This window comes from Bombina bombina, chromosome 6, assembly GCF_027579735.1.
Source record: "Bombina bombina isolate aBomBom1 chromosome 6, aBomBom1.pri, whole genome shotgun sequence".
Classification (NCBI taxonomy): Eukaryota; Metazoa; Chordata; class Amphibia; order Anura; family Bombinatoridae; genus Bombina; species Bombina bombina.
In genome coordinates, this window is record NC_069504.1 from 591,729,770 (window position 1) to 591,801,858 (window position 72,089).

The following is a 72,089-nucleotide window of genomic DNA, read 5'->3' on the forward strand; positions in this document are numbered from 1 at the left end:
GGGGTGTACTCACTTGTGTTGCCAATGGTTTAGACATGAATGGCTGTGTGTTGAGTTATTTTGAGGGGACAGCAAATTTGCACTGTTATACAGGCTGTACACTCACTACTTTACATTGTAGCAAAGTGTCATTTCTTCAGTGTTGTCACATGAAAAGATATAATAAAATATTTACAAAAAATGTAAACTTTTGTGAGATACTGTACACAGAGAAACATGGATTTATATTTATAGAGATGCGGTTTAACTATGGAGATAATGAACAGATTTCACATTACAATCTTGTACACATTAAACAATATCTTAGATGGATTTTCAAAGAGATAAAAGAGATATAGATCTTAAGATATCTAGACATATTTATAATCATGTACAGTACATATCTCGTTATGAATAGATATATCTGTCCAAAATCATCACATATATATAGAAATATTTATTTACAAATAAATAGAACATATTCTGTTAACCAAACATTCTTGCAATATGAAATATTTGCATTTTCATGTACACTTTTCGAGGAGAATATGTCATGGGCTTTGCGCAACAGATTAGGGTGTTAGATGTTTTTTTTTTCTCGTTTTCTTCTCCATTGACTTCTATGGGGGAATACGTTTTTGGACTACACGGGTTAACGCGTCCACAAAATAAGTTATTTTGCAACTTGTAATACCTGTGCAACCCCAAATGTGCAAAAACCTTAATGCGTGCTGTGTTTTCACAATTGCGAAAAACAGATTTGCCACGTGGCTTGTAATCTTGCCCTATATGTCTGTTTTAGAAGTGAACATACTCCTAAAGTGTGTAGCTCAGCAAAATATGCCCGCAGCAATGTGGATCATTCTGGTGAATAACATTCATACTGAAAAGAAAGGATACATGCATAGAATTGCAAAAGGGAAGGGTTTTGGTTATTTTTAATTGTGACGTGAAAAGGTTAATTTTGATGAAGAATTGTTGTGGGTAGGGTTAATTGTAGTTTGTGAACCACATAAGTGAAGTTTAGAATTAATTGTAGTTTGAGGTACTAGGTAAATGGTTGGTAGCATTAACTTTGGTGGAGCTGGTCACTGTTATGGCTAGTGGGTTGTAACACTAAAATCTATGTAATAAAAATAACAGAACTATATAATTCTTGTATAGAAGATAACACTGTAAGGTATAGAAATAGGTATTTTTAACATAAACAATTTATTATAAAATATAGAAACTACTTCAAATGTTGTTTTCTAATTACCTGTTGGATGAATATAACATAAAAAAAAATGTTCATGGAGAAGAAGAAAGATTTTATGTGTTTTAGTTTAGTTTTGAGTTATTGTACTAAAACAATTACCGTCTCTTATCAGTACTTTGCTCTATTAACAGCAAGGAAAATCTGCTTGCAAAATAAGTAATTAATCAAATTAGACGTTATTTCAGATAACATTCTCAATCAATATTTTTAATTTATTTTCAGCTTACAGTTAAATACATCTGGCTTTAAAAATAAAGTAATTACTGTTAGCCATGGTCCTTAAAAGAGGTAGAAAGGATAACTACAGTACTTTTTAGGATATAAGGTTTAATTTTTTATTTTCTGTATAATTTAAATGTCATGAATCTTATATTCAATATAAATAATGTTTATTGGTTGTATTCTATTAAAATATGTTGTTTCTTATATTCTACTCAGTGCCAAAAATATAGTATAGTGAATGACTATCATAGTACATTCAAATCATTAATTACAATGACTTTAAAATATGCTTTTATCTTTAAAAGGGAGTTAAGGCAATACAACTTCTTTATTTTTTTTTTAACATGGAAGACAATATTACAAATTACATATCTCTACCTCCAAACTAATGGCTGTGAAGATGTAAGCATCCATGCACAATAATTAATACATAAAAAAGTCAAATCTGACTCTTTTTCTTCATGGTAGCATGGGCAGATTGTTGTGAAATTAACTCACCAACAAATGGTAGATAAATGGAGCTCTATCTATAGGTATTTAGCAGGAATACAACCACCAGAATTGCAGTTCACTCATTATGAGATCAGCAGCCCAATGGCTTAAAGGGACAGTCTACACCAGAATTTTTATTGTTTTAAAAGATAGATAATTCCTTTATTACCCATTTCCCAGTTTTGCATAACTAACACAGTTATAATAATATAATTTTAACCTCTGTGATTATCTTGTATCTAAGCCTCTGCAAACTGCCCCTTTTTCAGTTCTTTTGACAGACTTGCAGTCTAGCCAATCAGTGCCTGCTCCCAGATAACTTCTCGTGAACGAGCACAGTGATATCTATATGAAATACGTGAACTAACACCCTCTAGTGGTGAAAAACTGTTAAAATGCAATCTGAAAGAGGTGGGCTTCAAGGTCTAAGAAATTAGCATATGAACCTCCTAGGTTAAGCTTTCAACTAAGAATACCAAGAGAACAAAGCAAAATTGGTGATAAAAGTAAATTGGAAAATTGTTTAAAATGACATGCCCTATCTGAGTCATGAAAGTTTATTTTGGCCTAGACTGTCCCTTTAATAGATTCCATATTGATGATGACTGTCTAATGTGTTTGAATGCAGATGTTTTCACTTCACAATAATAGGACGTGCAATTTACAGTTTCATATAATTGTAAAAATGTTATAAAGATAACTTGCTTCGTTGCCATGATAACTGACCATTCAGAGTTAGATTACTTTTAATGGATAGCTCATATGAGAAGTGATGAGTTAAATGTTGCGTTTGAGTTAAAACCTAAATACTGCTGTAAAATTTAGTGCTTTTTGAGACCTTAAAAGGACAGAAAAAGTCCATTTGTTTTCATGACTCAGATAGAACATACAATTTTTAACTATTTTCCAATTTTACTTCTATTATTTAATTTGCTTTGTTCTCTTGGTTTGCTTTGTTAAAAATCATACCTAGGTAAGCTTAGGAGCAGCAATGCACTACTGGGAGCTAGCATTTATTTGGTTGCTGCAAAATTATGACTCTTGTCATTGGTTTACCAGATTTGCTCAGCTAGCACCCAGTAGTGCATTGCTGCTTCTTCAACAAAGCATACCAAAGAGAATGAATCAAATTTGAAAACAGAAATACATTAGAAAGTTGATTAAATTGTATGCTCTATCTCTAATAATGAGCTATAAAATTAGGTTTCATGTCCCTTTAAGTAAACTATTATTGCTTGCTGGTGTGCATAACAAAATACATGAAAATGCTATGGAAATAAAAGTTAAATTTAGACTTGAAACTTATGAAACAAAGGCTAATTAATGGAAAAAAAAAGGTTTTACAGCAGCATTAAAGAGAGCTGTCTGTATGTGTCTCACTATGTATACTAAAATTAGATTAAAACTTGTTTGTATCAATATACACATTTAATATAAATATTGGATAGATAAAAAACAAACATACATTCAAGGGGATGCCGGCATCTAAAATATAAATAAAATTAAAAAAGCATAGGACTGGGATGGGATCAAACTTGATGAGTGATAAAAAATAACTTTGGACTTGGAATATGAGCTGAAATATAGAAAGGATATTTTATATGTTTCAGCTGCATTAGTGCACAGCAACGCTAATATTTTTGCATTTCACTTGTCTCAGTTTTTGAGTTTAAAAGTGTGATTTAAGGGGGCGGAGCCGACTACCAAAGGGACAAGACGTACAAGTTCAGAGCTCCTGATATAGACAGACTTCCAAATCTTAAAAAGGGGTCTTAATGACGTTAAAATTTAACACTTGCATATATACAGTGTAAAAGACCTGTCAGCTAAAGTTTGGGAGCGACTATAGACTTAGCAGTGCAAGTACAAACTGACCCGAGACATTAATTGAGAATAGAAGACCTGAGCGGACGCCATTTTGGAGGCTGTTCGCAGCTACAGGGCCTGCAATTTGGGAAAAGCAGATGCAAATTTCGGGTCAGGAAATTGAATTTACCCACTAGTGCAGAGATCCATAATTCTCTAAATATGGGACAACAGACTTACGAGTCACTCCGGACCATCATAACTGCGCACCTCGCCTATGTTGAGGCGGAGCTGTTGGAGGTTTTGCGCAATTGCCTGCATGAGTGCCCGAGACCAGAAGAGGGGAACATACAAAGGGTCAAACAGCAGCCTCTATACACGATCCCTCATAGCTATAGCCTGTACAAGCCAGAGGCAGCAGTGGAGCGGCGGACAACTCTGGCGATGACAGCCATACCGAATGGTGGTATTCCCCCTAAGCCACAGCAGCAGCAGAATGCGAGAGATAACGACTCAGAGCCATCGGATCCTCCCGTGAGGCGGCCGATCATGGAGGGATCTGCAACCAAGCTTCTAATGGGTGAATGCATCTCTGTTAGTATGTGGAGACCGGGTATCCATCGGCAGATGATCTGTAATATGGGTCAGATTATAGAAGAGGCTATTGTTGAAAGTAAACTTTTGACCACAGTGATTACTGCTCCGAGTCTCACGTTTATCTCAGTTTGTCCCCACTTGGAATCTGGGCCTTATATAAAAATTGAAAGACGGTACCTTCATATCCGGACTGGTATGGGGTGAAGTGGCCTAGAGACGCTGGGACAGTTTCTATGGTTGGGCCTCTTTTTGCTCTCTATTTTTTATATGTGTTGGCTTATGTTCCCAGTTTATTGTTTAAATACTTATCCTGTTAAATATGCTTGAAGCCTGATTTGGTTAGATATATATGCACATTGGGATCTATGCAAGGCTGTTATACTGGGCTACCTGAACAGTACACACCCAGTCTCCGTTTAATTAAAGCTATACACAATATTTTGCTGGATATTTAACATATGCTACTAGTTCATTTATGTGCAGTGGATCTGCATAACTTATATTTGGCATACATATATTATCTCTACAGTATGTTATGCACCTCTGATTACCCATTTGTATGTATTTCTATTCCATGCGCATTTATCCTGTTATGCACTAAAGTTAATAGTCCCATGCTTCACTAGCTATCCTAGACAAAAGATTTATATTTAGCGACTAGACATTGTAGTCGGTTTTAATTAAACCAGTCAGACTTAGTATTGTGTATTCATATATATATATATATATATATATATATATATATATATATATATATATATATATATATTTACAAGAAAGATCAGCACTCACCAATGTAACAACCACTCGAATGCACGGCCAAGATAAATGTAGACAAAAGTAGAAGCATAGAGACAAGACCTGATGTTGATCCCTGAAGTCCCACGCCACAAAAGCCAGCACACGAGATTTAAGCAACACACCTTCCTTTAATACAAAGCATAACGTTTCAGCTCCCACTGGAGCCTTGTTCACATGCAATAATTCATCACGATAGATCAGGCATATTACAACATACACAAGAAAAACCCTTATATACCCCCACCCACCAATCGGAAAGCCACATAAAAAACCGCCAAATACAAAGCTAATTGATACAGCTGTGTGTCAAGCGTGTCAAACCTGGACCGCAAGCCAAAATGCGTGTCCATGGTAACCTGCTCGTGGGTATAATGCTACTGCGCATGCGCGCTTGACGGAATAGTGCGCGCGTACGCAGTGACGACATGGCGTCAGAACTGGTTGTCATGGTAACCCCAAGCAACATATGCTAGAACAGCGGAACAACACGCTACTAAAGAGAAATAATGTATACACGTCAACGCATTCATGTATATATATATTTCCACTGTGTATCTGCAATACAATACAATTCAAAGATAGTCAGCAACCAGGGTGCTCAGTCAAAATTTCAATAAGTATCAACAAGTAGGGACTGTACTCACTGGATTCAGTTCAAATAATACCTTATTTATTCAATGGTGACGTTTCGGGGTACGCAAACCCCTTCCTCAGACCAAAAAAAGGTCTGAGGAAGTGGTTTGCGTACCCCGAAACGTCACCATTGAATAAATAAGGTATTATTTGAACTGAATCCAGTGAGTGCAGTCCCTACTTGTTGATATATATATATATATATATATATATATATATATATATATATATATATATATATTGCTCCTTCTTAACTGCGTGCTGGCTTGTACTTGATAATAATGTTATTACTAGTTTCATGACCCAGTGCTGACATAACATACAAGACATATCCAGGAAGTTCATAAAGTTCTCAGTTTATACCCATACCTATAATCCAAGCCACCCAATTACTGATTGAGAAATTATTTTCCTATCACCTTGCACATATAGCTTTACTGACAGATTATTATTACTGAGATCCATACCTAGCTAGAACACCTTACTATAGTAGCTCTTAGACCGAAGTTATATTGTTTGATTTTATATATATATTTGTCAGCCCAGCATCCTTTTTATACTAGTCATATCTTCTTACTTGATATTAGGAAGCTGTACATTTTAATCTTGACCTAGGGGTATAGGGCCCATGCTCCTGGGTTAGTGTCATAATATACCCAATGATAGATGTGACTGTAAGTGTTTTGTTGATAGTAATATTCCTAACGAAAAATTAAAGCCTGACGTTTAAGTTTTGCAGTAGCTGCCAGTTGTTAGCTAATAGACCTAAAGTTCTAACGCTACTTAGTATATGATAGCTGATACTAACATCTTTAACTCACATATCTCCGAGATGTGGTTCTCATTAGACGGAGGAGATGGGGAGACCCACAACCTCTCATGGGAGAACTAGCGCTCCCCCAGCAGTACCTGCTTTATTCTCTATGCAATCATCTTTTGCTGTTGAGACTCACGGAGTCTCCCCATTCCTCTCTGTCCTAAAGGTTGCTTTATTTCCATCAGGCACCTAAATGTTACGGCCCTAAACTGTTTCAAGAGATAATAGAGTCTACAGCATATTCTATATCATTAACTTTACATGTTATTATGCTTGCTAAAATGTGATGTACTATTTAACTAAATGGAAAGACACTGGTATATTCTTTGTTATTCATACTCCCCCAATGACAGTCAATCTCTACATACGTTAAATACTTGTACTACCTCCCCCACCCCCCATACACGCAAATTCTATTTGTGTTATCCCCTTCTACGGGGACTGGAGAAGTCAGTTTTGTATCTAGATACACTTCTCCTCTTGGTGATCCCGCGGTTCACCATACCTGATAAAGTATTTAAAACCTCACCTGATTAATACTGATACACTCGGTTCAAACCTATAAGACACCTATTAGATTGTCTGAACTGAATAGTTGGTCTTTAGTGTTTTATTCTGATTTTTCTTTGTTCATCTGTTCAATATCTGCTCTTCTCATCATCCTCTAGGTGAAAATTGAAATCTTTATAGGAGGTGATTCCTAAACTGACTTTATGAAGTCCCTAGAAAGCTGAGTTAATTGATAGTACTGAAGTACTAGTTTGCCCCTGTGTTTACAGTCTGTTCACACTATTTAAAAATGAGGTTTATATTCTTATTCAAAATAATTAAAACTGAGGTTTATGCAGTAGATATTTTATTTCATGCTTGATATGCTTGATTTATATGATCTGCATTCCCATCAATAGCTATATTTACTATATCATTACAACAATATAATGTTTGCATATATGTGCATTTTTTAGTCACCTGCGTAGTGACACCTGTTGTATTGCTTAATCCTCAATAAAAAATATTTTCAAAAAAAAAAAAAAAAAAGTGTGATTTAAACCATATTTCTATTTTATTAACAACAGAATATAGTGTATTCATTTAGGTACTAAGCATAAGCAAAACTTCAACATTGAAAGAAGCCATGCGAAGAGACAAAAAAAGTCTAGGAATCCCGTAAAAATCTTCCCAAAAAGTGTTTTGTGACATTCTGAAATAAAACAGCATTTTCTGTTTCTAAGAATTAAATAAGTTAAAGTAGAGCAAAACTAAGGACAAAACATACATTGGGGCCTATCTATCAAGCTCCGTACAGAGCTTGAGGGCCCGTGTTTCTGGCGAGTCTGCAGGCTCACCAGAAACACCAGTTATGAAGCAGCGGTCTAAAGACCACTGCTTCATAACCCTGTCCGCCTGTTCTGATGAGGCGGACAGGAATCGCCGGAATTCAACCCGAGTACGATCGGGTTGATTGACACTCCCCTGCTGGTGGCCGATTGGCCGCGAATCTGCAGGGGGCGGCGTTGCACCAGCAGCTCTTGTGAGCTGCTGGTGCAATGTCGAATACGGAGAGCGTATTGCTATCCGCATTCAGCGATGTCTGTCGGACCTGATCTGCACTGTTGGATCAGGTCCGAGAGACATTTCATAAATAGGCCTCATTAATTGGACTGTAGTGGCTCTTAAATATAAAAACCCATGAAATGTTAAAATGACATTTTGTTTGGCACTTCTAATTGATTGTAACAAACCCCAAGGTTTTGCAGATCAGTACTAGTCTTAAACATTTCCTTTGCCCAGAGTAGAAAATTATGGGGCAATTATGTTATCAAGCTGTGGAAAAACAGCACCACAATAGTTTTATTGAAGGTACAGGAAACTGTCTTTTGTTTAGCGCTTTCCCTCAAGCGTACACTTTTCTAAAAGTAATCTATTTGCATGTCAGGTTTGTGCGCATATAACAAGATGAAAGTAAAATGTTTGCGTGCGAGCGAAATCGCACGCTAACCAAATATCATGACTGCGTTAACCAGTGATGTGCAGTCACTAGAGGCAGGTGAGGCAGTGCTTCACCTCTCATATGGGCAAAAATATATTTTTTTTATTGGCTTTAAAAAAAAAATTGTAAATTTTTTCCCCCAGCATTTTTTTTTCTCACAGCTATATGTTGTGCAATGAAGAGGCACAATCAGGTCTGCCCACCATTACACAACATGCTGCGCCATCTACTGGATGCAAGTGGTTAAGATCATTGCATGGCTCATTAACTGCTTATTTGAGGCAGTCCTATTTGGGCTGAACCAATCCAGTGAGAGGCATTAGTAAGTGGAACATAGGGTTGGGGCTGGATGTTAAATCATATAAAACAAAACAAAAATGCAAAAAAACAACTTTCATATATTTTGTTGCTGTCCTGTGAACCTGCTAGCTTTGCTAAAGTGAAAAAGAGAGTTCTGTTCTTCCCCTCTAAGTGCAGTGGAATGTGCCACTGTCACTTCCTGAATCCTTACAGAGCAGGAGAGAGGCACAGAGAGCAGTGTTTCACCCACATCTTATTAAAGTAAGATTTTACTGAAAGATTCTGTTAGTTAAAATGATAATTTAATGAATGTGGTTTAGTTTGTTTGTTTACTCTTTTATAGCAGGGTCGTTTTTGTATTTTGTTTACTCAAACTTTACACCCACTAACTTAGCAGCTTGCCTCTGTACTGCACACTAAATTATAGACTAATTTTCTGAACTCTCTGTAGCTCTGCTGTTTTATTACTTTAAAAAGCAGTGCCCCCCCCCCCCTTGTGTGTGTGTGTGTAGTCTCTCTCTATCTATCCATTTCTCTCCTTATGTGTTGTTCTCCCCCATGGTCTCTTTCTCTCTCTGTCTCTCTTCCTCCCCCTCTGACTCTCATCCCTTATGTAATGAAAGAATCTATAAGCATAATTTGCAGCATTAAAGTAAAATGTATGTTTTAAACATATTTTAATGGGCAGGGATTTCTAGATCTCATAATCAGAGCAAGCATTGTGTTATCTGGCAAGTGTTTCTGTTACAATCCTTTTAGACTAAAATCAGATGTTTACTAAGTTGACCAGTTTTCCAAGACACCATTTAAAGGGACATGAAACCCATATGAAACCCATATGCAAATTTAAATAACTTTCCAATTTACATCTAATATCTAATTTTCTTTATTCTTTTGATGTCCTTTGTTGAAATCATATCTAAATATGCTCAGTAGCTGCTGATTGGTGGCTGCACATAGATACTTCATGTGATTGGCTCACCCATGTGCATTGCTATTTCTTCAACAAAGGATATCTAATGAATGAAGGCGTATCCTAGCCACTGCCTCACCATCCTCTGACGTCACTGCACGTCACTGGCGTTAACGTATTCTCTCCTCAGAAGTCAATAGAGAACGCAGAAGAAAAACAAACAAATGCACGCTTACTCGACAGGAGCTATTCATATTTCACATTCCAATGTTTTTCACATACAGAACAATGCAATTTTTAATATTTTATCCTTTGTTGAAAGAGCAGTAAGGCATTACTGGGAGTTAGCTTAAAGCCAATGACAAGAGGCCTATATATGCAGCCACAAATCAGCAGCTTCTGAGCCTACCTGGGTATACTTTTCAATAAAAGATAGAAAGAAACAAAACAAATTAGATAATAGAAATAAAATGGAAAGTTGGTTAAAATTGTATGCTCTTTCTAAATCATGGAAGAAAAAAAAATGGGTTTCATGTCCCTTTACGGAAGACAGTAGTATTTTGGCCAATTTGTAAACTTGTTTGCCAAGGAAAAGAGAAGATTAAACAATATCAATGACAGCAGTGACACAATTGTCACTTATACGTAGATAAGCTATGGCATTATCACATGCTCATGTCTTTACTGTTAAAATAGAGAGAACGTTTGCCTTAAAATACAGTACCTTGTAAACATTGTGGGTAAGATTACAAGTCTATTACACAACAATCTTTTCCGTGCTTGAAAAACTTCAAAAATACAATACAAAGTACAGTTACAGTCATATTAACACTCTCTAATAAAAATTAATTAAAAAAAAATATTGCACACAAAAGTTATAAGGGTTAAAAGATAGGAGATCTTGTGTGTAAGAAGAAAACAAAAAAAAAGCTGACGCAGGGATTTTACATTGACATACATACACATACATAGAGGAACATAGATTTATATGTATAGATAGACATATGTTTAACTGTGGAGAAATATTTCACATTACAATCTGATGCACATGAAACAATATCTCAGAGGGATTTTCTAAGAGATAATCTAGACAAATATATATATTCATATACATATCTCGCTATAAACATATATCAGTCCAAAAATCATCACATATATAGTGAAATATTTATTTATAAATAAATAGAACATATTCCGTTTCGAAAACATTCTCGCAATATGAAATATTCGCATTTTCATGTACATTTTTTGAGGAGTAAATGTCATGGGCTTTTCACAACAGATTAGGGTATTAGTGTTTTTTTTTGCTATTTTTCTTCTCAATTGACTTCTATGGGGGAATCTGTGAAAGGGCACGTGATTTGGCTGTTTGGATTACGCATCTTAACACACATGCAAACTAAGTTATTTTGTAACTTGTAATGGCTGTGCAACCCCAAATGTGAAAAAGCCATAAGGCACACAGTATTTTTGCAACTGGTTTGCCACATGATTTATAATCTTGCCCTGTGGTTTTTATCTACCTCAATGAAAGTTCATGTCTAAAAACTGAATATTTTACTTATAGATAGATGATAAATAGATAGATAGATAGATAGATAGATGACTAATACTACTACTATAATGATATAGGAACTGATATCTATTAGTATATTGTACACCCATCAATTTATGTGTTGTAGTTTAAATATACAATATTACAAAAATATAAAAATGAAGTAATGGGTTTGCTAGTGAATTTTAGAGAAATAATAAAATCAAAGAAAGGAAAATGAGCACAAATAGACACGATGAAAAGAATACGATACAATGGAGTCAGACCAGAGATAACCAAAATAGATAAAGCTATGAGAGGACTCGGAGATTTATAAAAATGATAGGGAAAGGTATGTGAAGGATGCTTAGGTGAGATAAAGAAAAGAGATTATTTCATGTATCTGTTTTGTCTTTGCAGTAAATGAAAAATACAATTGAGCTAAAAGATCTCCTTTTTTATGTAACTTACATTTTGCACTGAACAGTCAAGTGGTTTGTTAGACTGATTACTTGGTTTTTGAAAAAGATTTCTGTATATTTCTTTGTTTTGTGATTCATTTTGTGTAGTGCCAAAACATTCTGGATGTGGTTCATTTTCATTTACAAAAAATTATACTTTCAATAGCTGCCTTTTATTTGCTAGAAATAATAATCTACATAGTACCATTCCAGATACTGCTTTTTAATTATGCATCATCACATTTACATGCACTTTTCACACTGTGGTTCTGTTGAAATATTCAAATGCTCATGAATCGGTAACATCACAAAATCTCTTTTTTTTTATGTATGTGAACCTTTGCGCAGTTATTATTATTATTTTGCTGAAGGTCAAATAAAACGTAACTAAAATGAAATTTGGAAAGATTAAGTAGTAGATTCAAATGATCTAAAGACACATACAAGGCTAAGTAATAGAGAAATGCAAAATGCAGAGCACAAATATACACACACACACATATATATATATATGTGTGTGTGTGTGTTAATTATATTGCTACAGAAAAAGAAATACTACATCCATTCTACTTACAATTGCCTTAAAGGGACATTAAACCCAAACATTTTCTTTCATGATTCAGACAGAGAATACAATTTTAAACAACTTTCCAATTTACTTCTATTATCTAATTTGCTTCATTCTTTAGCTATCCTTTGTTGAAGAAATAGCAATGCACATGGGTGAGCCAATCACACGAGGCATCTATGTGCAGCCACCAATCAGCAGCTACTGAGCCTATCTAGATATGCTTTTCAGGAAAGAATATCAAGAGAATGAAGCAACTTAGATAATAGAAGTAAATTAGAAAGTTGTTTAAAATTGCATTCTCTATCTGAATCATGAAAGAAAAAATTGGGGTTTAATGTCCCTTTAAGGTGTTGATTTGATATTAATCTTCAAACACTAGTAATATTATGTCAAAATAACTATTGTTAGACCTCTTCTGAGATTACCTTTAAAATACATTTTGATAGACGTAAAATATTACATATACTTTGTGGCACGCCAAAGTGAATATGCAAGTACTTTTTACCTTCCATTTCGCTAAAATTTCAGTTAGCAGATTGCAAATACACAACATGCAAAAATCACCATATAACATGCCACTAAAAGTCATTTTTTCTGTCTATTCTATAATTTTTGCTACCTCTTTAATGCAATATTGAAAATAATAAAGTATACCATTTTTTTTAAAATAATTTCCCAAGCTACAACAATGCAATTATTATTACTATATCTCAGCCAGATTATGAGTTTTGAGTTATGAGGAGTGCGGTGCTAACTTGCACGTTATTGTCACCGCTCACCTACAGCGCTGGTATTACAGGTTTTCCTAAACCCGGTGTTAAAAGGCAAGAAGCGAGTGTAGAGCAAAATTGAGCTCCATACCGCACTCCAATACCAGCGCTGCTTAAGTCAGCGGTGAGCTGGTTGTACGTGCTCGTGCATGATTTCCCCATAGATATCAATGGGGAGAGCCGGCTGAGAAAAAGTCTAACACCTGAAAAAAGCAGCGTAATGCTCCGTAACGCAGCCCAATTGATTCCTTTGGGGAAACACATTTATGTTTACACCTTACACTCTAACATGAACCCCGAGTCTAAACACCCCTAATCTTACACTTATTAACCCCTAATCTGCCGCCCCCAACATCGCGGACACCTGCATTGTAATTATTAACCCCTAATCTGCCGCACATCGCTGCCACCTACATTATACTTATGAACCCCTAATCTGCTGCCCCCAACATCGCAGACACCTACATTATATTTATTAACCCCTAATCTGCTTCCCACAACATTGCACACCTACATAATGTTATTAACCCCTAATCTGACGCACCCAATGTCGCAGCCACTATAATAAACATATTAACCCCTAAACCGCCATACTCCCGCATCGCAAACACTAGTTAAATATTATTAACCCCTAATCTGCTGCCCCTAGCATCGCCACCACTATATTATATTTATTAACCCCTAAATCTAAGTCTAACCCTAACACTCCTTAACTTAAATATAACTTAAATAAATCTAAATACAAATTACTATCATTACCTAAATAATTCCTATTTAAAACTAAATACTTACCTGTAAAATAAACCCTAAGCTAGCTACAATATAACTAATAGTTACATTGTATCTAGCTTATGGTTTATTTTTATTTTACAGGCAAGTTTATATTTATTTTAACTAGGTAGAATAGTTACTAAATAGTTATTAACTATTTAATAACTCCCTAGCTAAAATTAATACAAATTGGCCTGTAAAATAAAACCTAACCTGTCTTACACTAACAGCTAACACTACACTACAATTAAATAAATTACCTAAATTAAATACAATTCCCTAAATTAAATACAATTAGCTAAATTACAAAAAAACCCCATTAAATTACAGAAAATAAAAAACAAATTACAAGATTTTTAAACTAATAACACCTAATCTAATAGCCCTATCAAAATAAAAAAAGCCCAGCCAAAATAAAAAAAAACCCTAGCCTAAACTAAACTATCAATAGCCCTTAAAAGGGCCTTTTGTGGGGCATTGCCCCAAAGAAATCAGCTCTTTTACCTGTAAAAAAAAATACACACAACCCCCCCAACAGTAAAACCCACCATCCACCCAACCCCCCAAATAAAACCCTAACTAAAAAAACCTAAGCTCCCCATTGCCCTGAAAAGGGCATTTGGTTGGGCATTGCCCTTAAAAGGGAATTTAACTCTATTGTGGCCCAAAGCCCTAAACTAAAAATAAAACCCACCCAATACACCCTTAAAAAATCCTAACACAAACCCGAAGATCCAATTACCGGGAGAAGTCTTCATCCAAGCAGCAAGATGTCCTCAACAAAGCCGGCAGAAGTGGTCCTCCAGACGGGCAGAAGTGGTCCTCCAGACGGGCAGAAGTCTTCATCCAGACGACATCTTCTATCTTCATCCATCCGGCTCCATCTTCAAGACATCCGGCGCAAAGCATCCTCTTCTTCCGACATCTTCTTGCTGAATGAAGGTACCTTTAAGTGACATCAACCAAGATGGCGTCCCTTAGATTCCGACTGGCTGATAGAATTCTATCAGCCAATCAGAATTAAGGTTGAAAAAATCCTATTGGATTGAGCTGGCATTCTATTGGCTGTTCCAATCAGGGGTTAATATGTTTCTTCTAGTGGCGGCGATGTCCGGAGCGGCAGATTAGGGGTTAATAATTTTATTTTAGTGTTTGCAATGCGGGAGGGCCTCGGTTTAGGGGTTAATAGGTAGTTTATGGGTGTTAGTGTACTTTTTAGCACTTTAGTTATGAGTATTATGCTACAGCGTTGTAGTGTAAAACTCATAACTACTGACTTTAAAATGCGTTACGAATCTTGATGGCATAGGGTGTACTGCTCACTTTTTGGCCTCCCAGGACAAGCTCGTAATACCGGCGCTATGGAAGTCCCATTGAAAAAAGACTATACGCAATTTGCGTAAGTTGATTTGCGATAAGGCCAAAAAAGTGTGTGGTATCCCTAAATCTGCAAGACTCGTAATACCAGCGGTAGTAAAAAAGCCGATTGTTCTTATTATCATTTATTTATAAAGCACCAATCAGGTTATGAAGCAATGGACAGTGTAAGTTCATACAAGTTACACTGTGGTCCTAATTCTCTAACACACACTACTTTAGCTGAAGATATGTCTAATGGGCATTCTGAATGTTAAGACGACACAAACGCAATGCACATTAAACAAGTTTTTTTGCTTTTACACTTTGTGCTTTATTTTTTAATTCGTTTTAGACTTCAGATTGTATCCTTTAAATTTAATTGCATTTAAGCGTTGTACTTATTTTTTTTTTGTTTTAAATGTAGTTAGTTTTTTTTTATTAAAGAAATGTATTTAGAATAGTGATTTCTGTGTAACTTTAACAAATTAGGGACACACATTATATATTTCTGTATATCTTTATTATCTTATTAGTTCTATTTCAAATTACTCTGGCTGTTTCAGATAGAGTGCAGGACAAAAGTTTCCTGGGTGTGTCTAAAGTTCTCTCACAGCCCTCACAATATTCTCTAACCATTTTACACCTGCAGGTGTCACAGATTCATCTTTCTAGCTTTATGCAGGTAAAGGTTTCTCAAAAGTAACAATATATTTATTTAACTGTCAGAAAAGTAATGTGTACTAAACAAAAAGCAAATACAGGTTAAATTGTACTGAAAACAATTTAATTTAATCTGTATTTTCTTAAAACTTAGAATTTATATCAGTTCTTTGTGCTTCCCAGTTAACCTCTCTCTCCCCTGTGAGATTCTGTATCACAGAGAGCTCCATTACTTTCATGTCTATTTTGGACATCTAGTTTCCACACCTTTTTTTAAAGAATTCAGTGATTTCTGTCCCTTGGAGAGTCTGAACAACAAAATGAAAAGTGTTTGAGTGTTGAGTCCTAAGAGAAAAAAAATCCTGTCTCTGTAAATCTTGTAAAAAAAGCTTTTGCACGTGTCCAATTTACTGCAGTCACTCCATCAGACTTCAACATTTACACCTGCACTGAGCTCTTAAAGGGACAGTTTACTAATAAAAATGTATCCCCTTTAATTTGTTCCCAATAATCAACTTTACCTGCTGGAGTGTATTAAATTGTTTGTTTTTATTTCCTTTACCCTTATATTGGCATTTGGAATAGTTCATTTAGCCTGTGGTATCCCCACCTATTCTGAAAGTGTCTGGCCTTGGGCCCAAGCTATATATAAGCTGGGCAAACACAGCCAGCAGAATAAATTATACTCCCAGTGTGGTATAGAAGAGATAAGTTAGCAAAATGATAATTTTCCGATGAGTGAGAACGTGCCGGAGCTAAGATCCTATGTTTTTAGAGATATATTAAGTATGACAGATGCCACAACTAGCCAAAAAGATAGAAAAGTAGGAATACCTGATATATACCATCCGTTAACCAAAAGCAGCATTATACTCGGACAGCAACCGCAGAGTAGAACATCCCAGCTCAAGACCAGCAGGTTTGGTGCTAATGCTGACACGCATTACTTAGCTAAAGGGCTGATGTATAGCAGAGGACTGACTGAAGCTGTGGACAATTGTGCTGAAAGTTGCAGCAGTGATCAAGAAGGATCGCAGACTGTGCTTTTGACATGAATGGTGGCCATTCTCCTGAAGTCCGTAACGGCTTACCAAGACACTGATATTAGTGTATTTCTATCACAGGCTAGAGGTAGGTATATATCCAGAAATCACTAGATATATACACCAGTCTCCTATAGCACAAATAAGAAGGTGCAACTTAACCATACTTTACCTTCACCTGAGTTACTCATATCAGGGTGGAAAATTATAGACTGATTAACAGCTTAGTCTTTAAAGTCAAAGATCATCAGAACTGACAACTCATCTGATCGTTGTGGGACATTTAATCTAAAGCAACCTAGAAGTCTTTATGTCAACCATAGAGAGTGTACTTATCCTCAGGCAGCATCTATAGTCCCTTAGTCCTTACAACACCCATTATAAATACAACACACTCCCCTCCCTTTTCCTGCTGGTCATTGTGTCAGTGAGTTATATCCAAAATCCCCTTGCCCGTTATCGTCCTGTGAGGACAGCTGCCCTGGGAAGTAGTGTTATTAGGGACCCCTAGATTTAACGTCTGCTAATAGAATAGATCTGAAACACTCTTAGGGCCTACAAGTACTGCCTTCATTTTATTCAATATTGATAAAGCCCTCTCAAAATATAAAGGAATTCTAATGGACACTCAGTATTATTCTCTTAAAAGTGAGATAAGAAGTTCTGTTGCTGAACTTAAAAGAGACCTAGGTACCTTAGGTGAAAGAACATACAGTATGTTATTGAGAGAAAACAGGAAGACCTTGTAGTAGATCACGCCAACCTATTGTCATATGCTCAAACACTAGCTGAAACTATCTCCGAACTAGAAACTAAACGGGTGGACCTAGAAGATAGGTCTCGCCGTAATAACATCAGAGTAAGGGGAATCCTGGTGAAAGTTACTGCTGCAGACCTTCCATCCTACCTTTTGGGACTGTTCAAGATTCTGGGCTCTCTCCAGGATATGGTTCCCATAATAGACAGAGCGCATAGGGCCCTGACACCTAGATCTGCTTCAGCCGAATCAACAAGGGATGTGATTATCAGACTGCACTATTATACATTTAAAGAATGAATCCGGAGAGCAGCATACACTTCCTAATATGTACAAGGACATTCAGCTATTCTCCGATTTTTCATCGCACACATTAGACAAGCAACAATCTTTCATGCCAGTCACTCAAAGTCTATGGAAAAATGTAATCAAATATAGATGGGGTTTCCCTGTTAATTTTTTCTTCCAACACGACAGTAAGGCCTACACCATCTTGGACCTAGATCTCTGCTTGAAATTGCTGGATTCCCTAGGCCTCCAGTCTCCATCATCCTCTCAACCTTCCTCCACTGGTGAAACTACAGGCCTTAGAGTTGCAGCCCCTGAGTGGAAGTCCCTTCCAAAGAGATCCAATGCCTCATCAAAAAGAAGAGGTTCTGAAGTTATGGGAGATGGATAGTGGAATTCATAATCACGTGTGTGGACACATTAGAGCAAATAGACAGGTGTATTTGACAATACTATCTCTTCCATATTAGCTATTTTGTAGATAAGGAACTACTTGTTCATTAACACTTCCTGTCTATAGCATATATCATGTTTTATTACTGTTCTTTTCTTTTTCAGGATGGTAGACAGCCCTATAAACTTTAAGTACTGATCAACATTTTTGTTATATATTAAAAATGCTGTTTTAAGTTAGAATGCTGGGTTCATGTTTAACTCTAATCCCATACTTTCAATCAAGTTTTGTTTTCATGCTCCTGCTGAAACTTACCTTCTGACTACTACATCCCATTCTGACATCTAATAATTTTCATCAAAGTTCACAAAAATGTACAAAGGTAATGTAGCTAAAATTTTCTATCACTGTGAGTGAGATTTGCTAATTATGATTTATGTTGCTACTAAAAAAGGAAAATCTCCTCTGCCTAATTGAGAATTTACTAGGTTCCTGTAATAAATTTTCCCTTCTTTGTTTTATAAAGCAATGCTGTATTAGGGTTTTCTTCACTCCTATTTTAGTTATTTTAACTCAGGGGTAAGAGCCTTTTTACTGCCTCTGAAGACTGTCTATTAATTCCCCTGTGCCTCAAAAATTGACTAAATCCCCCCCCCCCCTTATATATATTTACCAGTAAAATATGATAACACATATTTTAATCATTTTAATTACCCAGCTCATCCTTCTGGGTTAACACCCTAGTGGCTTTTACCCGCTTACTTCAGTGCTTTTCTACCCAGAGGTTTACTTCACTACTAATTCAGAGTCAAAGCTAGCTTTATATATTGCAATAAGAGTATAGAGGTTTTCTGCTCAGGTGCTGAATAACATTCCTTAAACTAGCCAAATTTACCTAAATCTAACAGGAGTAGTATCTCAAAATGTGTGATTTAATTTGCCTTCTCGACACAACGTATGGGAGAGACCACCTCCAGTAGACTATCCTACCCACCTTACCCCTTCTTTTTTTTATCATGACTAACCTCCATCTTTTGTCACACAATTTCCACGGCCTCAACACCCCTACCAGAATCTCCTGCTAAATAATCTAAAGAAAAAAAAATGATGTGGCTTTTATTCAGGAGACCCACTGGTCGACTCAACGGGGTAAGTTTTACTCATTTCGTAACTACTCTAAAATAATAAAAGCATCCTACCTTACAAAATGCAGAGAGGTGTCCATGTCCTAATTAAAAATTCTTTAGGTTTTGAACCTGTTTTTGTAGACTGTGAATCTTAGGCCCGCTATATTATTTTGGTGTGCAAATTAAATAATGTTCTGGTAACTCTAGTTAATGTGTATGCTCCTTATCATGGCCATGTGAGTTTTCTTAGGAGATTACTAAGGTTGGTGTCCACTGTCAGACAGGGAGAGTTAGTCGTGGGTTGGGATTTTAATCTTGTTTGGGACCCCGACTATGATAGATTTCAACCCCCATCAGTGACAATAGATAGGTCAGCTAGGTCTATTCAAACCCTCATAAGTCTTATTCAAGGATTGGAACTTTCTTCTCTACCCCTAGACTACTAGAAAATATTTCTAGCTCTAAAATCCTAGCTCAGACCACCATTCAGTTCTGGTGACCTTAGGGTCCAGTCTATTTGGTGCAAGATATTCCTGGAGGTTAGCTGAATGGCTAGTAAGCTACCCTCACCTGAAAGATGATACTAACAAGGTAATAGAAGACTTCATGCAAATAAATGATCATGGACAAACCTCCTCCCAAATACTTTGGGCAACTTTTAAAGCATATATGAGAGGTCACTTCATTTAACAGGCAGCTATAGCTAAGAAGAAATAAAGAGGGACTTTAGCAGAACTGACTTGCAAACTACGTACTCTGCAGCGACAGCTGCTGTTATAGTACACGCTCCCTATAAACAACCAAATACAATCAATTAAGTCCCAAATCAGAGAACTAGAATTTCAGAGCGTGCAGAGAATGCTTGAAAAGATCAAACAGATGTATTTCTATAGTAATAACAAAGCTACGACTAAGCTATCTAACAAATTATGGAACAGGGTAGCCCAATGTAGGATTGCTTCTATTAGACATGGGCTGATATTGTATCTTCCCCTAAGGAAATCGGTAACGCCTTTTGCCAGTATTACAAATCACTATATAACTTAAGCTCCCATTATTATGATTTATGTTGCTACTAAAAAAGGAAAATCTCCTCTGCTGGTCCTGGTCTACCCGCTCAAGACATTAGACCGATTCTCAGCTCATTGCAGCTTCCTGTAATTTCTCAGGAACAGCTAGAATTCCTGAAAGAACCAATTTCCACTACTGAGCTTCAATATGTGCTTAAAGGACCAGTCAAAACAGTAGATTTGCATTATTAACAAATGCAAGATAACAAGACAATGCAATAGCACTTAGTCTGAACTTCAAACGAGTAGTAGATTTTTTTTTCTGACAATTTTAAAAGTTATGTCTATTTCCACTTCCCCTGTACCATGTCACAGCCATCAGCCAATCACAAATGCATACACGTACCATGTGACAGCCATCTGCCAATCACAAATGCATACTCGCTTATTCTGTGAATTCTTGCACATGCTCAGTAGGAGCTGGTGACTCCAAAAGTTTAAATAAAAAAAGAATGTGCAAATGTTGTTAATAGAAGTAAATTGGAAAGTTGTTTAAAATTGCAGGCTCTATCTGAATAATGAAAGTTTAATTTTGACTTGCGTGTATAGCAAACAAAGCAGGTTGAAACCCTGACACCAGGATCATTCCCCATAAAGTTAATGAGGACCAAGTAGGATTCATTCCAGGGAGAGAAGGCCCCAACAACACCAGGCGGATCCTTCACATATTAACGGAAGCCAAAAGGCATGGAGTACCCCTCCTTACCCTGTCATTAGATGCTGAAAAGGCATTTGAAAGGGTGAGATGGTATTTATTGGAAACGTTAAAAGTATTCCAATTACCAGATTAATTCATTGTGGCTGTTCAGGCTTTATACTCATGTCCCTCCACCAAGGTTAGAGGTGTAGGCTTTACTTCTGATGGTTTCAATATTTTGAACGGCACCTGACAGGGATGTCCTTCGTCACCCCTGCTCTTCACCCTGGCAGTTGAACCCCTTGCACAAGCAATTTGGAATGAAGACAGGATAAGACAAATTAAATTAGGTGTTTCTCAACATAAGATAGTGCTCTTTGCTGATGACATCACCCTTTTATTTACTTCCCCCATGACTTCATTACCAGCAGTACTTGAATTGCTCTCATACTTTGGAGATCTAAGTTTTCATAAATTGAATGTAGCCAAGTCGGAAGTCTTACATATAATTTTTATTAGGAGAAGACCTAGCATACCTTAAGAAGAGCTTTAACTTCAGCTGGTCCGCTGAAGTTACCAAATATCTGGTAGTCTTTCTGAGTCCTGATGTCTTCTTGGAAATTACTAAGAATTTCTCTTAAAGAATGTCTGAGTTCAGGTCACTCTTGGATTCTTGGGAGTTTATGAAAATATCATGGACAGGTAGGATTGCGGCAATCAAAATGTCATTCCTCCCAAAACTTACCTACCTTTTTTGATGCATCCCCCCTATAAGTGCCCAAATCCCTTTTAAATGAGTTGCAAGGCATTATATCTACTTATATATGGAAGGGTAGTGTAACGAATGCCTTATATTAGTTCTCAATTTATATAAGATAAGTAAGCAATTTGTATATTTTTATAAATACTCATGTAAAGTTTGTCTCATGAGCAGGTTATAGGTAAGTGCAATTCTTAATCACCAACCTATTTCCCTTATGAGTCGGTAGTTTAATGTATGAATCAGCATGATAAGATATTAGGTATGAAATATCACAGTTCAACTCAAAACATAACCTATTTTTAACATACATGGTTCTTGGAAAAACTGCAGTAAATATAAGTAACAGTTACGATTGGAGATATCTTACCCTGAGATCCGTAGAGTATAGCAGTTTCAAGGAGGAAGTAGGCAGCTTGTTTGGAGAATGCTCCTTGCAGCTCAAGGCAGAGTCGGCGTCTAAGGTCTGGAGCCACGTGATCGGCAGCAGTCGATGACATCAGAGAAGAGTTGATGCGGAGGAGAGTCAGTGCACCACTCTAGTGAAATGAGATGGTAAAACAAATACCGGTAACAGGATATATGTCAACACAAGAACTGACAATGGATTCAAAGGTTAAGGCTAAGTGAAGCAGTCATTATTATTATTATTCTTTATTTATAAAGCTCCAATAGATTCTGCAGAGCTGCCCATGGGTACAAGGATAGAAGTAAAACTGAGAAACAATACAATAATTTTACAGACAGATACAGGGGGAATTGAGGGACCTATTCCCGTGGGAACTTACAATCTAGATGGGCAGGAGGGTGGGAAACAGGAGGTGAGGACTGCAATGGTGGGAATAATATTAGTGGGGAGATGAGGGCAACTGTTGGGTTAGTGAAGTTCATTTGTTAATGAGTCGGGTGATAGGCTTCCCTGAACAAAAAAGTATTTAGGGAACGTTTAAAGGAGGAGAGGTGAGGGGAGAGAGAGCTCAAGCAAGGTATTGAAGTTAAACTGAGCCTTATAAAGCAAAATATAAAGGTGAACGCCTCTTAAAGGAATAGTGTAATAATGTTACAGGTAGAAACCCCCATATCTCTAGACATATCCTGCAAAAGTCAATAGGTCAAGGCGGTGTCAATAGGTCAAGGCGGTTTAGCCCTCCCCAAAATTATACATTGCCATAATGCTTCTCAACTCTCACATATACAGGGATGGAGTTTTACCTCAAACCACTACAGGTGGCAAGATGTTGAAAAGGCTCTAATACCTGATAACAACTCACTTATCTAATTTGGATTCCTCCATACTACAGGAAAAAATTAGGAATCGTTCACTCAATATTATCAGATACCCTTAATTTTTGGGACAAGATTAGACATCTTATTGACATTGCCTCCCACCCCTTCCCAGTTCACACTGTGGGGGGTAGTTATCAACGTGTCAACTTTCCTGCCTTCGCCGACCCAATACGCCCGCCTAAGCTCGCCTCACATCGCCGCCACGGACCTGAAAAATTTCGCCTAAGTTATCAAATAAAGCTGTCAAAAAGCCGCGGGGCAATGAGCAGCGGACTGTGAGAGTTATCACTCATCCGATCTCGCTGCTCTTCGGCTTTTTCCCAGCTTTGTTGCTAGCCTGTCACTAAGCACTCACACTAACTACACTGTTCTACCCCCTATACCGGCGCCTCCGGAGCCCCCCGCAACTAAATAAAGTTATTAACCCCTAAACCGCCGCTCCTAGACCCTGCCGCAACTCTGATAAATGTATTAACCCCTAAACCGCCGCTCCTAGACCCTGCCGCAACTCTGATAAATGTATTAACCCCTAAACCGCCGCTCCCGGACACCGCTGCCACCTACATTATACCTATTAACCCCTATCCTGCCCCCCTACACCGTCGCCACCTATAATAAATTTATTAACCCCTATCCTTCCCCCCACTACACCGCCGCCACTGTAATAAATTTATTAACCCCTAAACCTAAGTCTAAAACTAAAACCCCCCTAACTTAAATATTAATTAAATAAATCTAAATAATATTTCTATTATGAACTAAATTAATCCTATTTAAAACTAAATACTTACCTTTACAATAAACCCTAATATAGCTACAATATAAATAATAATTATATTGTAGCTATCTTAGGATTTATTTTTATTTTACAGATAACTTTGTATTTATTTTAGCTAGTTAGAATAGTTATTAAATGGTTATTAACTATTTAATAACTACCTAGCTAAAATAAATACAAAATTACATGTAAAATAAATCCTAACCTAAGTTACAATTAAACCTAACACTATACTATGATTAAATAAATTAAATAAATTACCTACAAATAACTACAATTAAATACAATTACATTAACTAACTAAAGTACAAAAAATAAAAAAAGCTAAGTTACAAAAAAAAAAAATAGGTTACAAACATTTTAAAAATATTACAACAATTTTAAGCTACTTACACCTAATCTAAGCCCCCTAATAAAATAACAAACCCCCCCAAAATGCCCTACCCTATTCTAAATTTAAAAAGTTCAAAGCTCTTTTACCTTACCAGCCCTTAAAAGGGCCATTTGTGGGGCATGCCCCAAAGAATTCAGCTCTTTTGCCTGTAAAAGAAAAATACAACCCCCCCAACATTAAAACCCACAACCCACATACCCCTAATCTAACCCAAACCCCACTTAAAATAACCGAACACTAATCCCCTGAAGATCATCCTACCTTTAGTCATCTTCACTCAGCCGAGCCACCGATATAACTGAAGAGGAGACCCGGACTGGCAGAAGTGATCCTCCAAGCGGCACTGAAGAAATCTTCCATCCGATGAAGTGATCCTCCAAGCGGCGCTGAAAAAGTCTTCCATCCGGGCGATGTCATCTTCCAAGAGGCGCTGAAGAAGTCTTCTATCCGGGAGATGTCATCTTCCAAGCCGGGTCTTGAATCTTCATCCCGCCGACGCGGAACATCCTTCTTTACCGACGGACTACCGACGAATGAAGGCTCCTTTAAGGGATGTCATCCAAGATGGCGTCCCTTCAATTCCGATTGGCTGATAGGATTATATCAGCCAATCGGAATTAAGGTAGGAAAAATCTGATTGGCTGATTGAATCAGCCAATCAGATTCAAGTTCAATCCGATTGGCTGATCCAATCAGCCAATCAGATTAAGCTCGCATTCTATTGGCTGTTTCGATCACTTCATCGGATGGAAGATTTCTTCAGCGTCGCTTGGAGGATCACTTCTGCCGGTCCGGGTCTCCTCTTCAGTTCCATCGGTGGCTCGGCTGAGTGAAGACGACTAAAGGTAGGATGGTCTTCAGGGGATTAGTGTTAGGTTATTTTAAGGGGGGTTTGGGTTAGATTAGGGGTATGTGGGTGGTGGGTTTTAATATTGGGGGGGTTGTATTTTTCTTTTACAGGCAAAAGAGCTGAATTCTTTGGGGCATGCCCCACAAATGGCCCTTTTAAGGGCTGGTAAGGTAAAAGAGCTTGAACTTTTTTAATTTAGAATAGGGTAGGGCATTTTTTTAATTTTGGGGGGGTTTGTTATTTTATTAGGGGGCTTAGATTAGGTGTAAGTAGCTTAAAATTGTTGTAATATTTTTAAAATGTTTGTAACCTATTTTTTTTATTTTTTGTAACTTAGCCTTTTTTATTTTTTGTACTTTAGTTAGTTTATGTAATTGTATTTAATTGTAGTTATTTGTAGGTAATTTATTTAATTTATTTAATGATAGTGTAGTGTTAGGTTTAATTGTAATTTAGGTTAGGATTTATTTTACAAGTGATTTTGTATTTCTTTTAGCTAGGCAGTTATTAAATAGTTAATAACTATTTAATAACTATTCTAACTAGCTAAAATAAATACAAAGTTACCTGTAAAATAAATATAATTCCTAAAATAGCTACAATGTAATTATTAATTACATTGTAGCTATCTTAGGGTTTATTTTACAGGTAAGTATTTAGTTTTAAATAGGAATAATTTATTAAAGTATAGTGTAGTGTTAGGTGTAATTGTAACTTAGGTTAGTTTTTATTTTACAGGTAAATTTCTCTTTATTTTAGCTAGGTAATCTATTAAATACTTAATAACTATTTAATAGCTATTGTACCTAGTTAAAATAAATTGAAAGATGCCTGTAAAATAAAAATAAATCCTAAGATAGCTACAATATAATTATTATTTATATTGTATCTACCTTAGGGTTTATTTTACAGGTAAGTATTTAGTTTTAAATAGGATTAATTTAGTTCATAATAGAAATATTATTTAGATTTATTTAATTAATATTTAAGTTAGGGGGGTGTTAGGGTTAGTGTTAGACTTAGGTTTAGGGGTTAATAATTTTATTACAGTGGCGGCGGTGTAGTGGGGGGCAGGATAGGGGTTAATAAATGTATTATAGGTGGCGACGGTGTAGGGGTAGCAGATTAGGGGTTAATAAATTTAATATAGGTTGCGGTGGGCTCTGGGAGCGGCAGTTTAGGGGTTAATACATATATTATAGTTGCGGTGGGCTCCGGGAGCGGTTGTTTAGGGGTTAATATGTATAGAGTAGCTTGCAGTGGGCTCCGGGAGCAGTGGTTTAGGGGTTAATATGTATAGAGTAGCTTGCGGTGGGCTCCGGGAGCGGCAGTTTAGGGGGTAATAACTTTATTTAGTTGCGGCGGTGTAGGGGGGACAGATTAGTGGTGTTTAGACTCGGGGTACATGTTAGGGTGTTAGGTGTAGACAGCTCCCATAGAAATCAATGGGATGTCTGGCAGCAGCGAACTTGTACTTTCGCTATGGTCAGATTCCCATTGATTCCTATGGGATCCGCCGCCTCCAGGGTGGCGGATTGAAAACCAGGTACGCTGGGCCGGAAAAGTGCCGAGCGTACCTGCTAGTTTTTTGATAACTAGCAAAAGTAGTCAGATTGTCCCGTACTTGTGTGCGGAACATCTGGAGTGACATAAGAATCGATCTGTGTTGGACTGAGTCCGGCGGATCGAAGTTTACGTCACAAAATTCTACTTTTGCCGGTTTCTAGCCTTTGATAACTAAGGCGAATCAGCCTCGCCACAAATACGCTGCGGAATTCCAGCGTATTTGAGGTTGACGGCTTGATAACTAGGCCCCTGTGACAATCATTGCTAGGTGCTTACAGGAGATACATAGCACACATTGGACTACTTCAGGTTCCCTGCTGGCCAGGGACCTTTTCATTGAGGGGAAATGGTTGACCTCTCAATCTTTTATAGAGAGGTTCACAGTTCCACTAAAACTTCACTTTGAGATATTTCTATTCTTTAGCCTCCCAAAAAAAACTGGAGTTTTCAGGCTGAAAACTTGAGAGGGACAACAAAATGGGAATCTTGTGGGTTAAAGGGACATAGGATTTAAGGTATTTTACTTATGCCCCACTTACCGATGCATCAGCTCCACCCTAAAACTAGCCCACAACTGGCTTGGGAGAGAGACTTGGACCTGTCAGTGGATACCAAATCTTGGACCAGAGAGATAGTATTTGCAAGGAAACCCTTCACTGTGCTACTCTTTGGGAGCTACACTATAAGATAACTATTAGATGGCACTTAGTCCCTACTTATCTCCATAAATTGTATTGTAATGTGTCACCCTTATGCTGGAGAGAATGCAGCTAATTTAGCACATGGGTTCATGTATGGTGGGAATGCCCGAAGCTTCTGGCTTTTGGAGAAAATGTTTTACACTTCTAGGAAATATGAACTATAATTTGTCACGTGTGCCGGCAGTGGGTCTTCTTAACCAATCCCTTCCTTGACACTGGCAAGAAAGATGTTCCTTACATAGTTTTGATGGCTTCCAAGCTGGCCATAGCTAGACTATGGAAGCAGACTTTACCTACTTTACAGTTGGTCCTGGATACCATGAATTTCATTAAGAAAATGGAAGCATACGCATTCAGACTTAAAGATAAAGCAGAATTATATCATGAAATCTGAGTGCAGTGGTCGGTACTGTTCCCAGATTGATAGCAATATGATACTATTCCACCCCTTGTTTTTTTTTGTTTTGTTTTTTCTTCTCCCCCTTTCTCCCCTCTCCTAATCCCAACCTTTCTCCTTAGTATCTCCTGAAATGTGCTTAATGTTATTCAGTTAGATACATTACATTACATCCTCTCTACTGAAGTTAGAAACATAACATTAGACCCTGATATATAATATGATGGTTTACCGCTTAAATATTTTATACTAATATTGTCACTAATAATTTAGTATAAAATATCACTCTAATAGGCGGAATAATTTAACCAAGAGGTCTCACTTCTACTTGTATACAAAAAATCAAGGTATTAATAAGAGATTTATTTTGTTCCTCTTAGGGATATACTCAAATTACTCTCTTCCATTGTAAGGCTAAGAAATGCATATTGTTATTCACTTTGTATATTAAGATCTTGTGGAACTGTACATTCTAATATTCTGTATGTTCTGTAAACTCAATACCTTAATAAAAACGTCTTGATTCTCTCCAAGTATCAGTCTTTGGTTTATGGACAAATATATGATAAAGATTCATGTATATGTACACAATGTGATAAAGTAATGAGAACTGATTATACCTACAAGCTCAACCCATTTTATTAGGTTGTGGCTTTAAAACACATACGACTAGATTTAGAGTTTTGTCGGTAACGACCCACGTAGCTAACGCTGGCTTTTTTCTGTCCGCACCTTTTAAATAACTCTGGTATTGAGAGTCCATAGAATGGCTGCGTTAGGCTCCAAAAAAGGAGCGTAGAGCATATTTAACGCAACTTCAACTCTCGATACCAGAGTTGCTTACGGACGCGGCCAGCTTCAAAAACGTGCTCGTGCACGATTCCCCCATAGGAAACAATGGGGCTGTTTGAGCTGAAAAAAAACCTAACACCTGCAAAAAAGCCGCGTTCAGCTCCTAACGCAGCCCCATTGTTTGCTATGGGGAAACACTTCCTACGTCTGCACCTAACACTCTAACATGTACCCCGAGTCTAAACACCCCTAACATTACACTTATAACCCCTAATCTGCCGCCCCCGCTATCGCTGACCCCTGCATATTGTTATTAACCCCTAATCTGCCGCTCCGTAAACCGCCGCTACTTACATTATCCCTATGTACCCCTAATCTGCTGCCCTAACATCGCCGACCCCTATATTATATTTATTAACCCCTAATCTGCCCCCCACAATGTCGCCTCCACCTGCCTACACTTATTAACCCCTAATCTGCCGAGCGGACCGCACCGCTATTATAATAAAGTTATTAACCCCTAATCCACCTCACTAACCCTATAATAAATAGTATTAACCCCTAATCTGCCCTCCCTAACATCGCCGACACCTAACTTCAAACATTAACCCCTAATCTGCCGACTGGAGCTCACCGCTATTCTAATAAATGTATTAACCCCTAAAGCAAAGTCTAACCCTAACACTAACACCCCCCTAAATTAAATATAATTTAAATCTAACAAAATTAATTAACTCTTATTAAATAAATTATTCCTATTTAAAGCTAAATACTTACCTGTAAAATAAATCCTAATATAGCTACAATATAAATTATAATTATATTATAGCTATTTTAGGATTTATATTTATTTTACAGGTAACTTTGTATTTATTTTAACCAGGTACAATAGTTAAGAACTATTTAATAGCTAAAATAGTTAAAATAATTACAAAATTACCTGTAAAATAAATCCTAACCTAAGTTACAATTAAACCTAACACTACACTATCAATAAATGAATTAAATACAATATCTACAAATAAATACAATTAAATAAACTAACTAAAGTACAAAAAATAAAAAAATATTTACAAACATTAGAAAAATATTACAACAATTTTAAACTAATTACACCTACTCTAAGCCCCCTAATAAAATAACAAAGCCCCCCAAAATAAAAAAAATACCCTACCCTATTCTAAATTACAAAAGTTCAAAGCTCTTTTACCTTACCAGCCCTGAACAGGGCCCTTTGCGGGGCATGCCCCAAAGAATTCAGCTCTTTTGCCTGTAAAAAAAACACATTATACAATACCCCCCCAACATTACAACCCACCACCCACATACCCCTAATCTAACCCAAACCCCCCTTAAATAAACCTAACACTAAGCCCCTGAAGATGTTCCTACCTTATCTTCACCTCACCGGGTACACCGATCCGTCCTGGCTCCAAAATCTTCATCCAAGCCCAAGCGGGGGCTAGACATCCATCATCCGACGGCTGAAGAAGTCCAGAAGAGGGTCCAAAATCTTCATCCTATCCGGGAAGAAGAGTAGATCCGGACCGGCAACCATCTTCTTCCAAGCGGCATCTTCTATCTTCATCCGATGAGGACCGGCTCCATCGTGAAGACCTCCAGCGCGGACCCATCTTCTTCCGGCGACGTCCAACTGAAGAATGACGGTTCCTTTAAGGGACGTCATCCAAGATGGCGTCCCTCGAATTCCGATTGGCTGATAGGATTATATCAGCCAATCGGAATTAAGGTAGGAAAATTCTGATTGGCTGTTCCCCTTAATCATGTGATGCTCACTACAAGTTCTCTGCATTAATTTATAGTCATTTTAATCAAATATTGCAATTAATTAAGCAAATTGACTTGTCCTATATTATTTATGTTTTTACCACTAGAGGGCAGCAGAGTATACAACAATTCAGGCTAAAATACCACAATACATAATTATGATACATACTATCTACAAATTTAAAAACAATATTACAAAGCATCGTACAATAAGTAAAACACATAGTCGAATACCTCATTGTTTGTGAATCATGAACATATATTCTCAATAAGTATATTAAACAATGTGCCTGTTCAAAATATTTCTATGTGAAAGCAGCACTAAGATAAAAAAGACCAATTGATCTCTTTATTCATTCCCTTTGGTTCCATTGTATCTAATTTAAAGATTAAAAAAAAACTCACGCTGTTTTAGTAACATCTCCCTATTTCCTTCTCGCCTGGGTGTATCAACTCTTTCGATAACCTGAAAATGTAATTGATTTATTTGATGCTCTTCCTGTAAAAAATGGGCAGCTAGTGTTGCATCTAACACCTTACAAAAAAAAAAGAAAAATCTCATCATCTGAGACAATTTTTTTTACCCTAAGTAATTGGCTACAGGGCAGGAAATTAATGAGGGAAGGCTGGTGTGCACTATTATAATGTAAGAGACTATTATGGTCTGTCTCTTTTCTAAAGATGCCAGTGCTAAAGTTTCAAGGTAACTTACAACTTGCAATTGATGTATATGACATTTTTTTCTTTCATATATTATGTAAGTACAGTCTGTAGGGGATTCTGCAACCTTATATTCTAAAAAAAAAGACAATGAATTCAATGCTTCATTGACTTTTCCAACATGAAAGCTTAAGCAAGTGAATTTTCCACATGAGATACTATGCATTTTACAATTTAAATGTAATGCAGCTAGAGTCTAATTCCCTCATAGATTTTATTATCAAAACTAATAAAGTCAGTGAACCCTGTTTATAGAAAGCAATATATATTTGATTAACTAAACATGTTCAGCCTTATAGTGGCAGATTTCTTGTAAGATCTAAGTGTCTATGTTACTATTACAAAATGTTGAGAATATTAATATTTAAAAAATAAATAAATTGTTGATTGCAGTGCTGAAGTTTGCATGGCTAATGTACATTTTTTTCTTATTTGAATTCTCCTTATCCACTTTCTTTCAAACTCTGAAATTGCATTAAAAATGTAAAACATTTCTTGAAATGCTTGATCAAATAAAAATCTATTTACTGAAGCCAGAGAGCTGTGTGATGTATTTACAAAAGATAGTACATCACCTTGAAACAAAAGTGCTACTATTGAAATGCTTACATTGACATTTTATTGAGTTTTATTTTACAGATAACAGTAGCTGACAGTCCATTTTTTTTGGTTAGATAATGCATCCAGGTCTAGATCCTGTGTGTCCCACAACTGGTAGTAACAGCTTGTTGCTATAGTGATTGCCTAAACATTACTTGCAAACCACTAAATACATGAAAGGCTGGAGCATTGTGGTAGCTCACAAATGACAGCATTAACTTTCAATCGCATCAGCTAGATCAGTGTTTTTCAACCAGTCTGCCGTGGCACACTAGTGTGCCGTGAGAGATCCTCGGGTGTGCCGTGGCAGACTGACAACAGTGCAGGGGTGTCCCTCTTTCAAATTTTGAAATATTGGGAGGTATGTGACAGGCTCATCAGGCATCATTTACAACCATGACATTGACAATCATTCACTGACAATCATTATGATTGTTTGTGAATGAATGTCATTATGTCATGTATAGTTTGTAGGAGGCATGGCATGACAGCACAGTACAGTGTGTGTGTGTGTGTGTGTGTTTGTATGTATGTATGTATGTATGTATGTATGTATATATATATATATATATATATATATATATATATATATATATATATATATATATATATATATATATATATATATATATATATATATATACTGTATATATATAGATATATCCTGTATTAGGCTACAATGTGTGATTTTGTAAAATTTTGGGATGGTGGTGTGCCACAAGATTTTTTAATGTAAAAAAGTGTGCCACGGCAAAAAAAAAAGGTTGCAAATCACTGAGCTAGATTATAAAAGTGACTGAATCCTGTGACTGACGCTATTATACACAACAACCACAAGAATCACACAAACTCTTTGATTCAGAAAGTCTTAAAGATGCTGTATAACAGCTTTAGATATCGTGAGCTCCTTTTAAGTTATGAAAAATCAATCCACATAATAAACAAAAGTATCTTCTTCATTGATTTAACTCCATTTCACTGTTTAATCCTAACAATGAACTCCCCCACCTTTAATAACTCTAACAGTTCTATCCTGAGCTCCCCAGTGGAATTAATCCTAACTATGACCATCTTTCTGGAAATTGCATGTTATGCTATAACATATACAATTAATGTCACTATAAATCTCTGCATCCTGGTGACTCATATAAATAGAAATGGTGCCAAACTGTTTTGTCATTTACATCCTAGGCAAAAAGCCTGGAATGGCATATGATAATTGTGAGACATCTTGCACACATGAGAAGGAAAACATCTTGCTATTACTGTATGCATTGAAGTGGTATATGTTCAATACTAGCTTTATAGTTATGATATTACAAAGAAGATTTAAACTGAAAACCTAGTTTTCCACTTTGTCCTAAGCAGTAGTTTCTATAGTCATTTGATTGTAACCTTACTTTTGCTCTGTCTCTGAGTGTTCATATGTAATATTAGTTTGGAAACCAATCTGTTTATAGGAGTAGACAAAAAGAAACAGGAAAAGAGTTGCACACTAATAGGTTAATAAGATGAGTCACTTGAGAACAGGTGCTTCCTAGAAAAGTACATATGAAACAACATAGAAAAGAAAGTGGGAGCTTCACAATAAGAAATTCCCAAAAGTCTAGGTAAGTCCAGCACAACTGTAAAATTAAATAAATACACAAAAGCCTATATGTCAAAAACGATATAAATATTTATTAACTATATGCACAAAACACACATTCACATTCATACAGTGGATCCCGCACAAAAAAGTATTATAAAGTACTGGCCAAGAAATTATTATCTGGTGCACCAGGGAAAAAAGACCAAAAACAGTCCGTTTAAGACTTGCAGATATTTGTAATCCAACAGGTGCAGCGTTAATGCAAAATGGATGCAGTTATACAATCCCCGGTGTATAGAGACCAGTCACTGCAGACTTTAACCCCAATTGTTACTGAGTCAAATAGTAAAACGCCAAAAATCCAAGTAGATCTGGCCTGTAGAAAAGAGAGGGATACTTTGGACTGTCTAGAAACTCTCCTCTATGAACAGAGTAATGAAATTATAGATATCCTTCCAAAAACAGACTTAAAGAAAAAATCCTCCTACATGCCCTCTTTTTCCTCCATTCCTAATATTTCGGTTTTTGTTCAAAATGTCTCTCAAGAGTTGACACAAGTCCAAACTACAAAGATTGTCAACGATAATCTTACTAAATCTGAACGAAGAGCCCTTAAAGAACTGATTAATCATCAGGAATTGGTCATAAAACCCGGCCGACAAGGGGGGTAATTTTTGTCATTCTTACTCAAGAATACTACATTAAAGAAGCAATGCCGCAATTACTTGATGAAACTCAATATGCCAAATCTTCTTTTGAAGAATTTCATAGATCCCATAATGAACTCCTTTTCCTATTAAATGAAGCACGTAGAAATAATTTGATTACAAGTCAAGAGTTTGGTTTTTTATATAATCATAAACCAAAAACACCAGTCTTCTACTGGATACCAAAGTTACATAAATCCATTAAAAATCCACCAGGACGCCCCATCATTTCTGGGATGGGGGGCCCCACTGAAGGAATAAGTAACTATATTGATAGGTTTTTGCAGCCATTTGTAAATGACTTACGCACCTTCGTCCAAGATTCAACAGATGTGATCAAAAAATTCGATGGGATCAATGTTACTGACAAGTCCATTTTGGTCTCGTTGGATGTTGAATCCTTATATTCTTCCATTCCCCACTCTATTGGAATTGCAACTTGTTAAAAATTTCTCAACACAAGAGGAGTGGGCTATAGCAAACATTCTAAATTTGTAAATGAACTTTTGAAATTTGTTCTGGAAAATAATATTTTCATCTTTGATGGCAAATATTATAAACAGAAACAAGGGACAGCAATGGGGGCTACATGCGCCCCAACTTATGCCTGTTTACATCTTGGTGGATGGGAAGACCAAATTCTTTTTGGTGAGCATTCTGACATAGTTGAGGCGCATGTAGCCCTCTGGATCAGATATGTGGATGATATCCTCCTGCTATGGGATGGCAGTGAGGAGGATCTACTTAAATTTGTTTCCCTCCTGAATAATAATAATCTAAATATCTTTTTAACGTGTAGTTATGATTCTAGTACTATTAATTTTTTGGATTTAAAAATTAGTAAGAACAAAGGTAAAATTGAAACAGAAGTGTTCCGAAAACCAACTGCAACTAATAGCCTTCTCTTGGGAACGAGTCACCATCCTGAAAATCTTAAAAGGGGTATCCCCTATGGGCAATTTCTGTGGTTACGCAGAATTTGTTCTAGAGACCAAACCTTTAAACAACAGGCAAAAGATATGGCGACTCGCTTTTTGGAGAGAGGCTATTCTAAAAGATGCGTTAAAAGAGCACTCTATAGAGCATCTCAGCATCAAAGAAAAGATCTGCTGTATCAAAAGAAAACCAAAAGTGAGAATGTGGAAGACACTAAAATCAGATTTATTACTAAATATAATGCCCATTGGAGTAAAGTTAAAATATTTTACACAACAACTGGCATTTGCTGACTAATGATTCTACATTACACCAACATGTGAGGGACTATCCCCTAATGACAGCAAGGCGACCTAGCAATTTGAAAGATCTCCTTGTCAAGAGTGAATTTAACAAAGTGCCTACATGTAACTGGTTAGAACGTAACGCTCAAAAGATAGTTGGTAGCTCCCCCTGCAATCACTGTGTCTGCTGTCAATTCATGCAGAAAACTAAGACCTTTAGCACAAATACAGGAGTCACATATAAAATCAATTCATTTATTAATTGTTCTACAAAAGGAGTCATATATCTTCTCTATTGCTCGTGTAAATATTTTTATGTGGGTAAAACTTTTAGAGAACTACGCTCCCGCATTACAGAACATAGAGACGATGTAAAGGACTTCAATATTGATAGCCCAGTGGCGAGACATTTTGCTCAATTTCACAAATCAAAAACGGATGAACTTCGTTTTATTGGAATAGAATCAGTTAAACTAAGTATGCGTGGGGGGGGGGGGGGACATTGACAGAATTCTTTTACAAAAAGAAACAAGATGGATGTACAAACTGAACACCCTATCTCCCAATGGCTTAAACGAAAAATTGGAATTTGCTTCCTTTTTAGGCTAATTCCTTATACCTTACTTTGTCTGCACACCTCCATTTATTTCTATATATGTATAGAATATGGGATCTCAAAAGAAATAAGATCGATATAAAACAAAAATCATCTTAAAATTGTAAATACATACTATTATGATGAGCTAAGTTACCATATCAAGTATTGTCTTTTTAAATATTGCACAATGGTGTATTAAAAATAAAACTGTTTTTTAGCATATTTTGTATATATGAACTGTTGCGAATGTGTGTGTGAGTGAGTATTTGAAACATTGAAATGTATTCAATTAATTTCTGCTATGGAATACTTCACCTTGGTTACATGAGAAGCCCTGCATTTAGCTGTATCTAAAAGTAACAATTGCAAAGACATTGTAACAGCGATGCAGTGGCTAATTGTGATTGACATGAATTTCATCAAATGAAAAAGATTCTAGAAACCGGCATCCAATAAAAAGGATGGTAATCAAGGTGTCGTTAGCACCTGGAAGAAGCTCCATGCTGCACTGACTGAAGGAGCGAAACGAGCGTTTGGACTCGTCGTGCTTGGCAGCCCTTACAGCAGATCCCCTGCTCATCCTGACTTACCCCTGATGTTTGGACGCTCTAAGAATGAGGCAGCTAGGAGGGGCGACCGCGTGAATAAATACAGGTAGAATATGTGATATGCATCTGTGAACTGAATACTACTGTCTGAAAAGAAAATAGTACCTGTGAATAAAGACGCGTGTTTCTATTGCTCCTCCTATGCTATGCCTTTAAAGCACTATTTGACTCAGTAACAATTGGGGTTAAAGTCTGCAGTGACTGGTCTCTATACACCGGGGATTGTATAACTGCATCCATTTTGCATTAACGCTGCACCTGTTGGATTACAAATATCTGCAAGTCTTAAACGGACTGTTTTTGGTCTTTTTTCCCTGGTGCACCAGATAATAATTTCTTGGCCAGTACTTTATAATACTTTTTTGTGCGGGATCCACTGTATGAATGTGAATGTGTGTTTTGTGCATATAGTTAATACATATTTATATCATTTTGACATATAGGCTTTTGAGTATTTATTTAATTTTACAGTTGTGCTGGACTTACCTAGACGTTTGGGAATTTCTTATTGTGAAGCTCCCACTTTCTTTTCTATGTTGTTTCATATGTTTATAGGAGTATGTTTACTATAAAATACTAAAACTCTTTTTGTGGAAAACTACCACTTTGAGAGCTGTGTCCTGCTCTTTTTCCAACCACATCCTCTACCTTATAAAAATCCTGTTTTCACTAAATGTACCCATTGACCTCCTAGTCATCCCCTCCAAAATAAACACTATACCCTGCCTGTCCATGCCATATATAGCTTCATTCATGTACTGCCCCAATGTCAAGCCTGTGAAATCCATCCCTGGGTTGTCCTAACTCATACAACAAGAGTGTTTGGTTAAGCACACCTAAAAAAACATTTTATATATGAGCACCCATATTGTGGGAGTGCTGCCAAAATGACCAAAATACATATAAGACAACAACAGGTATTGGTGCACATCCAAGCACTTTAAGTCCACATATATTTTTTTACATATTATTTTCATATTTAAATATGCTGCAAATAATTTTGCTACTAAAAATTCTTTGGGATCTTAGTCACACAATATGGCCATATTCTGCTCAGCCAGTCACCACTTACAAGGTGTCCCAAGATTGACTGGTCCTAACACTAATCAGTTTAGCTTTGCTGGACTGTTTCATTCGATTCTAATATTCAAATACAGAATTCCAACACTGCAGTACTATGTCTCAAATTTAAACTCAGCCTACACGCTCCTAGTCCTTGATGCTATCTGGAAATGTTAGGAGGTATAGTAAGGCAGGTTGGAGTCCTTTCACTTGATGCCTTATCATACTAGAAAATAGGGTGGTGGCTCAAATGTAGGTAGTTACACAACGACTAATAAACACTGTTATAAAGTAAGGACTTTTCACTTACACCTTGAACTTTAAATTGAAACAAACCTTGATGTACCTTCTGTTTTATCTAAATTATATGTGTGTTGTTATATACTGCAGTTCATTACATTGTCTATGAAAATACATTATTTTAATTTGCACCTGGACACAGGCAGATTATCTTTCTGGGATATGTCTTCATACCAAAATTAAAGTGTATACAATTAATATCCTGTTGTTTCTTCTCATAGTTATTAAGTTGCTAAGACCAAACATTAAGAAGTACGAGCTATCTATTAGTACTGCAGTTATGAAAACAATATAATACAAAATAATATAAATATTGATTCAGATCATAATTGTATTTATCTTATTTAACAGCCCTGTCTTGATAAGAAAAACTAATTTAGAACTTTTTTAAACTTCTTATCTTGGCTTGTTGCACTGTTTATTTTTTTATTTTTTTATGCATAGCTATTCAAATCAGTGTTCACATTAATTATACAAAATCAGTTAATTGGAAAATTAATTAGAAATAAATGCAGAGGAGAGAGGATGAAAAACAATGCACTAGAGATGCAGGACATATTAACAAATTAACGGCTAGATTACGAGTTTTGCGTTAGAGGCTATGCGGTGCTAACAAGCAGTTTTCTCTCACCGCTCACTTACATACAGCGCTGGTATTACGGGTTTTTACAAACCCGACGTTAAAAGGCAAGAAGTGAGCGTTGAGCAAAATTTTGCTCATTACCGCACTCCAATACCAGAGCTGCTTAAGTCAGCGGTGAGCTGATCATACTTGCTCGTGAATGATTTCCCCATAGGAATCAACGGGGAGAGCCGGCTGACAAAAAGTCTAACACCTGCAAAAAAGCAGCATAAAACTCAGTAACGCAGCCCCATTGATTCCTATGGGGAAATAAAATGTATGTCTACACCTAACACCCTAACATGAACCCCGAGTCTAAACACCCCTAATGTTACACTTATTAACCCCTAATCTGCCGTCCCGACATCACCGACACCTACATTATACTTATTAACCCCTAATCTGCCGCTCCGGACACCGCCACCTATATTATACTTATGAACCCCTAATCTGCTGCCCCCAACATCACCGACACCTACATTATATTTATTAACCCCTAATCTGCTGCCCCCAACATCGCGACCACTATAATAAACATATTAAACCGCCGCACTCCCGCCTCGCAAACATTAGTTAAATATTATTAACCCCTAATCTGCCGTCCCTAACATCGACGCCACCTACCTTCACTTATTAACCCCAAATCTGCCACCCCCAACATCGCTGCCACTATACTAAATGTATTAACCCCTAAACCTAAGTCTAACCCTAATCCTAACACCCCCTAACTTAAATATAATTAAAATAAATCTAACTAAATATTCCTATCATTAACTAAATTATTCCTATTTAAAACTAAATACTTACCTATAAAAGAAACCCTAAGCTAGCTACAATATAACTAATAGTTACATTGTAGCTAGCTTAGGATTTATTATTTTATTTTACAGGCAAGTTTGTATTTATTTTAACTAGGTACAATAGTTATTAACTATTTAATAACTACCTAGCTAAAATAAATACAAAAGTACCTGTTAAATAAAATCTAACCTAAGTTACAATAACACCTAACACTACACTATAATTAAATAAATTAACTAAATTAACAACAATTAAATAAATTAAATTAATTTAGCTAAAGTACAAAAAACCCCCACTAAATTACAGAAATAATAAACAAATTACAAGATGATTTTAATTACATAAAATTAGGAATGATCAATACTTCGTCCCATCACAAACTACAATACTTATTGTCTATATTCCCATTTATTAGTACAACAAAGTAAAGCCTTCCTGTTAATAGTGAGAGCCACTTTTGGACCCTTCCAAAATCTAAAACCTATAGAAGGCAAATGTTAGGTAGGGGACCACTCTTGGGTCCCATCTGGGGGTAGAACCTTATTTTATTTTATTAGTTGGTTAATCATATATGACTCATCCTCCCTAATATCAGAAGCCTCTCTGAGGCCTCAACAACACAAAGAATAGGTATAGTTAGGTGGGGAGGGTGATTTTAACTATGTCAAATGAAAAAGTATGAATAAGATGAATATTATTAGGCAGAGGGCTAAAACTCCCGAAGATTTAATGTAGCTATTAGATACCTGCTGGGCCTCCCTAGGATACTAAAAGTAATGGGTTTCATTATATTCTATAACTTTTATATGCAGTTGAATGAATTGAAGAACTTAAAACAGACCAAAGCCACAAGCAACAATAAAACTTTACACTGGATCCCTAATTGCTCTAAAAAAAAGACTTAAGGGGAAATATGTCCCATATGCACTATCCCGGCTGCAGACAGTACATCAGGCTATTACAACTATGGACCAAAGAGACCCAGCAAGACAAAGTTATGCAGTCATATCCAGTGGTGCTTTAGTACAATGAGAAATAAGCTTATTATTAACCTTCAACACTGGACCTGACAAGGGCACAACTGTATCAATTCCGGCTTAGGCAAGCGATAGCTAGCAGCTGCAAACCCAGGGAGGCCTCCTCTACCAACTTAAAAAGATCAGTAGAAGGCTACATATGAACTAGGATTATATTAAGTCTAAGGAGACAAACTTAGAAAATTATAGTATAACAAGGCGCACATATTTAACATAATTAATATAATACATGAATATGTCAGTATAATGCACAAAAGATGATGTTTAAGCATACAGAATACATTGTGTATGAACCGTATAAGTTATTTTAGAAAGGTATTAAGTAAATAAGTGCTGCACCAAATATTCACGTCTGAGCAAGGCTATATAACAAGAAAATAAAAAAGTTAGTCTCATACATATACTGTCAGAGAGATATAAGAGTCCCAGCATGACAATACGGCATAGTACCACAAAAGTCCCATACAGCTATTACTACTATGTTACCAGACTTTACATAAAGGCATAAGTATATCAATCATAGTTGGCATCATTAAGGAGTATTCCATAAAGTCTGGAAAACCTGGCAAACTGCAGTCGGGCCACAGTCATATAGTCCTCATGATAAATTCCTACCCGACCACAGCTCTCACAGCAGCCAGCAGATAGAGGGCCTCAGGGCCTAGGGAATTTTCTTGCACTGGACCGACATCAGCAAACAGTGGGATCAAGTCTCTTTCATCTAACTCAGGATGTCAGAAATCAAAGAGATGAACGAGCGGTCAAAAAACTGCCCCACTGCCCCCTATCACTTTCCCCTGAGCATTCTCAGCATGGTACATGGGAGCCGGTCACCCGGCCACAAAAGTTTGAGATTGTTCCCTGATAGTAGGCACAAGGTATTTCGCCACACACTCTTCCAAATCTGGACTGGGGGGGCATCTTGAGATATGGCTTGGTGCATCTCTGTGCCTTCCTCCTCAGTCTCAGATATCTCCAAGCCTGGACACCATACGGCTGACGTATAATCTGTATTCCCCCAGTTGTCGCCATGTTGCGCAGTAGGAATAATTATAATGTGATCAATCCTCTCGCATATCTTCCTTTCTTGGTCTTCCAACAAAGCCTGTATTTGGATAAGGAGCTCCTCCAAGATACACAAATTATTAAGAGAACTTCTTCTATTCTCTCTATACCTGGTGTCCCAGGGAGGTGCTAAGTACCTTCTCTAGGAGAGCCGCCAAGGTTCTCAACGGTCGAGTCTGAGAGACTTGCAGTATAAAAACGAAAATACAAATCCCATCCAAACCAGTAAACTCTCCTCTGTAAAAAGGGGTATAATTCAGTAATGGATGGCTTACACAAATCTGGATTACACAGCAGAATGTGAAGTTTTAAGCAGAGTCTTCAGTTTAGCGACCATCTTGGGCCAGAGCCCGGACACGCACCCCAAAATTGTATATTCTATCTGAATCATTAAATATTTTTGGGGGAGTTTTATGTCCTAAGTATTGGGGCTTTTCAAAAGTTAATAAAATATTAAAATAAAATTACATGAAAGTGTAGTTCGCACCTGTGCCATCACTTACAAATAAAGACATCATTATTGAAACAAATAGTTGCCATATTTTTCTATTTGTATTGGGACAAAATAAATTCTTATGTGTATCTGTTTCAGTTACAAAAACTGAATAATGTTGGTAAAAAATTAATTTCTTACTTTCAAAATAGCATTTAATGAAGAACTGTCATTCATTCTTAAATTATGTATGTGCTTTCATGCATTTAAAATTATATGTCATTAAACATTGTTTGTCGTTGCTTAGCAAAAAATTACTTAATGTTCAAGGATCTGTCAAAAATATATTTAAGTACATTTTCCTATCACTGGAAATTATTCACTGTGCCCAAATAGCTGTGTTTATTAACCCATTTGTTGCTGTAGCTGGAAACAATGCAGTCAAAGCAGCCCCCTTTTGGTAGCAACGGAAATAGATGCTTTTTTCAGTATCTTCCAACTGTCATATTTGAAAAATTCATAAAACACATTTAGACTATTCAGTAAAAGTCTTTATTTATGTAGTGTATAATGTCCTAAAAAAATCTACCAAATGAATGTACATAAAACAGAATAATTCTTAAATTAATCTTTTAAGATAAAAATCTATTTGAATTCTATGTAATTTAAAAGCAATGTTTTACAGTACACTTTATGATTGTGTATTACTTTAATTTTTACCTACATGTTGAATATAATGTGAGAAATTTTCTTTTTTATAATTGAACCATTCAAAAACATTATATGTATTTCATATTGTAAAAGGTATATTAAATGTGATTCCATGTTTGCTTCTTTCAATTTTGGTCCCCTGGGTAAAAAATAATCACATAACCCTTGGTGTTAAAAGCGTTAGAGTTCCTTTTCAATCAGTAAATTCTGACAGGTTGTAAATCAGTTATGCTTCCAAATGGTGAACTGAAACAGTGGACAGATCTAAGAAAGGTAAATAATTGAATTCATTTTTCATACCACACATAGATGTCTGTCTAGAAATAATGATGTGTTACTATATTTAATATCAGAGCAGTAAAAGACAACAGCGTTTAAAATATACATGTAAAATCATGCTATTTTGACAAATCCCAAGACACTCTTTATAACCAAATGCAATAACTCTCAATTTTAAAACACTTGAGCTAGATCTCAATAATACCAGGCAAATGTAGCTACTTCAGAAACATGTGATGACAGCATATTTTATTGCAGTTCTATTTGTAGAGCTTTATCAGAATTACAGTATTACTTTTTAGTATGTCTTTGAGTAATGTAGGATTCTTATATCTTGTTGCAATGACCAAATAAATAAGGTTCTTCTGACCCCAGCCACAATGACCCCGGTATCTTAGTCATATAGGTAACAGTGTTACTACCTAATATATCTAACACCGACTAGAATCCCCAACCCTACCTGACCTGGCTCCACTGGCCTACCAGAAGCATTACATTAACTACCACTTAAATATTCTCAATGACAAATGGACCCCTTTTTATGATCCCCTAAATATTCCCTAATTAACTAAAGGCCCGTTCCTACATAACAACTACATCTACATATCTTCCATAAACCTTTAGGGCCCTCCATTGCCTATATAGCTCATAAACACCCAAAGGAACCCCTTTGATACTAACAATCCCTCAAAAAAGTATTTTCAATTGCCCCATTAGTTTACCTTATTTCAGGGAAGCTTTTCTGAAAAATGGGTATGTAATTCAACTTATACCATTGATTTGGGTCTACATGTAAATATACTCCTAGATACTTAATGCAACGAGTTTATTTAAATGGATGATCTGTGAAGCTCTGCTTGTTTTTGTGAATCCATATAATTTCGCATTTACTTGCATTAATTTTATATCCGGAAAAAGAACCAAATGTATCCATGGCAAGAGGTTCTATTGCAATATTAAATAATAATGGGGAAAGTGGGCATCCCTGTCTGGTTCCCCTACTTAGCGTGAGATTAGATGTCTGACTACCATTTATCCTAATAGACAATATTGGATGTTCATATATGATTTTAACAAATTGAGTAAAGTGACCTGAGAAACCAAACTTTTCTAGGGATGTATATAGATGATTTTAGATCACTGAGTTGAACGCTTTTTCGGCGTTGATTGTTAACAGCGCAAAATCCTGCTTGGCCTGTGTTTTACTGTGTAGTTTATTCCAGAAATATTCCAGCACTAAAGAAACCTTATGCACATTCTTCATTGAGGATCTTCCCCACAGGAAGCCGGATTAATCCTCATGCACAACATGCTATATGCACAGTTTTAACCTGTTAGAGATAATATAAGTTAATAACTTATAGTCTGTATTGAGCAATGAGATAAATCTTGCGGGCTTTTCTCTTCTTTTTTTTTTAAATTAGTGATATAATTGATGCTGAAAAATATTTAGACATTACATGAGCATTGATATAATAATTATTGAAGAGATTGGTTAAAGTATCAACTATCTCCTATTTTAATATCTTGTACATTTTCACAGGTATCTGATCAGGGCCAGGTACTTTGTTAAAGGGACACTCAATCAAAATTAAACTTTCATTATTCAGATAGAGCATGCCATTTTAAACATCTTTCCAATTTACTTCCATTAAAAAAATGTGCACAGTATTTTTATATTTAAAATTTTTGAATCACCAGGTCCTACTGAGCATGTGCAAGAATAAGTGTGTATGCATTTGTGAATGGCTGATGGCTGTCACATGGTACGTGTATGAATTTGTGATTGGCTGATGGCTGTGGTACAGGGGTAGTGGAAAAAGACATAACTTTTAAAATTGTCAGAAAAAAAATCTACTACTCATTTGAAGTTCAGACTGTGGGGCCTATCTATCAAGTTCCGTATGGAGCTTGATAACCCTTGTTTCTGGCGAGCCGTCTGCAGGGGGCGGCGTTGCACCAGAAGCTCTGGTGCAATGCTGAATACAGCGAGCATATTGCTCGCCGTATTCAGCGAGGTCTGGCGGATCTGATCCACACTGTCGGATCAGGTCCGCCAGACTTTCTTAAATAGGGGCCTAAGTGCTATTGCATTGTCTTGTTATCTTGCATTTGTTGATTATGCAAATCTACTGTGTTGACTGGTCCTTTAAGCTTAGTATGGTCTATTGCTTCCAGGATCTTATCTCTAGTAATGGGTCTATTCAGAGTGTCTAACGAATCTCGCAGAACTTTAGGCAGAATAACTTTGTGCCAGAACTCATTTTTAATATCTATATTAATTTCTTTAGAAGCGTATATTTTTTGGAAGTGTTCCAGGAAAACATTTTAAATTTTAGTGAGGTCAGTATATCTATCTTTTCAACAAACAATTGCTTCTATTGTTTTATTTTTTTTCCTGGCTTTGTCTAGTCTGGACAGGAACTTGGCTGATTTACCGTGATGGCCTTTATTGAATGCATTAATCTTTTAATCTTCCCAGGCAGCTTTTTGTTTTATGAAAAGATCCCTCTCTAATCTAGCTAATTTGTATTTATCCCATACTGTCTTAATAGGGTCATTAATATATTTTCTATATGAATTTTGAACCTGATTGGACAACTGTATTTCACACGCTTTCATTTTCTTTCCCCTTAGTATCATATATGCTTTTATCTCACTCCTTAGGCATGCTTTGGCGGTCTCCCAGAAGATCTCTGTTTTATCTCTGTATGTTCTGTTTAATGAGTCAAAATCTCTCCATTTGTGCACTAGCCAATAAGCAAATTCGCTATTGTTTACTAAAAATTTAGGGGGAAAAAAAGAATTAGTCCTTCCCTCTTCTGTATTTGGTTTTAACCAGATGTCTAGTGCAATAATCACATGATCTGAGACAATTATCTCATGTTTCTTAGTCTTTACTTCTAGATTAACTAGTGAGTTGGATACTAAAAAAAATCTATACTTGATAAGGTACCATGTCATTTGGAAGTTTTAGTGTTGGGGTATTGCATCCGCCATATATCGTGAAGTTTCAAGTTCTTACATGTTTGGGTAAACACTGCTGTCTTTTGATTAGAGGAAAAAGGTTTTTTTTAACTAAATTTGTCTGTTTTCTGAAGGTATCAGATTGAGATCACCTGCAACAATTATATTTTGACCAATATATTTAGATAATAAGCAGATCAGACTATTTCAGAAACTGTGATCATACTTATTAGGCCTATAACTGTTACAAATTACCAACTTGTTCCAATTCACATGTAATTCCAGCACTAACCATATTGCATCCAGATCCAAATCTGTTTTAATAACACTGTAAGATAAATTCTTATTGAATAAAATGGCTACCCCCTTTTTTCTGAGAACAGGGGGTGGCTATCACCTCTCCAATCCATTTATTTTTAAGTTTGATAACTTCCTCCCTTTATAGATGAGTTTCTTGAATTAGAGCTATATCAGGATTGTATATTAGAAAAAAAAAAAGGAAAAACACACGTAAAACATAGAAAAAATATAGAACTAAAACAGCCAAAGACTGAACAGATATTTCGTTTGTAACTATTACTCTGCCCAGGGCTATACTGTTTATAAGTAATAAGTAATTATCAATTTATTTTTCTTAAAAAATGCTTTGGCCTATTCCACATTACCTAAGTTAACTAGACCTTCTTTTTCTTCTATCAGGATTTTTGCTAGGTATAATAATTTTGCCTTGTAACCGGCTAGAATAAATTTGGTACAGAATGGTGCCGTTTCCTTCCTCCTAGAAGCGGAGTCAATGGAATAATCTTGAAACAACAACATTTTGGTTTACCCTATTAGCAATTTTTCAGTTTTTCTGTTAAGTCTCAAAATATTTATCTTATCTTGGAAATTTAAAAACATGACCATTATTGGTCTATAGGTATTTTTTCCAGTGGCACCGCTCCTAGGAGGACCCATCCTGTGCACTCTCTCAACAGAAATTGGTAGCTTCTGTTGCTTAATACCCAGAGCTTGTGATAAAATTACTGCAGTGAAGTGTAAGATATCATTAAATTCCTCTGTTTCAGGGAGGCCTATAATTTTAAGAAAGTTTCGCCTGGAGCGATCCTCCAGGTTGTCCAATCTCACATTTAAAGCCATACATTTTTTGTCTAGAGCTAGAACTAACTGTGATTGATTGTTAAATGTATCCTCAATTTCAGATATCCTGTCCTCTGCCTCTGTTAATCTACTAGTGAATTGTCTTACTTCTATGGATAAGTTGGACATTTGGGTTTTAATAAGTTCAAATTGGGTAAGAAAAATGTCCGAGAGTTAGTGAAAAAGAAGTTGCAGATCGGATTTGTAGATTTGTTAAGATTTTCATTTAGAGCATCAGAAGTACGGTGTTTTTTATCTTTTAGTTTAGGAGGCATGTTTGGTGGAGTATTGTTATTACTGGAAAGAAACCTTTCCATGTGCTTTTATAGTGAAAAAAAACAACAAAACAAAAGAAAAATCCGTAATATAAGTGTATAACAGCTTGTGTGTGACTTATCTTGCTGTATACAACAATAAAAGAAAACAGAAACAGCAGCGTAAAGCAATGTGAAAAAATGTCAACTATAGTGTCATGTAAAGGGAAAGGAAAAAAAAAAAAGAAGAAAAAAAAAAAGAAAGAATTCGGTGACTTACCCCCCCCTTATGGAAGGGGAAGAGAAGGGTGTGTGAAAAATCTAAATTAACGTGAAATTTAAATAATAATGCTCTTCTCTATCAAAATTACATTACACCTGAATATAATAATAGTATATAATATTTCACACAAAATACAACTAATCTATAATATCAATACTAACAATATGCCACTTTGATGTCTTAGCGGACCGTAACTTAATTTAAGTGCTTCTAAGCAGGCTCAGGATAAAAAAATTGGTACTAGCAGTATCTATTTAGCCAATGGTTTCACCACTATGGCAATCCTAAACCCTGATCAGATCTATGGTTGGAAAAAGCCTAACAAGCAAATGTATAATTGGATCCTATTTGTTATATGGAGACAGTGTAGAACATATATCCAGAAACATCAATCTCAACAAAATAAATAATTAGCAGCAGGTTTATTATCAATATAGTGAAGGTGATGAAACATCCAGGAGGTGGTGCACTAAAAATAGCTAGTGGAAAAAAAGGGAATTGGTAGAAATGTTTGTAATGTGAAAAAATGTTACAAACATTTTTTTGGTTTTAAAAGGTGTATGAATGATAAGTGGACTCTCAGGAATGAGTTAAAATTAGTGAAATGGTAAAATATTATTTAACATGATAAAGAAATAAATTAATAGATTCTGGTGACAAATGTAAAATTGGTTAACCTTAATAAATGACAGAAATAGTGTTCATGTAAAAGAAACAAAAGTTCAATTGCTGTAAAAGTAAAAAAGGAGTGTATCAGACAGCTTCACTTGGGGGAATGATCCCCGTTCACCTCAATGATCTAGGTTAGAAAGAAAATGGGCGCCTCTTAGTGAAATCCATATGTGATATGTAATAAAGAAGGTAAATAGTAAAACTCACAATTTTTGAAGGCACTAGATAGTGCAAACAGGCAGGCTGACACTTGCAGGAGTCAGCTAATTGGATACTGATCCTGTATCAAGGTAGAAACCAGTTCTCAGGTCACAGGTAAGATCCCAGTGAAGTTTGAATCCAAGTATCAAACAACAGGCTGAAGATATGGTGCAGGCAAACCAATTGTGATGTAATGGTTTGTATAATTCTCTGTGCAGATAGAGCAAATTCAATCTGAATAATCAGGCAAAAATACTCCTCCGTATATAAATGTTAAAAGACAAGTTTAATGTTGCTGTGTTTCTCGACCACACAACACGGTCATTTCATCAGGCATAAAAATAAGATAAAAATACAAGTAAAAAAACGCTTTTTTAAGCTGCCACAATGTGTTTCATTGGTTGTCAAGCACTTTCAAATCATCCAATGGACACGAAGGGTTAAGGTGTCAAGTGTGGAATCAATTATTCACTAATAATGTGTATTTGCAAATAGACAAAGAAATCTGTGATGATACTTTTTAAGGAAAAAATATCTAAAAAAATTGCATATAATGATTTAAAAAAAAGGGTTTTGTTATGAAAGGAATGGTATTAATAAATATGTAATTATAGATATTTGTAAATTCATAAGATATACTATGAAACACATGTGTTACAATGAAATCGGATAGTATACACTTTGTTGCATCAATAAAAAATATATAAAGTTGTTGTTATTTCAAAAAACCCTGGGAGAGTCAATATATATATCAAAATATATACCATTTTTTGTGACAATGTTTGGAATAAATTATTGTCTCCAATAAAAAAATGAAGAAACAATAGTTTGTGTAATGAACCCAGTAACTTAGATACCAGCAAATAAGTGTAACAACTGTCTAAGATATTGGCCTCTAGTTATTAAGCTCCGTACTTACCTGCATTCGCCGGCCCCAATACGCCTGCCTAAGTTCACCTAACCTCGCTGCCGCGGACCTGAATACGCTCGCCAAATTTATCAATAAAGCTGTCAAAAAGCCGTGCACCAAGTACGGAGCGATGAGCAGCGGACTGTGTTATTTATCAGTCATCGATCTCGCTGCTCTTCGGCTTTTTCCCAGCTATATTGCTACCCTGTCACTAAGCACTCACACTATACTATACTGTTTTACCCCCTATACTGCCGCTTCCGGAGCCCCCCGCAACTAAATAAAGTTCTTAACCCCTAAACCGCCGCTCCTGGACCCAGCCGCAACTATAATAAATATATTAACCCCTAAACCGCCACTCTCGGACCCCGCCGCCACCTACATTATACCTATTAACCCCTAATCTGCCGCTGCCACCTACATAAAGTTATTAACCCTATCCTGCCCCCCCTATACCGCAGCCACCTATATTACAGTTATTAACTCCTATCCTGCGGATCCAAGACCCCGCCGCAACTAAATAAATTGTTTAACCCCTAAACCGCCACATCCGGAGCCCACCGCCACCTACATTACATTTATTAACCCCTATCCTGACCCCCACTACACTTCCGCCACCTACATTAAACTCATTAACCCCTAAACCGCCACTCCCGGACCCCCCCGCAACTAAATTAAATGTTTAACCCCTAAACCGCCGCTCCCTGACCCCGCCGCCACCTATATTAAACGTATTAACCCCTATCCTGCCCCCCTATACCGCCGCCACCTATATTAAACTTATTAACCCCTAAACCTAAGTCTAACACTAACACCCCCTAACTTTAATATTATTTTAATAAATCTAAATAAAACTTACTATTATTAACTAAATTATTCCTATTTAAAACTAAATACTTACCTGTAAAATAAATCCTAAGATAGCTACAATATAATTAATAATTACATTGTAGCTAGCTTAGGGTTTATTTTTATTTTACAGGCAACTTTGTATTTATTTTAACTAGGTACAATAGTTATTAAATAGTTATTAACTATTTAATAACTACCTAGCTAAAATAATTACAAAATTACCTGTAAAATAAAACCTAACCTAAATTACAATTACACCTAACACTACACTACCATTAAATTAATTAAATAAATTAACTACAATTACCTAAAATTAAATACAATTAAATAAACTAAACTATAGTACAACCCCCCCCCACTAAATTACAGAAAATAAAAAAAAAATTACAACAAGTTTAAACTAATTACACCTAATCTAAGCCCCCTAATAAAATAAAAAAGCCCCCGAAAAAAAAATTAAATGCCCTACCCTATACTAAATTACAAAGTAATCAGCTCTTATACCAAAAAAAGGGCTTTTTGTGGGACATTGCCCCAAAGTAATCAGCTCTTTTACCTGTAAAAAAAAAATGCAACCCCCCCAACATTAAAACCCACCACCCACATACCCCTACTCTAACCCACCCAAACCCCCCTTAAAAAAACCTAACACTAACCCCCTGAAGATCACTCTACCTTGAGCCGTCTTCACCCAGCCTGGCCGAACTCTTCATCCAAGCGGGGCAGAAGAGGTCCTCCGTCCGGTAGAAGTCTTCATCCAAGCGGCGTCTTCTATCTTCAATCATCCAGAGTGGAGCGGAGCCATCTTCCATCCAGCCGACATGGAGCCATCGTCTTCCAATGACGTCCTAACACCAAATGAAGGTACCTTTAAGGGACGTCATCCAAGATGGCGTCCCTCGAATTCCGATTGGGTGATAGGATTCTATCAGCCAATCGGAATTAAGGTAGGAAAAATTTGATTGGCGGATTCAATCAGGCAATCCGATTGGCTGATCCAATCAGCCAATCGGATTGACCTCGCATTCTATTGGCTGTTCCGATCAGCGAATAGAATGCAAGGTCAATCCGATTGGCTGATTGAATCAGCCATTCGGATTTTTCCTACCTTAATTCCGATTGGCTGATAGAATCCTATCAGCCAATCAGAATTTGTGGGACGCCATCTTGGATGACGTCCCTTAAAGGTCATTCGGTGTTAGGACGTTGTTGGAAGAAGATGGCTCCGCGTTGGCTGGATGGAAGATGGCTCTGCTCCGCTCCGGATGATTGAAGATAGAAGATGCTGTTTCGATGAAGACTTCTACCGGATGGCGGACCTCTTCTGCCCTGCTTGGATGAAGAGTTCGGCCTGGCTGGGTGAAGACGGCTCAAGGTAGGGTGACCTTCAGGGGGTTAGTGTTAGGTTTTTTTAAGGGGGGTTTGGGTGGGTTAGAGTAGAGGTATGTGGGTGGTGGGTTTTAATGTTGGGGGGTTGTATTTTTTTTTACAGGTAAAAGAGCTGATTACTTTGGGGCAATGCCCTGCAAAAAACCCTTTTAAGGGCTGGTAAAAGAGCTGATTACTTTGTAATTTAGTATAGGGTAGAGCATTTTTTTTTGGGGGGGGCTTTTTTATTTTATTAGGGGGCTTAGATTAGGTGTAATTAGTTTAAACTTATTGTATTTTTTATTTTCTCTAATTTAGTGGGGGGGGGCTTGTACTATAGTTTAGTTTATTTAATTGTATTTAATTTTAGGTAATTGTAGTTAATTTATTTAATTAATTTAATGAAAGTGTAGTGATAGGTGTAATTGTAACTTAGGTTAGGATTTATTTTACAGGTAATTTTGTATTTATTTTAGCTAGGTAGCTATTAAATAGTTATTAACTATTTAATAACTATTCTACCTAGTTAAAATAATACAAAGTTGCGTTTAAAATAAAAATAAATCCTAAAATAGCTACAATGTAGATATTAGTTATATTGTAGCTATATGTAGCTATCTTAGGGTTTATTTTACAGGTAAGTATTTAGTTTTAAATAGGATTAATTAATTTAATTATAGTGTAGTGTTAGGTGTAATTGTAACTTAGGTTAGGATTTATTTATTTATTTTACAGGTAATTTTGTATTTATTTTAGCTAGGTAGTTATTAAATAGTTAATAACTATTTAATAACTATTTTACCTATTTAAAATAAATACGAACTTGCCTGTAAAATAAAAATAAATCCTAAAATAGCTACAATATAATTATTAATTATATTGTAGCTATCTTAGGGTTTATTTTACAGGAAAGTATTTAGTTTTAAATAGGAATAATTTAGTTAATAATTGTAATATGTATTTAGATTTATTAAAATAATATTTAAGTTAGGGGGGTGTTAGTGTTAGACTTAGGTTTAGGGGTTAATAAGTTTAATATAGGTGGCGGCGGGGTCCGGAAGTGGCGGTTTAGGGGTTAAACAATTTATTTAGTTGTGGCGGGGTCCGGGATCCACAGGATAGGGGTTAATAACTTTATGTAGGTGGCGGCGGTATAAGGGGCAGCAGATTAGGGGTTAATAGGTATATTGTAGGTGGCAGCGGTGTAGGGGGTGACAGATTAGGGGTTAATAAGTATAATGTAGGTGGCGGCGGGGTCCGGGAGCGGTGGTTTAGGGGTTGATAAGTATAATGTAGGTGGTGCCGGTGTAGGGGGGCAGATTAGGGGTGTTTAGACTCGGGGTATATGTTAGGGTGTTAGGTGCAGACATCTCCCATAGCAATCAATGGTATATCGGGCAGCAGCGAACATGAGCTCTCGCTGCTGTCAGACTCCCATTGATTCCTATGGGATCCGCCGCCTCCAGGGTGGCGGATTGAAAACCAGGTATGCTGGGCCGGAAAAGTGGTGAGCATACCTGCTAGTTCTTTGATAACTAGCAAAAGTAGTCAGATTGTGCCGAACTTGTGTTCGGAACATCTGGAGTGACGTAAGAATCGATCTGTGTCGGACTGAGTCCGGCGGATCGTAGCTTACGTCACTAGATTCTACTTTTGCCGGGATGTAGGGCTTGATAACTACAGCAAATCAGCCTTGTCACAAATACGCTGCGGAATTCCAGCGTATTTGTGGTTGACGGCTTGATAACTACAGGGAGTGCAGAATTATTAGGCAAATTAGTATTTTGACCACATCATCCTCTTTATGCATGTTGTCTTACTCCAAGCTGTATAGGCTTGAAAGCCTACTAACAATTAAGCATATTAGGTGATGTGCATCTCTGTAATGAGAAGGGGTGTGGTCTAATGACATCAACACCCTATATCAGGTGTGCATAATTATTAGGCAACTTCCTTTCCTTTGGCAAAATGGGTCAAAAGAAGGACTTGACAGGCTCAGAAAAGTAAAAAATAGTGAGATATCTTGCAGAGGGATGCAGCACTCATAAAATTGCAAAGCTTCTGAAGCGTGATCATCGAACAATCAAGCGTTTCATTCAAAATAGTCAACAGGGTCGCAAGAAGCATGTGGAAAAACCAAGTCGCAAAATAACTGCCCATGAACTGAGAAAAGTCAAGCGTGCAGCTGCCAAGATGCCACTTGCCACCATTTTGGCCATATTTCAGAGCTGCAACATCACTGGAGTGCCCAAAAGCACAAGGTGTGCAATACTCAGAGACATGGCCAAGGTAAGAAAGGCTGAAAGACGACCACCACTGAACAAGACACACAAGCTGAAACGTCAAGACTGGGCCAAGAAATATCTCAAGACTGATTTTTCTAAGGTTTTATGGACTGATGAAATGAGAGTGAGTCTTGATGGGCCAGATGGATGGGCCCGTGGCTGGATTGGTAAAGGGCAGAGAGCTCCAGTCCGACTCAGACGCCAGCAAGGTGGAGGTGGAGTACTGGTTTGGGCTGGTATCATCAAAGATGAGCTTGTGGGGCCTTTTCGGGTTGAGGATGGAGTCAAGCTCAACTCCCAGTCCTACTGCCAGTTTCTGGAAGACACCTTCTTCAAGCAGTGCTACAGGAAGAAGTCTGCATCCTTCAAGAAAAACATGATTTTCATGCAGGACAATGCTCCATCACACGCGTCCAAGTACTCCACAGCGTGGCTGGCAAGAAAGGGTATAAAAGAAGAAAATCTAATGACATGGCCTCTTTGTTCACCTGATCTGAACCCCATTGAGAACCTGTGGTCCATCATCAAATGTGAGATTTACAAGGAGGGAAAACAGTACACCTCTCTGAACAGTGTCTGGGAGGCTGTGGTTGCTGCTGCACGCAATGTTGATGGTGAACAGATCAAAACACTGACAGAATCCATGGATGGCAGGCTTTTGAGTGTCCTTGCAAAGAAAGGTGGCTATATTGGTCACTGATTTGTTTTTGTTTTGTTTTTGAATGTCAGAAATGTATATTTGTGAATGTTGAGATGTTATATTGGTTTCACTGGTAAAAATAAATAATTGAAATGGGTATATATTTGTTTTTTGTTAAGTTGCCTAATAATTATGCACAGTAATAGTCACCTGCACACACAGATATCCCCCTAAAATAGCTATAACTAAAAACAAACTAAAAACTACTTCCAAAACTATTCATCTTTGATATTAATGTTTTTTTTGGGTTCATTGAGAACATGCTTGTTGTTCAATAATAAAATTAATCCTCAAAAATACAACTTGCCTAATAATTCTGCACTCCCTGTAGAGGCCATTGTGTGTAGAACAATATATGTGGTGTCAAGATGAACAAAAAAAGGACAACAGTAGAAATTCCTGATCAACATCATATATATGAATAAATAAATATTCTAAATAAAATTAATTCTTTGAAAAACTTTTTCTGCATGAGTTAGTGGGAGCTAGCTGAGTTAGCCCAAAAATTAGTGTGTTATACTCAAAAAAATATTTCTTTTTGACTAATGTCAAAAGACATAGAAGACATATAATTGTGACCTAAATGCAATTGACAAAAAAATTTTAAATGAAAAATCTTTTTCAAAGATTTTTGGTATGCAAATAACAAAATTTCCATCTAAACAATGAGATGAATAGTTAAATAAACTGATGTGCCCAGCTGTATATAAATCAACAGCTGAGACTCTTTGGACAATCTATATATGATCTTTTAAAAAATGTAAAAAAAATTTTTTACAAAATATATTTTTTTATTTTTTTTTATAATTAGTGGGAGCTAGCTAAAACATGGCCCAAAATATTAATATTTGAGAATAACATTTTTTTTAATAATAACCTAAAATGCGAAGAGATCAGATAATTGTATGAGAGATAACTGTATATAAAAATGTATTTTGATGAAATCAAATATATATAAAAAAATATAAAAAATATATATATAGACTATTAAACCTAACTAAGTGGGAATAAATGGCTTGGTTTATAAAATAAATTGAGAATAGTTTGTTTTAAAATGAATAATTATGCTCAAATGTTAGTGGGAGCTAGCTGAAAAAAGTAAATGTTTGAACAAATTTTTTTTTAATTTTTTTATTTAACCCATGTTGATATACGCATAAAAAACATGGAATAAAATAAAAAATTTAAATGACATGAAATTGCTGAAAACCATATTAAATATAAAAGAGGTATGTATATGAAAATCTTGGCCAAAAAAGGTGCACCTTCCAACAAATTCAGCCCTTCTCTTCACTCACATTTTCTTCATTTGAAGCACACATGATTCGGTTATTCTCTCCCCTCTCTATACGTGTTGCAGTCATATACCGCCCCCCTGGCTCCCCAACTCAATTTTTAGATCACTTTGCTGCCTGGCTTCCTTATTTCCTTTCCTCTGACACCCCTGCCCTCATTCTTGGCAACTTCAACATCCCCCTTAACAATCCCACTGCCTCATCTGCTAAACAACTTCTGCAACTCACTTCCTCTTTCGGTCTGTCACAATGGACTGATTCTCCCACTCACAAAGACGGTCACTCCCTTGACCTGATCTTTAGCTATCGATGCACTCTCTCAAACTTCTCAAACTCCCCTTTTCCTCTTTCTGACTACCATCTCCTTACCTGCAACATATCTTCCCTTCCTACAACTCTCCCACCTTCTACTCCTCACACCAAACTTCACAGAAGCATTAGGTCTTTAGATCAGCAACAACTTGCTAATTCCCTTCAACCGCTCCTCTCATCCTTCTCCTCCTTTTCCTGCCCTGAACAATCTATCTGCCACTATAATTCCACCCTTATATCCGTCCTTGACAATCTCGCCCCTCTTACCACTGCTAGGAAATTACAAACTCATCCCCAGCCCTGGCATACTCCTCTGACACGGTACCTACGCAGATGTTCCCGTACTGCTGAATGACATTGGAGAAAATCACGGAGTTCAGCTGATTTTCTTCATTACAAATTCATCTTGAACTCCTACTACTCTGCCCTTAATCTCCACAAGCAACACTACTTCTCTACTCTTATCTATAATCTTTCTTCAAACCCAAAACGTCTGTTCTCCACTTTCAATACTCTCCTCCGCCCTCCCCCACTTCCTAATACAACTTCTCTGTCAGCTCAAGACTTTGCCAGTCACTTCATTAACATAATTGATTCCATCAGACATGAAATCAGCTCTCAACACAATTCCATTCTCTCCCCCCCTCAAATACTCTCACTCAACCACAACCCTCATAACCTGAAACTTAGTTCATTCTCCCCTGTTACTGAGGACGAAGTTTCAGCACTTATACTGCGCTCTCGCCTCACTACCTGTCCCCTTGACCCTATCCCCTCACAGCTGCTCCCCTCTCTCTCTGCTACCCTTACCCCTATACTAACACACATTTTCAACCTCTCCCTCAGCACTGGTACATTTCCCTCATCAATGAAACATGCACTGGTCACACCTATCCTCAAAAAACCTTCCCTTGATCCTACCTCCCCATCCAACTACCGCCCAATTTCCCTCCTCCCTCTTGCTTCAAAGCTTCTCGAAAAACTAGTATATGCACGCCTATCCCATTTCCTTACGTTAAACTCCCTTCTTGACCCGCTGCAATCTGGATTTCGTCCCTATCACTCCACAGAGACAGCTACTTACAGCTAAATCAAAAGGCCACTTCTCTCTGCTTATCCTCCTTGATCTGTCCACAGCCTTTGACACTGTCGACCACCCTCTTTTGCTCCAAACCCTCCAATCCTTCGGCATCTGTGACACAGCCCTTTCGTGGCTCTCTTCGTGGCTCTCTTCCTACCTGTCAAACCGTACCTTCAGTGTAGCCTTCTCTGGGGCCTCCTCTGCCCCGTCACCACTTTCTGTTGGAGTACCGCAAGGCTCTGTCCTCGGTCCCCTTCTCTTCTCAATCTATACGTCATCACTAGGTTTCCTTATTAAGTCCCACGGTTTCCAATATCATTTGTATGCCGATGACACCCAAATCTACTTCTCTGCACCAGAACTATCTCCTTCCTTGCTAACCCGTGTCACTAACTGTCTTTCTCACATCTCTTCCTGGATGTCCTCTCACTACCTCAAGCTAAATCTCTCCAAAACTGAGCTCCTCATTTTCCCCCCTTCTTTCAAAATCTCCACCCCCAATATCTCTAAAACTGTCGACAACTCCATCATTACCCCTACCCCGCATGCCCGATGTCTCGGGGTCACGTTTGACTCAGATCTTTCCTTCACTCCTCACATTCAGTCCTTGGCTACAGCCTGCCGCTTCCACCTTAAAAACATCTCTAAAATTAGACACTTCCTTACACAAGACACAACTAAGATTTTAATCCACTCTCTCATTCTTTCCCGCCTTGATTACTGCAACTCTGTCCTCTCTGGTCTCCCCACCTGCCGCCTAGCTCCTTTACAATCCATAATGAATGCCTCTGCCAGACTCATCTTCCTTACACGTCGCTCTTCATCTGCTGCGCCTCTCTGCCAATCCCTTCACTGGCTTCCTCTTGCCTCTAGGATCAAACACAAAACTCTCACTCTTACATACAATGCCCTCAACTGCACTGCTCCCCCCTACATCTCAGACCTTGTCTCCAGATACTCTCCCTCCCGTCCCCTTCGCTCTGCTCATGACCTCCTACCTTCCTCCTCTCTTGTCACCTCATCACACTCCCGTTTACAGGACTTCTCCAGACTGGCTCCCATCTTGTGGAACTCTCTGCCTCGCTCCACAAGACTCTCTTCTAGTTTTAAAAGCTTCAAGTGCTCCCTAAAGACTTTACTGTTCAGGGATGCATGCAACCTACGCTGACCTTTCCTATTACCAGTTCCTCTCCTCCACTGCAATCCCCTGAACCCTCTTAGCATGTAAGCCTAAGAGTCCAGCTGTTTGTAGATCACCTTCTTAAGAGCTGAGTACAACAGTGCAACTCTTGGCAGGGCCCTCTACCCTATAATTGTTTTGTTAGACTCCCCCTTTGTTTATAGCGCTGCGGAATCTGTTGGCGCTCTACAAATAACCGATAATAATAATAAAAAAACATCTGTGTTTTCGTCTAAACAGAAGGTATGAATTAATGAACCTAAAAGTGTGTAGATGATAATGATGTACATGGTGATCGGACTGTTAGATAGTGAATATGAAGGTGGTGTGGATAAGTGAAAAAATGTTAATGCAGAAGAAATAGTGAGGAATAAGTGGGAGTAATGTTAATGTTAGAAGAAAGTGAATCAGAAAGAGTGTATTCAATTGAACGCTGCTAGATTTACATTAGAATTTAAAACAAGAGGGAACAAGGTCTGCAATTTATGAATCCAAAAGGTTTCTCTCTGACGAAGTCTGACTAATCGATTATAGTCAGAAGATTTAGATATATGAACTATGGGCATACATTTATATATATAAGGATTATTAGAATGATGGGTATTGCAATGATTAGGAATGCTATGTTTAATTTTTTTGTTTTTACAATTTCTGAAATGTTCACCCCATCTAGTTCTCATAGCTCCACATATTGCTGGCCACATAGACAATCTATAAGATATACTAAACAACTGGAGTCACAGTTGAAAATTTGTGTGATTTTGAAAGTTTCCCCTGACTTATTGGACTTGAAGCTTTTTGCTCCTACTTTAATGTATTTGCAAGCATTGCAACCTCTTTTGTTGCATTTGTAGATACCCCTCAAACCAAATAGGTTTTTCTTGGAGATGTTACCTGAGTTGCATGACTTATTGAAATTAGTGTGTTTAACCCTTTTACTGGGTGCCAATATATTCCGAAGGGTAGGTGCTCTTTTATATACTGTCATCGGTCGATTGTTTACAATACTCTTCAAGATGGGATCTCTTTGAATAATGTGCCAATGTTTGTTGATAATGTCATCTATTTTTTTGTGATTTATAGTATATTGGGTAATAAACATGGTTTCATCACTAGGGTTAGATTTAATACGTTTAATCAGCCAATCAGATTGAGCTTGCATTCTATTGGCTGTTCCGATCAGCCAATAGAATGTGAGCTCAATCTGATTGGCAGATTGAGCATGAAATTTTAAGCAACTTTCTAATTTACTCCTATTATCAAATTTTCTTCATTCTATTGGTATCTTTATTTGAAATGCGCAAATGTAAGTTTAGATGCCGGCCCATTTTTGGTGAACAACCTGGGTTGTCCTTGCTGATTGGTGGATAAATTCATCCACCAATAAAAAAGTGCTGTCCAGAGTACTGAAACCAAAAAAAGCTTATATGCCTTCTTTTTCAAATAAAGATAGAAAGAGAATGAAGAAAAATTGATAATAGGAGCAAATTAGAAAGTTGCTTAAAATTGCATTCTCTTTCTGAATTACAAAAGAAAAAAATTGGGTTCAGTGTCCCTTTAATAGCAAGATCACATATGAATGGGTTAAAAAAGGTCCATAGTTTATTAGATTTGTACCCACCACTGCCATCCCACTTAGAAGAATGTTTTTTTTAAGTGGTGATGTATTCACCACTCATCCAATGTTAGTGTGAGCTATACAGCAATAATCAGCAGGTATTATTAATCTTCTGTGTCAGTTGCCAGATTTAATTACCTTCAAATGTAGAAAGTGTGTGGCTATCCTGTTCTATGCCTGATCCAATATCTTTTATTTTAAATAAAGATTTCAATTTACTTCTATTATCAAATTTGCTTCATTCCCATGGTATTCTGTTTTGTAGGCATCTGGAACACTACATGGTAGGCATCTGGAGAACTATAGGTACATGGTAGGAAATAGTGCTACCATCTAGCTCTCTTGCAAAGAGAGAACATTCTTGCAAAAATGCTGCTATGTAGTGCTCCAGAAATGGGCAGCTCCTAAGCATATGTCCCTACCCTACCCAATATTCAACATTGTAGAGATCGAGTGTCTGCAACTCTCCAATTAGAGAAGTACCATTATATTCAAAATAAAAAATGGATGATTATTTAGCAATATTTTTTATATGGGAGGAATATATAGAACAACACCACAGAAAATGTCGATAAGCAGGATGGTACACTCAATACATTTCATTATTTTATGTACACAGTCTACTTGGGAATTCATTCTTAAAGTATATATTCAACCACGTTTGAATGATATACTAACTGTTTATGTAATGTTTCTATACTGCTAAGTTTCTATATTATAGAAAAAATGTTAACTCATTGTTATAAGTAAACTTATGTCAACTGCAGAACTCAATAAAGCTTTGTTTAAAAAAAATGATACTAAGAGAACAAAGAAAAAATGATAATAGATTTAAATAAGTAAGTTGTTTAAAATGTGCATGCTTTATCTGAATCATGAAATAATTTTTTTTTTTTTTTAGTTAACTACACCAATTTGAAACAATTTTACTGGGCTATTTCAAGCCAATAGGAACCATCTTTTGAGCAAATTGTCTCATGTCTTTGCTCCGGATGAAGATAGAAGATGATGGAGCCGACTGGAAGAAGACCTTTTCCTCTTGACTATAGGTACAGGTGAGTACCTATTTGGGGCTGAGGCAGGGGCCTATTTAACAAAGGTCTGTCGGACCTGATCCGACAGTGTGGATCAGGTCCGACAGACCTCGCTGAATGCGGAGACCAATACGCTCTCTGTATTCAGCATTGCACCAGCAGCTCCTGAAGGCTCGCCAGAAACGCGGGGCTTCAAGCTCTGTACGGAGCGTGATAGATATGCCCCTTAGTGTTAGGATTTTTTTTTTTTAAGATTAGGGATTTAATGGGCTGGAAAAGAGCTGATTGCCCTTTTAAGGGCAATTCACATACAAATGCCCCTTTAGGGGCAATGAGTACTTTAGTTTTTTTTAGTGTTATTTTTTTTATTTTGGGTGGTTTGGTGGATGGGGGGTTTTACTGTTAGGGGGGATGTTTAGTAATGTTAAAATGTAAAAGAGCTGTTTAACTTAGGGCAATGCCCTACTAAAGGCCCTTTAAATGGCTATTGGTAGTTTAGTTTAGGGGGTGTTTTTATTTTGAGGGGTTAATATTTTAATTATGTTATTTGCGGATTAGGGATTAATTACTTTATTATTTTGCTATGTGGGGGTTTGCAGTATAGGTGTTTGTAAATACTTTGTGCGGGAGGTTAGTTTTTTTGTTATACTTCGTGCGGACGGGTAGTTTTTTTTTGTTATACTTCGTGGGGGCGGTTACGTGTTTTTTTTATATTTTGTGCAGGCGGTTGCGTGTTTTTTTTTTTTAAAGGCTTCGGTTTGCCTACGCTGCATCCAGGTGGATTCCGAAAATGTCAGAGTGGTGAAAGAATCCTTCACCACCCTGCCATTTTCAGAATCCACCGGGATGCAGCTTTGCTGCATCCAGATTGATTCTTTTGGCTGCCTCATGCAGCCCCTATTCCTTTGAGGATGCGTGCGCAACTGGCGACACCGACGGATGCGTTACAAACACGATTATAGTATAGATTATAAGAGCGTAGAAAAGGGAATTCTGATGGATTGAAAAATGAATCCATGATACCTCAGAAATACTAATTTGATATTATGCCCCCCCCAATGATAAAAATCCTTGTACAAAACATTTTATGCCAGTTTAGATATTTTTTTGCTTTTTCTAAATAAAGTCAAACTACTGGAAAAATAGCCATTTGAAAGACAAAAAGAAAGAAAACAAACACATGAAAAAAGATTTAAAAACAAAGCATATCTGAGGGTCTTCAAGGTAATTTTTGCAAAGGATTTCACACACTTTTTCAGAAACAAGATACAAAGCCAAAGAGAAATTAAAATTATCTAATATATTCATTATCAATAATACCGCCTAGCAAATCTGAATTCATGTTTTTAACTTAACCAATCAGTTCAGTCTATGATTGCATAAATTTATAAATTTTAAATATTTTTAAAAATGTTATATTTATAATATTTTAATATCTAAAAACCTAATTACAGGCTGTTTATTTACAAACAGCTAGATTACGAGTTTGGCGTTATGAGTGAAAAAGCATTGTTATGGCTCATAACAATGCTTTTTCACTAACGCTGCTATTACAAGTCTTGTCAGAATAGCTGTACCGCACACTTATTTGGCCGTCACGCAACGTCAGTACCGCACTTTAAGAAAAGTCCATTTTCAATGGGACTTCCATAGCGCCGGTATTACAAGTTTTGCTGTGAGGCCAAAAAGTGAGCGGTACAGCCTAAAATGACAAGATCCGTACTAAAGTCAGTAGTTATGAGTTTTATGCTACAAAGCTGTACCATAAAACTCATAACTAAAGTGTTTAAAAGTACAATAACACCCATAAACTACCTATTAACCCCTAAACCGAGGCCCTCCGCCATATACCATACCATAAGGTATGGTATATGCCTTTAAGGTCAAAGAAGTTGACCTTAAAGGCATATACCATACCTTATGGCTACCAACGGTTTTGTTTAAATCAAGGTTCCCTAACATAAAATCAGCACAGCTTGCAACATTTGTAACTATAAGCCCAACAAACATTGTAACCATTATTCTTGTATGAGATTGAACTACTAGTATATGTATACGGTGTGTTTTTGAGATTATCTAACAGAGCTACATTTTAGCACACAAATATATATATCTCATTACTCATCATTTACAATAGTGTGGTGCTTTCCAGTAAAGGCTAACAAACGTATCAGACACACTACGCCGTAACTGCTGATAACAAATTTGTTTACCCCCAAGGGTCAATTATTTGTATAAACACATATATTATATATATATCTCTTGTGAGTAACAAATTAGCATTGAATGGGTGCATTCCAGATTATTTTATTTTATTTTATGAGTTCCAGCAAGTTTTAACTGTATGTGTGTGTGTGCGTGAGTACTAGTCCTGCTGGACTATTATATTTTTTCTCCCAATAAAGTTATTTAGTGTAAATGGGTATGTCTGTGATATTTTATAAAACCTGAATCTTTTGCCACTAATTCGAGAATATTCCAACAGTGGGTTCCAAGTATTAAGCTAGTCCAGTAACCAGCAGTCTTTTCTTTGTGCTGCAAATCTCCTTGCATCTCTTTGTACATTTTGATGTATATTACTGCTTTAGGTTCTGGAATTTAAGGGTTATAAGTAATAATAAATAATTTTGATTTATCCATTTTGATTAACAAACCCACTCAATCTTCCCTCACCTTTTCCTTTGTAGACTTCATTCTTCATTGACCATCGGAAGAAGAGGATGCTCCGCGCCGGATGTCTTGAAGATGGACTGGCTCCGCGCCGGATGGATGAAGATAGAAGATGCCGGATGGATGAAGATAGAAGATGCCGGATGGATGAGAATTTCTGCCCGCTTGGATGAAGACTTCTGCCGGCTTCGATGAGGACTTCTGCCCGCTTGGATGAAGACTTCTGCTGCCTGGATGAGGATGGATGTCCGGTCTTCGAAAACTGTAAGTGGATCATCGGGGGTTAGTGTTTTTTTAAAGGTTTATTGGGTGGGTTTTATTTTTAGCTTAGGGTTTGGGCAGTAAAATAACTAAATGCCCTTTTAAGGGCAATGCCCATCCAAATGCCGTTTTCAGGGCAATGGTTAGCTTAGGTTTATTTAGATAGGTTTTTATTTGGGGGGTTTGGTTGTATGGGTGGTGGATTTTACTGTTGGGGGTTGTTTGTATTTTTTTTACAGGTAAAAGAGTTGATTTCTTTGGGGCCATGCCCCACAAAAGGCCCTTTTAAGGGCCATTGGCAGTTTAGTGTAGGCTAGGTTGTTTTTTTTTTTTGGGGGGGGGCTTTTTTATTTTGATGGGGCTATTAGATTAGGAGTAATTCTTTTTTATTTTTGATCATTTCTTTTTTTATTTTGTGTAATTTAGTGTTTAATTTTTTTTGTAATTTAGATAAATGTATTGTATTCATTTAATTTATTTTATTTTATTGTAATGTTAGGTTTTAGTGTAAGGCAGGTAAAGTTTTATTTTACAGGTAACTTTGTATTTATTTTAGCTAGGTAGTTAGTAAATAGTTAATAACTATTTACTAACTAATCTACCTAGTTAAAATAAATACAAACTTACCTGTGAAATAAAAATAAAGCCTAAGCTAGCTACAATATAACTATTAGTTATATTGTAGCTAGCTTAGGTTTTAGTTTACAGTTTTAAATAGGTATTATTTAGTTAATAATTGTAACTTTAATTTAGCTCTATTTTAATTATGTTAAAGTTAAGGGGTATTAGGTTTAGGGCTAGGGTTAGGTTTAGGGGTTAATAGGTTTATTATAGCGGCGGTGTGGGCGGATGGCAGATTAGAGGTTAATAGTTTTATTTAGGTGTGGGGTCAGCAGATTAGAGGTTAATAACATTATGTAGGTGGCGGCGATGTCGGGAGCGGGCAGATTAGTGGTGTTTAGACGTGGGGTTTATGTTAGGGTGTTTTAACATTATTTTTTCTTACCCCGTAGACATCAATGGGGCTGCATTACGGAGCTTTTGTTTCTGCGATTTCAGATGTTAGGCTTCTTTTTTGCCGGCTCTCCCCATTGATGTCTATGGGGAAATCGTGCACGAGCACGTCAAAGCAGCGCTTGTATTTGGGTGAGGTATGGAGCAACCATATCGCCCGCACAAGCCTACTTTTTGTAAACCTGTGATAGCAGCGCTATGAAAGGTGAATGGTGAAAATAACTTACAAGTAATTAGCGAGCAGCTATAACGCAAAACTCGTAATCTGGCTGTATATGTTCTTAAATTCTAAAAAAAGCTAAATGAAAAGTATTGCCTGGTGGATTGGAATATTGCAATTAAACTGTCCCCAAGTAAGCTTATTGGAGGAATTGATTGGATTAAATTGGAATTGTCACAAAAAAAAGTTCATCCCAGAGGGCCAGCATAATATTGTAAAAGAAGTATTACAATAGACACGGAATTAACCCTTTTGACAGATAGATTTTTTTTTTTTAAAAAGATACACTTTTTAATAGCAAAGATTAGCTATATGGAATTTTATTAGCTAAAGTTTACCATCCCTTTAACTTGGGTACATGCATTGCACAGCCCTAGAAATATTTAAAAGAGCAAGGAACATCAGCACTTTTCTTAGCAAACATACTTTAATCCATCACAAACCGGTGTACAAACACAACATTTTGGTTAAATGACCTTAATCAGGGCTCATACAATGATAGGTAACAACAATAAGGGTTATGGTATAGCTAGTACCAACACAGCAATACCAATGTGGGGTGCAGAGATCCAGTCGCTAGTTGTTATTAGATATATCCTGCAGGCAAAGCTTCTAGGTATTCTCCTCATTGGAGTTGGTAGAAATAATCTAGAAAATACAATTAGACAAATCTGACTGTAGATTATAAAGTAAAAACACAATTTAATAGTAGTGACTAATGCGCACTCACAATAAAACACCTAGCTGAGGTACACTTCCATCACACATCAATATAAAACACCGGCTTGTTAACCCCTGTCCTTCCAACTGCACAGAGCTTCACAGGACTGTTCTGTCTTTCTCTCAGTTTCCACAATTCAATTCCACGAGTAGTGGAAGCAACAAACAACAGTCCCCAAATGTGGTAGCTGGAACTAGGACAGAGTATTCGGTCTCCAATACAGAGAGGTAATTCACCATAGATGACAAACGCTATGGCTCCCTGTGACTAGTCTCACAAACTGAGACACTGCAGTGTGTGTGGCCTTACGTCATTTGCAGGTCTAATACAAAGTTATTTAAACCACAAAGCTTCACCCCGTAAACCCGTTCACAGGGAAACCACATACACAAAATACACTAAAAATACCTGCATACAGCCCTTAGTGGGAATACCTTGTGCAACAATTTATAATCTCCATAAGTTTCTAAATGACAAGCTAAACCCCCTAGTGCGTAATGTCAAAATCACAAAAAAGCCATCACGTCTATCTCCCTGTTTATACCTTCAGATCTCGAGAAACCTAATGTGTAAATCCAATAAGTTTCCTTTTACTTTAAATAACGTTCTCTATCTCCCCTAAGAGATTAAGTTGTTACAAGCGCTACTCATGTAATAATTATTTTCAAATTAATTCTGCTCAAAAACTTTGTGCATGTTGTTAGCGGTGCAAATATTATTGCAAATAGTGCTGCTTATTGTAGTATGCCAAATATTGGAAGCACAGTCTATATTGTCTATACTCCTGCAAAACAGCACTAGTCAGTATTATTTGCTTGGAATACATCCAAATTAATTAGAAGTACACCTTATTTTTTTATTTTAACTAGGGTTTCTACCATACTATGGGCTAGATTACGAATGGTGAGCTAACTGTAGCGCACAAGTGATATGGGGTATTTCTCGGCTTTTTGCACACAACGGAAATAATTTGTATTACACGTTGAGAGAAAACTCATTCACTTGAGTGCAATTGAATTTAACGCGTGTTAGGTAAGCGTGACTTCAGAGCTCTTTTACAAAAAATGATCATATATATATATATATAGAGAGAGAGAGAGATAAATATTAATTTAAGAATAAAAAAATGTGTAGAACATTGGAATCTGACATATTTATATTTCATGGCGGGTTTAGCACACTTTAATAAACGCCTTCAGGTTAGCGCGTGGTTATGGGTGTTAGGATTTTTTGCAGTTTGCGTTTTTCACTTCTTCACTTATTCCTTTTTGACTTGTAGTAAATGTCATTCAAGTTTATGATACAATATTGATTTTATACTTTTATTGTACACTTTGTATTTTTTGCCTTTGTTTTAATGCATCAGCAAATCCTATTGTTAGTGACACTCTGTTCCTTCTAGTAACCCTGAAGTTCTGAATTGAATTTAAATGTTCTCTTTTTTTCCACAATAATTTAAAAGATTACCAAAAGGTATTGCAATACATTTTATGATCTACTATCAATAACATTTGGCCCATATATAGCTTCAAAAATCATTTTTATTTTCTTGAGGCAGCATATTGATTTAGTAATATTCAAAGGGTATTGTTTTTGTTCTGCAATATACTGAATCAGTATTAATTATGCATACATTATTTTATTAACTTTAGTTATGTAAGGAACAATGGCTGTATATTTAAGCATACTCTCCTGTACAATGTGCTTTTTCTTTGTTGAAAGGCTCAAATTATATATTAACCAACTTACCACTTTCATATTTTGTCCTTGTTGCTTTTGTAACACCACACATTGAAGCTAAAATAATAAGAAACAAATTCTGTAAAAAGCTATCAGTATAGAAAAATATTAGAAAATGTAGCCTTGTTTCAGTTGCACATTAAATAGTGGACTATTAAAGGTAATGTGATTCAAAGAAATGAAAGCCATTTAATTGTTAGATTGTATGTTTTTTTTTTAAGTGGTAGTTATTTCATGAGATAATGGGGTCGAATTATCAAGGGCCGAATGGCTCCTGATCCCCCTGTTTCCGTGCGAGCCTTCAGGCTCGCCGGACACAGCAGTTAAGAAGCAGCAGTCTTAAGACCGCTGCTCCTTAACTGGTCCACCGCCTCTGATCGGCGGACAGCAATCAACCCGATCAGATACGATCGGGTTGATTGACACCCCCTGCTAGCTGCCAATTGGCCACAAATCTGCTTGTGCAATGTTAAATGCCAACAGCGTATGCTGTCGGCATTCAGTGATGTCTGCCCACCTTTTGGTAAATCGGCCCCAATGGCTGCAAATTTCTTGAAGCAATGAATAAAAATGAAAATCCTTCAAAATGCCTGAATTGTTGTCCTTTTTCCCCCCCCTTAATAAATCTTTATTTTGCATACCCTTAAAAACTGAAAACAACATTACAAGTTCCACTGAACTAATTTTACATTTACAGTAGTAGGACACCATAGACTGGTATGTAAAATAGAGCAAGCAGTTACTGCTGATCAGTCACTTGTCAAGTGTTATAACCCTGTATGCCTAACCATGACCTGGGCTGGGCTCCATCATGAAAAAAGCAAGCTGACCTAGACCCAAGTCCACAATTAAACCTTCATCTTGACCCGTTGACACATCTTTTTCTCTTCATATGAACTTCCCACACTGCAAACTTCTCTGAAGAAAACACCCATGTGACCAGCCCCCTATTTCAATGACCACCCCACATGATTATACAAATATAAAACCTTTCTGCCTAAATCTAACCCCCATTTGTGATTCTTGTCACTGCAAGCATACCACAATATTTAAACTCCATCTAACACCAACCCTCTAAAATGAAAAGATAATAGGTTATTTATAATGACACAGTGCATTAGGGCATTTTATTATTGCACAATTGTTTGAAAACCCTTTTTGGTTACAGTTTTCTTTGGGGCACACAATGAATTGCCACTCTTGAGATGGACACAAATTTCTATCTATGTACAAATGTAGCTCATGGTTGTCTCATTGTCCCCAGGAGTGACAATATAGTGCATCTCCTCAACAGACTGTAGCTATGTGCTTATCACATTTAGGGGGTTAAATGCATAGTTAGAGGCAAGAAAACGTATTAAGATATACTAAAACTAGATAAAAGATATACTAAAACTAATTTCTATCTATCAGACATGATTAAATAAAACATTTGTGTATTGTTCCCTTATATTTGTTTTTTACACTGATATATTCCTATATCTTTACAATTTACTTTCATGCTACTCTCTTCCTGGGTCTAATAGGCTTATCAGTTGGGATATACTACTAATTCAAGTCCAGCTAGGACAGCAAATAATCTGTCCTATAGGTAGACTGTGACTGAGTGCATCTTTGGCTTTAGCTACTTCTCAAGAACTAAGCTGAAACAAAGGATTCCGTAGTTATAATTATAATAGAAAATCAATTAAAGTACATAAAATGCCACTATTATATGACAGAAAATGATATGTTCTTATACTACATCAATTCAGCCATGCTCTGCTGAACCAAGCACAAAGCAGGAGCACAGAGACCATTCAGTATAGTAGTAAAATAAACACAGATAACAAATGCATATACTGATAACACTCACAATATCTGGTTTCAAAGACATGAGATACTGAAAATGCACCATAAACAGATGCATACTGTATATGGCTGTATTTCAAGACTGATTGTTGAATGACAAACAATCGTTAATAGGCATGGGCGATTTTTCATAATTCTAAATATATTTGTTCATTTTAGTGGTATATGAGATTAACAAATAATTATTCTAAAGGGACATTTCAGTGTAAAAATAAAATGCTTTGTGTGAAACAAATTATCTTTAAAGATGTAGTAAGAGTTGCACTCATAGGGGTCTATTTAAGAAGCAGTGTATGCTGCCTCTGACCACTCTACTTCAGTTCCAGCTGAAGCGGAAGTTAAGAAGCAGCGGTCTTAAGACCGCTGCTCCTTAACTCATCCACCACCTCTGAGGTGGTGGACAGCAATCCGCCTGATCGAATATGATTGGGCTGATTGACACCCCCTGCTAGTGGCTGATTGGCCGCAAATCTGCAGGGGGTGGTATTGCACCAGCAGTTCAAAAGAACTGCTGGTGCAATGATAAATGACGACAGCGTATGCTGTCGGCATTTATCCATGTGCAGCGGAAATGATCCGCTATAATAATAAATGGACCCCATAGAGTACCCCCTTTCTTGCTCCAGATTATGGACAGTGGAGCATAATCATGTTTGCCTGCTTCTCATTTGCTCACCAGCTGTGTTCTCTTCCGGAGTGGCATAAGAGCACAAGTTTGATTAGTTTTAAAATAACTGCATTTGTTTGTAAAATAAAATTAAATAGCGCATATTAGTTTTGAAATTACAACCCCAGTTCCGAAAAAGTTGGGATAGTGTGGAACATACAAAAAGCAAACAAAAAAGAGTCCTTTGAAAATTCAGTTCACCCTGTACTATATTGAAAACACATTATTAACACATTATTTGATGTTTTACTTTGTGAATTTAATGTATTTTTGAAAATATACACTCATTTTAAATCTAATGACTGCAACACATTCCAAAAAAGTTGGGACAGGGAAAATGTATGACTTATAGTGAAGTGACAAGTGGAAATAAGAAGGTGATCTGAAACAGGTGAGGCAATCGTGTAATTATACATGAATCCCCTACATGAATACCTCTGTGTTATCTCTGTAATTTTAACTTTCCCTGTGTTTTTGCTTTTATGACCCTTAGCTCAAATGTTCATAGATATTCCCTCCCCATTCCTCTAAATGTTTGCAGCCCAATCTGACGCTAATTTATCTCTCTCCTTTAGCCTGATTTTTAAACATATCTACCCAAGCCTTGCAAGAAAATACAGAACTTATCTCAGCTGTGCCCCTGCTTTGCAAAAAGGTAGATCCTGCAAGATAGTTTCCCTCCCACCCTGTCCCTCACCCCACCCACCCCAGGCTCATTTCTTCCTTTATAGATAGTCTCCCACACTTCTTTCATTCTCCTTAAATGACAGCTGCAACCACTGATCAGCACATCCTTCCTTCTACTTAACCCTATAGAATAAATACCCTCTCTTCCTACATATTGCTATATATCACACATCAATAGTGTATATACTTTTCATTTTTATTTTTTATCTACACACATCATACCACTAACATGAATCCAAATATATCCTTACTGTTATTCATGATAACCCTTTTCTCACTCCAATTTGGTTCACATAATAACCGCCATAAGCATACACCTCAAACTGGAAAACAAATTATCGTACATCATGGCCTGCTCTGTTGCTGTAACTTATCTGCTGAGTGCTGGTGGAGGGTTATAAAAAATAACCCTCCTACCCCCACCTCACAATATTATAAAGTATCACATTCACTATATGGCCAATCAAAAATGATTTCCAAATTCCTATTCCTTATGTTACTTGCCCTTGCAAATGACATAGAGTCTAACCCTGGTCCCCTAACAAATTCCATTTCTAGCCTTCCAGCTAAGAAAGGCCTCTCCTTTGTGCACTGTAATATCCGCAGCTTACTACCGAAAATTGATGCACTGCAAGCTTGGTGTTTACAATACAAACCCAAAATCATTGTGATCTCTGAATCGTGGCTAACCGCAAAAATACCTGACTCTGCCATTGCAATACATGGATATTCATGCCATAGAAATGATAGAGCAAAGAGAGGAGGCGGCATTGTAATTTATGTTGACAATTCCACAAAGTTCACCCCCTTACAAAAATCTAGCTCTCCTGCCACCTTTGATTTCCTTTCTGGCAAAATTGAGATCCCGTGCAGTAAATCAATCATTGTTGCAGGAATCTACCACCCACCAAGCTCCCCTGTGCATTCCATTTCGGACATAGCACAGCTCCTTAGTGAATCCATAACTCAAAACCCAAAAAGTGAAATTTTGGTTTTTGGAGATTTTAACATCGATTGGCTGAATCCAAAAAATAACAGTTGTCGCTCGCTGTTTAAATCTTTGCAGCTAACGCAATTAATCTCCTCCCCAACTCGCATAAACATCAAAAGCCATAATCATACCCTGCTCGACTGGATTCTCTCCACTTCTCCCAACCGAATCCAGGAGGCAGGTGTTCTCCCTAACAAT